Below are 72089 nucleotides of genomic sequence, written 5' to 3' on the forward strand. Positions count from 1 at the left end.
ACATAGAATATAACTTTTAATTACTTATAAGACTCGGTTTAGTGGTCCCGAAACCACTTTCCGACTAGGGTCAAATTAGGGATGTCACAACTCTCCCCACTTACGAAATTTTCGTCCCCGAAAATCTTACTGGTAAATAGGTTTGGGTATCGCTCTTTCATAGAGTCCTCAAGTTCCCAAGTGGCTTCTTCAATTCGTGTTTATGCCACAACACCTTCACTAATGGGATTTTCTTATTGCGCAACTCTTTTACTTCACGCATCGAATGCGAACGGTTCCTCTTCATAGCTCAAATTAGGTGAATCTCAATCTCGAGGCGGAGCGATTACGTGCGATGGATCAGACCTATATCGTCGAAGCATCGAGACATGGAAAACGTTGTGGATCCTTTCAAGCTCAGGGGGTAAAATTAATCGGTACGCTACTGGTCCAACTCGTTCGGATACTTCATACGGACCGATGAACCTCGGACTCAATTTTCCCTTACGGCCAAATCTAAGCACCTTCTTCCAAGGTGAAACTTTGAGAAAGACCTTGTCTCCAACCTGATATTCAATATCTTTTCTTTTCAAATCCGCATACGACTTTTGGCGATCCGAAGCAGCTTTCAAACTTTCACGAATTACTCGAACTCTTTGCTCGGCATCCTTAACCAAATCAACCCCGAAGAATTTACCTTCACTAAGTTCAGTCCAGAATAATGGGGTACGGCATTTACGACCGTATAAAGCCTCGTAAGGCGCCATCTTAATACTTGATTGAAAGCTATTGTTGTAAGCGAATTCAATCAAAGGCAGATACCGTTCCCATGAACCACTAAACTCAAGGATACAACATCTCAACATATCCTCGAGTATTTGAATTATCCGTTCGGATTGACCATCGGTTTGGGGGTGAAAGGCGGTGCTGAAATGCAACTTGGTACCCAAAGCTTCTTGCAACTTCTTCCAAAATCGCGAGGTAAATCTCGGATCTCTATCCGACACGATGGAAATAGGCACCCCGTGTAATCTCACAATCTGAGAAACGTACAATTCGGCTAGTTTGTCCATTGAAAAATCCGTACGTACGGGGATAAAGTGAGCCGACTTAGTCAGTCTATCGACAACGACCCAAATCGCATCCTTCTTACTCACTGACAATGGCAGTCCGGATACAAAGTCCATTGTGACTCGATCCCATTTCCACTCGGGTATCGCGATCGGCTGAAGTAATCCTGAAGGCACTTGATGTTCCGCTTTCACTTGTTGACATATTAAACATCTCGAAACAAAATCAGAGATGTCTCGTTTCATACCATGCCACCAAAACCGACGTTTCAAATCGTTGTACATCTTCGTACTCCCCGGGTGGATTGCCATTCGGCTACAATGGGCTTCGTTCAAAATTATTGGAATAAGTTCCGAATTCTTTGGAACACACAGATGACTTCTGAACCTCAAACAATCGTCATCATCGATTTGAAATTCCGAGTCCTTGTTCGGAACACACTCATCCCGTTTTGCAACCAACTCATCGTCGACTTTCTGAGCTTCACGAATTTGACGTATCAATAATGGTTTGGCTTTCAATTCAGCTACTAACACATTGTCGGGTAGGATAGACAAGTGTACATTCATCGCTTCATAAAGCAAATAGTGATTTCGACTTAAGGCATCCGCAACCACATTAGCCCTTCCGGGTGATAATCAATGACGAGCTCATAATCTTTTAACAACTCGAGCCATCGCCTTTGTCGCAGATTTAAGTCTCTTTGGGTCATCAAATATTTGAGACTTTTGTGATCCGAATACACATGGCACTTCTCACCAAATAAGTAATGTCGCCATATCTTTAAGGCGAATACGATGGCGACCAATTCGAGATCATGGGTCGGATAATTTTTCTCATGTGGCTTTAATTGCCTCGACGCATAGGCCACAACTTCGCCCTTCTTGCATCAATCGCAACCCAACCCAAGTAGGGATGCGTCACTATAAATGACAAACTCTTTGCCCGATTCGGGTTGCACTAGAATTGGGGCTTCATCAAATAAGCTTTCAGTTGATCGAAACTTTTTCGACATTTCTCCGTCCATTCGAACTTAACATCCTTTTGGAGTAGCCGTCATTGGCATGGCTATCGTCGAGAAACCTTTTACAAATCGTCGGTAATAACAAGCAAGCCCCAAAAAGCTCTAACTTCGTATGAGTCCTTGGTGGTTTCCAATCGACTATGGCGAAATTTTGTTGGGTCCACCGACACCGTCACGGACACCACGTGCCCCAAAAAGCTAACCTCTTTCAACCAAAATTCACATTTCTTGAACTTTGCGTATAATCGCTTATCTCGTAAGATTTGCAACACTAGCCTCGGTGTTCAGCATGTTCGGTTTCATCTCTCGAATAGACCAAAATGTCATCGATAAATACAACTACGAACCGATCCAAGTATGGCTGAAAATTCTATTCATTAAATCCATAAACACCGTGAGGGAATTAGTGAGCCCAAACGGCATCACCAAGAATTCGTAGTGACCGTACCTCGTTCTAAAAGCGGTTTTGGTATGTCCGATTCTCGGACCCTCAACCGATAGTACCCGACCTCAAATCTATCTTTGAAAACACCGAGGCTCCTTTAATTGATCAAACAAATCGTCAATTCGTGGCAATGGATATTTATTCTTTATCGTCACTTTATTGAGTTGACGATAGTCGATGCACAACCTCATGGTTCCGTCCTTCTTCTTCACAAACAATACAAAAGCGCCCCATGGAGAAAAAACTTCGGTCGGCGAAACCTCTATCCGTCAATTCTTGCAATTGAACCTTCAATTCCTTTAATTCCGTTAATGCCATACGACACGGGGCTATTGAAATCGGCGTAGTACCGGTACAACCGATGCGAATTCCACTTCTCGAACCGGTGGCAATCCGGTAACTCCTCGGAAAAACATCGAATACTCACAAACCACTGGTACCGATTCGAGTTTCCTTTCCGTCTCTTTACCTCCAAACACATACATAAGGTATGTTTCACACCCTTTTCACATATCTCCGGCGGTCATAGAAGATATTATATCGGCACTCCTTTTAAATCGATGAGACTCGACTCGGACTACCTCATTATTTGCACTCCTCAAAACAATGGCTTTCCTTTGCGGTCCACCTTTGCATCATGTCTGATCACCAATCCATACCAAGAATAACATCGAATTCATCAAATGGTAGAAGCATCGGATCGGTAGGAAAAGCAGATTCTCGAATTATTAGGGGCATCTCTTGCACACTTTATCAACGAGATACGTATTGACCCAAAGGGTTTGACACTCGAATTACGAACTCGATGAGACTCAACGGTAGAGTCTTCTTGGATGCTAAAGTTTCACATACATATGAATGAGTAGAGCGGGGTCAATCAATGCAATCACACTAGTATCAAAGAGAGTAAAAGTACCGGTGATAACGTCGGGGAGGATGCCTCCTCTCGTGCTTGCGGATGGCATATGCTCTAGCAGGAGCTCGGGTCTCGGATCGAACAGCCGTATCGGTGGCTCCCTCGATTACCACCCCTACCTCCTGAAACCCTCGGGGTCTACCTCTATTGTCGCCCCATTAGATCTCGCACCTTGCATCTTATTCTTCTCATCTAGCTCCGTGCAATCCCTAATGAAGTGGTCCTTGAACCACATCCATAAGAGCAGGTTAACAGACTTACCCCAACATTCACCTAGGTGTCGTCTTCCACATTGGGGACATTCGGGTCTCTCTTGACGATTATTGCCCACACTAGCTATCGATGTAGCTCGGAGTCCGTCAATGGTCGGGCTCTAATGGAAATTCCCATGATCGCCTCGACTTACTAGTGTCCTCCACGAACCTCTTTACATCGAGAACGGAGCTTTACTCGTTGATCTTTTACGGTAATCTCTTGCTCCAAGTTCAGCCTTCTTCTTTTCCTTCCCAAGTTCTTCCGCCTTGCGAGCTCGTTCGACTAGTATCACGAACTCCTTTATCTCCAAAATTCCCACTAGTAACTTTAACTCCTCATTCAACCCTTCTTCAAATCTTTTGCACATAGCAACCTCATCAGCCACACACTCCGAGCATACCGACTAAGTCTTACGAACTCATGTTCAGTATTCGAGATCTGATCATACGGCCTTGCTTGAGTTCCGGGAACTCCTTACGCTTCGATCGATGAACCGTTGACTAATATATTTCTTCGAAATTCGTTTGAAAGAAATCCCAAGTAACTTGTTCCTTTGGGACTATGGAAATCAAGGTCCTCCACCAATAGTAGGTGAGTCTACTTAACAAAGATATAGCACACTTAAGACATTCATCGGGTGTCTTGACAGTTCATCAAACACTCTAATGGTGTTATCAAGCGAACTTCGGCCCTTTCGGCATAAATCGGTAACTATGGCCTTAAACTCCTCCCCACGCTTCCTAATCAAGTCCACGGTGGTTTACTCATCCTCACAGGATCGATGGCGATGGCATCACGGGCTCTTGGGGTGGATTATTTAAATTCGGGAATGGTTGGACACTCGGATTGGTTCGGGCATATTCGCGACCCACTCATTCATCATGGTGAAGAAGGCTTGTTTCGCCCTTCATTTTGATTATTCGCAGATGACTGAGGCTCAACAGGCGGTGTCCCTTGTGCAGGAGCAGCCGCTGCACTTTCAACGTCATCCGCCAAGGGTCTCTCTATCCCGGGTTCCATCGCTAATCAAAACAAAAATTTCAACCGTCGAAGTCATCACATTATTAAGCACTAACAATTTGGCATGTATAGCTAGACTCACACGCTCTATGGTAGTCCTAGAACCGACTAAACCATAGCTCTGATACCAATAAAATTGTAACACCCCAAACCCGAGACCATCGCCGTGTCGGACACGAGGGTTAACGAGACAAATCCTCTTAAAGTACCGACCAATTTGGCATTTCTGGACAGGCTGGAAAACTGCATCACCGTCGCCTTAAAAATCATATCTCGAGTTTCAAAACTCGGAAACTGGTTTCGTAAATTTTCCCTGAATTTAGACTCATATACCCATCCATGGATTTATTTTTAGAATTTTTGGTTGGGCCAATTGGTACAGTTTATTAGTTAAAGTCACCCATGTTACAGGGATCGACTGCTCTGACCTTCGTGCGTTACAACTTCAATATCTCTCTGTACAGGGCTTTAATACTGGTGCCGTTTGTTTCTAATGAAACTAGACTCAAAATGGAATCTGTAAATATAAGGTATGACTCCTAATTCTTTCTGGATAATTTATGGTAAATTTTCAAAGTCGCGACAGGGGACCCAGAAACCGTTCTGGCCCTATCTCACGAGAACTTTAATATTTCTCAGTATACTGCTCATATGGTCGTTTCGTTTTGTCCATATAAAAATAGATTCATCAAGGTTCAGTTCCATAATTTACTCACTATTTAGTTCTAGTTCTACTATTTTTAGTGATTTTTCAATCTCATCCCACTGCTGCTATCCGCAACAGTTACTGCAGTAGACTATGCCAATTTCATGAAGTTTTCCTTGGCCTTAATCATCCATCATACATGACACAAATTATGGCCACCTTATCAAAATTTGAGTTTCTAAGACTCGTGGCTATAGGTTCTAGCATCCCACTCGACGACCACATAGGCCATTTTCACATGGCTTAAAGTTTACAACCCACAATTCGACAAAATATAATAGCCTATACATGCCAAATGTTCTTCAACAACAAAAACAATACCACAAGATTTCAGCCGGTGTGATGACTTCAACGACGGTTCCGAAAGCACGCAACAATACGAGTCCAAGAGACCTAAAATGGGTGACAAGAAAACACCGAGTGAGTTTACAACTCAGTAAGTCATAAGCATTCCACAACCATCCATTAACAAAATTATTACAACATGAAATAATGAACGAGGCTAAGTACTCCATCCATATCGAACTATATCATAGTTCCTTGGACCTTCGGTTCAATCTCATACCAAGTCATACATCCACATTTCATATTCTATACAATAAGATATTTGAGGCATTTTACACACCAACTCATTTTCACCACAATCATACAATTGCAATCATCACATAGATTTAAAGCTTACCAAGCTCAACCCGAGCATGAACATATTACCTAGTCGTCATGAGCTCAAGGTACTTACCCGATCCGCTGTCCATACTCAACTCGATGGAGACACACCCTCCATATAATTGTTCGATCGGAGATATTTATATATATATATAGAGTGCGCACACATAGTGCTTAATACTCGATTTCTCACACTTAGTGCCATGCGATTTAAGCCCGCACACATAGTGCCATACCCTTGAGCTCGCACACTTAGTGCCATATATTTCCAGCATGCACACTTAGTGCCATATATTTCCAGCACGCACACTTAGTGCCATATATTTCCAGCACGCACACTTAGTGCCATTCTCGTCACCGCATACACGTATTGCCCAAGACACTTAGTGCCGAAAGCAACCTTTCTACACATTTCACTATTTCTTTTACATTCAACAATTGTCATCACTCCATACACATACAATTTCATTTATATATATATAGCATCCCATTAAACACAATTGCATAGATTTTACAATCATTTAAGCAATATCAAACATATGTGTAATGACTTACCTTGTGTTAGGTAAAATAGTTCCAAGTCGGCTACTCGATGACCTTCGATTTCCCCTTGTTGGACGCCTCTCCTTTAAGATCTTGAGCTAAATCAAACAAATTTACTTCTCAATCAGACACAAACACACGGCAACCATATACATTTCAAAGGTCAATTTATTCGTATCATTTGTTCATATATTAGCTTTTAACGCATTTGGTCACTAGGCGACCATATTTAACTTTCAAGCATTCATTTCTAATTTTAGTTAAACAATGCCGAATGCCATTAGCTACTAACGACACACACACACATATAAGCACATTTAGCATTTGATACATTCGGCCTTAGCATAATTTCATTAAGAGTCCCCATTAGCCACTTCACTCATCAATTATCACAACTACTTAATAATTCATACTTATCATGCTAGCGAATATTTCTTATTCAAGTTCATCATCTTCATATTCGCACTAACATCACAATCTCATATCATAGCCGAGTGCTCCTCTTAAACTATTGTTCATCTAGATTCAGCATGAAACAACAATCATCACCCTTGTTAGTCACCCTAGCGAAACCTCACTTATTCAAAAACCAAGATTTCAACATGGGTTACCTAAAGAACTTGATAACTAGTTCAAATCTCATCCATCTAACTTACTAATCAAATGTGTACAACATTTCCACCATCTTCTTTAACATCTACCATGGCGAACGTTCATATCACCATAATTTTCAAAGATTTCGGCATGGTTAAATAAGGGCTTAGAATCTAGCTTAAAACCATGCTAAGATTTAAAGAGCTAACTTGAATTATTACCTTAATTTCCAGCTCAAAGTGGCTAAATTTCTTCCTCTTTTCCCTCTTCTACGACTAAGAAGAACCAAAGTATGAAGCCTTTTCCTTCTCCCTTTTTTTTTGGTCATGTATGAGAATGATGGACACATTTTTTTCTTTGTTTTCTTCCTTTAATTTTCATTAGTTTATTTCCCATGCTTCCTTTTTTTTTTTTATTCCTCCTTACATAATCCATTAACTAGACATGTTTGAAACATGTTTCCCCTTGCCCATAACTTGTCATGGCCGCCACTCTTCCCTTTTTTGGGCAAATTGACATGCAAAACCACTCTTTTGCATGCATGTACTATTAGACCATTGTAAGATTAGCCTATCACCTTTCAACAATGTTTCATACAAGTCCATTTTAAATAAATTCACATAGAAATGATCAAATTAATGCATGAAACTTCCACACATGCATTTACTAACATCATAAACATAGAATATAACTTTTAATTACTTATAAGACTCGGTTTAGTGGTCCCGAAACCACTTTCCGACTAGGGTCAAATTAGGGATGTCACAATGAGAATGTGTATTAATAAAGCGATTCATTTAGTTATGTAAATGTAATACTTTAGTCAAAGCTGATTTCATTACTTGAGACTTACTAAGCATTGAAATGCTTACCCGTTGCTTTGGCTCTCTTTTATAGATTTTGCTCGTTAGCTATCGGATTCGGGATCATCGAAGTCGAAGTCATCCACACTATCAAAGCCCCCATTTTGGTACAATTTTGGTTGAACTTTGAAATGGCATGTATAGGGCTACCCTTTTGTTGTAGGTCATGTACCTTTCGGTTTTGTGTATACTTGGATAGCCATGCGAAAATGGCTTATATACGTTTTTAGCATAGTACTATAATCGTTTGTATGTTGATCATTATGAGGTATGGAATAGTTTTGAAACGATTAGCCATTGGAATGGTTAATCATGATCACACTTTGTGCTATGTATGCAAAAAGGGCCAATTGAATCATGGAAATCATGAAATAGGTGAAGCCTACCTTAAAGGCAGATGCTGACAGCAGCAGTGATGTGGATGTGAAAAATCACTAAAAATAGTAGGAATGGTATTAAATAGTGGATAAATTATGCAAATGAACCTTGATGAATCTACTTTCATATGGAAGAAACGAAACGGTCATATGAGTTATATGTTAAGAGATATTAAAGTTCTCGTGAAACAGGGCCAGAACGGTTTCTGGATCCCCTGTTCCGACTTTGGAAATTCATTGTAAATTAACCAGAGATAATTAGGAGTCATTCCATATATTTATAGATTCCTCTCTGAGTCTAGTTTCTATAGAAACAAACGGCATCAGTATTAAATCCCTGTACAGGGAGATATCCAATTCGTAATGCGTAAAGGTCAGTGTAGTCGAACCCTGGATTAGGGGAGACTTTAACTAATAAACTGTACTAATTGGCCCGACCAAAAATTCTAGAAAAAAATATGTTGATGGACTTATGAGTCTAGTTTCAGGGAAAAATTACGAAACTGATTTTCGAGCTTTAAAACTCAAGATATGATTTTTAAGGCGACAGTGACACAGTAACTAGCTAGTCTGGAAAATTTTTTTTATGGACTGTGAAAACAATTAAGTTAAGTCTGTGTGCACCTTGTGTTCGATTCCGGTAACGGACTCGGGTACGGGGTGTTACAGCTACAATGGCATCTTTTTTCTCAATTTGCCTAGTCTCCCTTAACCTCTTGTTTCTCCTTTGCTTTATTCCATCTATTTGCTATGGAGCTACCTTTGATCCCTTCACTGAAAAAACAAAAATCACCTATCATGATGGCCCAATCCTCATTGGAACCGTAAATTTACACCTTATCTGGTATGGAAAGCCTAAAGAAATTCAAAGGGAAGTGATTATGGACTTCCTCAAAACATTGAACACAGAAGGCGATAAGAAAGTCCAACCTCACGTTTCGAGATGGTGGAATGTGGTTGAAAGCTATCAATTGGATATGAAAGGAAAACCAACTATAGGAGTTGAGAGCCCTAAAATTGAAGTGAAAGTGGCAAAAGAGGACACCATTGATTATGCATATGGGAAAGTCTTGACAACACAATATGATATTCCACGTCTTATTAAAGATGTCAATCATGGAGATCCGAACCTCGTCCCTCTCATCATAACTGCAAAAGATGTGAGTATGCATGGGCTTTGCGCTGGACAATGTGCTGACTACGGGATTTTTGGTAAGTTTTCACCTACTTTCTCTCTTTTTTTTTTTTTACTGATACATACGTACTAATTATAATCAAATTTGTAATGAAATTATAGAGAACAACAGGGGATTCATCGTGATTAGAGACCCTGAAATAGAATGCCCTGGAGCACGTGGATGGCCTTTCCACGAGGTTTATGCAGGGCCAAAGGGACCCGTCTTTAAACCACCAAATAAAAATATAGCAGCTGACGCAATGGTAGTTGCATTGGCAAGTGCATTAGTTAATACAATCACCAATCCCCAAAATACGGGCTTTTGATGGTGGAATCAAGTTTGAACCAATCGAATCTGCTACAGCTTGTAAAGGCATTTTCGGTCCCAGAGCCGCCCCTGGAAACCCTGGCAAGGTCTTTACTGATTGAAAAACTGGCGAGAATTTTAATGCTTATGGAAATAACGGGCGTAGGTTCTTGCTTCCGGCAATTTGAAACCCTACAACTTCTACCTGTTGGACTATCACTTCTTGCTATTTTTCTACTTGAAACATCTCTGACGTGTCTAAAAAAACTACATTTTCAAACTTATGCAAAATTTAACTTTTATAAAAGGAACCCCTATTTTTATATATAATATTATCCTCCAATAAAATTCATCACATTTGTAAAGATTTAGGTGTGATTTCATTCAAAGTCGTTTATTATACTTAGGGACATGCCCAACTCTTAAAATTAATGTGTAGCTCATCGATTCAATTTCACGATCTTTTAGCTTTAGAAAGTTAGGGGACTTCTGATAATTCAATTTTTTAAGAAAAAATTAATACAAAATATAGGATAAGTCATTTTGAAGAATGAAAAAATATTTTAAAATCATTTAGAAACATTTTGTGGGTGGTTAGAGGTGTCTAGACTCATTTTCAAATTTTAAATGGCTCAAAACTCTTAAGACAGTACAGCGACACAAGCCCAAGGCCTATGCATCGATACATAGAAACTATGGTCGAATACCTAGGCAAAAAAATGTATCTTTTTACCTACTGACATGCAATATACATATAACTTTATATAAGTTTCGAAACTTGGACCCCTGGAATAATAAATACACCTCAAATACACTTCTAAACATCATGAAATCATTCCCATTAGCTTTAAATTAAGGGTAAATTACACCAACAGTCACTCAACTTTGGGGTAGTTAACAAAACAGTCACTCAAGTTTCAATTTAGTCACTCAATTTTCAAAAAATAACAAAACAGCCACCACTAACCATTTTTCGTTACACCTGTAATGGAGCTATCATTTGTTGTTATTCACTTAACCTAAATGCCATTTTCCATCCCTCTTCCATCCCTCTCCCATCCCTCTCCCTCTCCCCCACCATCCATCCCCCTACCACAAACTCCTTTACTTTTTTGCAGATCTCCCCACCATTACCCTGTCCCTCTCTTCCCCTTATTCCTTCTTGACAATCATCCCAAAGGAAAATGACCCCAAGATGGCATCAAAAGTGTGGCCATAAAGACCGGACCTTTATGCCATATGCACCATGCTTGCACGCTGAATGTTTCCATATTTCCAAATAAAGCCTGAAATGAAATTGGTCTCAATTACAAAGCTTTTCTTTGCCAAAAAGACGAAGCTAACATGGGGAGTTGCAGTTTGCTTACTAAGTAGACCATAGAAATGAGCTCAATATAAAAACTCAACATCCAAGCATTTGGGTCTCTTTCAAAATCAAAGTAACCAATGTAGATTGAATAGACCCAAAGAGGAAATAGAAGGAAACCAATATTATCTCTGATGGATACCTTTTCAAAACTGCAACCTGTAAATTTAGTAGGGAAAGTATCAATTTGAAGTAGCCAAAGCATCGTGGATTATGAAATAGCATATTAAATTACCTGACTAACGATTTTTGCTAAAAGTGAAAAAGAGGCAGTAGCGATGAAGAGTCCACCTATGAGCCAATTGTTAGATGTTGCTAACATGGTAGAAAGGAGATGGTGTAAATGGAATTGAATTGGTGGAGAAAGTATTGGCATAGCAACAAAGATTAAAGACAATAAATTATGTCATATAGTAGAAAAAAAATGGAATAGCAGCAGAGATGAACCTGAAGATAATAGCAAGTAAGAAAGTGAAAGTTAGGATTAAGTTCACAAGAGCAGAAGCAAGGGTTGGATAGTTGTATCTTACACCAATGATTACATAGTTTTGCCTCAAAGTGATCTTGCAAAAAACCTAGTTTTATAACCCAATTTTTTTCACCAATAAAGGAATTATTGAACTCTGTTTAGATTTAATTACATACCTAGCAATGCTTAAGCAGAAAATTTTGCACAAAATAGATAAAGTAATTGGTGGTATAAAGAAGTCCTAAAACAAAAATAAATAGCATTAATTTCTCATCCATGGATTTAATTGATAGATAGATGAGAACCTTGTGAGGAAAAAACCTGCTTGAAGAAGAATGAGAGAAGCTAGAGCATTTGAGTAGATGACAAGGACAAAGTGACTGATTCCATTGGACATGGCAACTTTGTTGTAACAACCCGTTTTTAGTCCAATCAGAACAGTGGTTTTGGGACCACAAATTTGATGTTGAAAAATTATTTTAATATTAATTTCGGTATTTATAGCATGTTATTTGATATCTGTGAAAATTTCGTGAGTTAATTTTATCGATCGGTTGGTTAATTTGATAAAAATGACTAAATCGCGTAAAATACAAAAGTTGCATTCTACTTGTTAAAGGTATTTAATAGCTATGGTTTATTAAAGTGAAGGTCCTTATGTTGTAATTAGACCATTAATAGTATGAGTGGACATATATGGACATTTAATGGATGTTTTGAATGGATTTTCATTAAGGTTAAAATGGTAATTAGCATAATTATTATATGTTAAATAAAACAAAAGCCAAATTAGCCTTATATTCATCTTCCTAGCCAAAAATTAGGGCTTAGAAAGGCCATAAAAATTGCTTGAAGATTTGGCACAATTTTAGCTTGATTAAGGTACGATTTTAGCTCGATTTTTTTATGATTTCTATGTTTTTGTAATCGTTGCAGCTCAATCTAGATAGCCCGTACCTTTAATTTTAAAATTGTTAAAGATTTTGAGAGTTGTTATTATTGAATCTATGAGTTCTTTGATGTTTAATGTTCAAATATGAAGGCTTGATGATAGTTTTACATGTTTGGTTAAGTGATTTTTGATGAAAATGCTAAATAGGAATTAAATTGAGAAAAGTTTAAAGTTGGTGGTTAAAATGTGAAATAAATGAAGATTATGGGCTGCTAGGGGCACTATGGTAATTCAGCTAGCATAGTTTAGTCTTCAATTTCATTAATTTGTGATTTCGTAAAATAAGGACTAAATTGTAAAAAATGTGAAATTTGTGGGCCAAAAGTGTAAATGTGTTTTAAAGTGTATTTTGGACTAAATTGAATGATTGAATGATTGAATAATTTGATTTTGAATTAGATCAAGAAAAGCAGAATACGGACTTGGATCGGGGAAAAGATAAAGTTATCGACCAATCGACTCAATTCGTTGTTCAAGCATTCGAGGTAAGTTCATTTGTATTAAGCATTACAATAATTATGCTTTAGTTCTTTGATTTTGCATAAATTGTATATACGGGACTACAGATATGTTCGATGACAAATCAGTTATTTGTGGCACTTAGTGCGGATATGACATAGCTTCGGCTATATATGGCACTTGTGTGCGATTCGACAAAGCTTCGACTATTGATAAGTCGTAATTTATACATATTTTTATCCCATGCTTAGCACATTTTTGGATGAATTATCATTAGATTTGTGGAATTCGATGCTCCTAATCCCTTAATTTCATGTTTTATACTTAGATGAGCATAGGAGAGTAAAAAGAGCGAGAAACGGGCCAAAAATGGAGAAAATGGGTCAACGTGGGAAATCAACATGGCATGGACTTCCCCACACGGGTAGACCACACTCCCGTGTCTATTTAGCAGACTCTAACATGGCCTAAGCCACCCCACACTGGCGTGTCACACGGGCGTGTCCTGTCGAGCCCAAGTCTAATTCTATTCGGAAAAGGCCACTTTTGAGGGTTTGTGTGACAGCCCTAAATTGACCCTAGTCGGAAAGTGGTTTCGGGACCACTAAACCGAGTCATAAAAATAATTAACCATCATAATTGATGCTCATTATATGTACATATGCATGTGTGAAAATTTCATGTTTGAATTTTGAAAATTTTAAGTGAATTTTGCTAAATAGGACTTGTGTGAGAAAACTTAGAAATGTGATAGGCAAATGTTGAAGTGGCCTATTGATGCATACTAGGAAAGGTTGTCCTTGCATGTCAAATTTCCCAAATTATTCTATAGTGGCCGCCAAGATGGGTGTTGATGGGCAAAGGAAACATGTTTCTAACATGTTTGGTTAGTGAGGTATGTATGAAGCAATAAAATAAAAAGCTAGCATTAAAGAAAATGTTGACAAAAAAAAAGAAATAATGTGTGTGGATGCCCCATTGCCGTGACTAAGCAAAGAAAGAAAGAAAAAAGTTTTTGTTGCTCATCCTTGGGTGTCTTGGCGAATAGAAGAAGGAAATTGATAAAAGAAAGAAAGGAGAAATTTGGTTATGTTTTGTTCTTCTTGGCATGAACTAAAGGAAGAGAAAAAGGGGGAAGAAGCTAGGTATTCGGTCTTCTACTTGTTTGATTGAGGTAAGTTTTAAGTAAATTCTTTGAGATTTCATAAAAATTTAGTTGATGGATAGGTCTTTGATTGAGCCCATGTGTGAATTTAGATCCTTGTGGTGATTTGGCCATTCGGCTAAGGTCGGAAACTTAGAAGATGATTTCTATTCCTTGTGTTTTGTGAGTAGGGAGCTTAAATTGAAGTTGAATAAGGGGAATATGTGTATTGAGGATGTGACAGCCCAAAATTGACCCTAGTCGGGAGGTGGTTTCGGGACCACAAAACCGAGGCATAAAAATAATTTATAATTTATTTTGATGCCTATAATATGTGTTAATTCATGTGTGACATTTTGATGTTTCGATTTAGAGTTATAAATGTGAATTTCATTAGAAAGGACCTAGTAGTAAACTTTGAAAGTATGATGGGGAAAGGTGTGATGACTAGTTGAACATGCATGCAAAAATAAGGATTTGCATGTCAATTTCCCCCAACATGAAGTGGCCGGCCATGGCAAGAGTGGATGGGCAAAACATGTCATGAAACATGTTTTGTTGGTGCATTAGGGTGAAATAATAAAATAAAGAGCATGGGCAAAGAAAGAAAAAAATGGTCTCATCCATGCTTCCCCCGGCCGTGAGTTGAGAGAAAGGAAAAGAAAAAATTTGGTTCATCCATTCTCATTTTCTTTGGGCTGAAAATTCTAAGAAGGAAGGAAATTTTGCTCCATTTTTAGTTTAGAAGAGATCTAGAAGGAGATTTGGCTATACTTGCATCAAGATTAAGGTATGTTGAGGTTGTGTCATGAGATTCATGCTTGTTTTGGTTGCTAACTTGATGTGCATGTTAGCCATGGTTCAAATCCTTGCTATGCCATGAAAAATGGTATTTGGCCAAGGTTGATATTGTGTTAAAGCCATTGCATGCTAAATGTGAAGCTTGTTGATGATTCATGTAATGATGGATTGACTACTCTTGAAATTTCTTTTTAGTATTCTTGAGTAGGACATTGAATTCTTTGTTTAACCATGACCGAAGTTGAAAGAGTATGGTTGTGATGTATTCGACCATGGTGCATTCATGAGCATGATTTATGCTTGTTACTTGATTGGTAAAATTTGTGTTTGGATGGGTATGAACCCCTTGAGATTGACCTTGCACCTATATGTGTATACATGTTTGCACATGATGTATTGGCATGACATATATACTATTTCAAGGTATATATTTGCTTGTGATGATGTTTGGTTATGAAGTACATGAGAGATGTGTATTGAGCTACAATATGTAATCGTTAGTTAGTAAAATGCATGCTGTTTTGTGTGGTATTAAGTGCATAATTGGCCTCAACATGGACATGCATATTCGGCCACATGAGGGAAATTGGTGTGCATGCATTCAATTAGAGGCAAGCATATTGATGCCTATTCTTGGCTTAGAAAATTCGCTAAGAGGAATATTAACTAATGTGTTGAGTTAGATTAGTGATTTCGTACATATGCGACTTTGATGCCTAATGAGCATATATATTGGCTAGGTATCTTGAATTCCTCTTCGATGCTCAAATGATAAAACCAATTTATTTGTTAAATTAAGCTCAAGAGCAAAGGGAGCTAAATCCGATAAGGGAAGGAAAAAGTCGTCGAATAGCCGTCGAAATCGTTCGACCACGTCCGAGGTAAGTTTTGATATCGAAACTTAGATTTTGATTCGATTGAATGAAGTAATAAGCAATCGAAATTGTGCCTTTGTATGTGGCCATTGAGCCGAAATGATATTTTGCTAAGTGAATTGTGCATAAAAGTTGTGTTATGAAATTGAAACAAAGATGTGTATGAATGTTGAGTGATATCGGGCTAAGCCGAAGGCAATTGTGCGAGTTATGATATCTGGGCTAAGCCGAAGGCAATTAGGCGAGTTATGATATCCGGGCTAAGCCGAAGGCAATTGTGCAAATTGTGATATCCGGGTTAAGTCCCGAAGGCCTTTGTGCGGGTTACCATAACGGGCTATGTCCCAAAGGCGTTTGAGCAGTAGCTATATCCGGATAAACTCGAAGGTATGTGATTCGAGAACTTTGAACTTGCTAGAAAATTTTCAGTTAATGCACTTGTGAAATTCCCAACAACAAGGTATGTTTTGTGTGTGCTTCGCACACTATGAGTAAGTGCGTATGAATATTCGCTCTAATGATAAATGAGCTATCGGCATTAACTAGGCCGTTATTTGTGTATGAATATAAGAGTTGGGATTGTGAAGTAAGCATGTCTTTGAGAAATTGTGCATATGAATTATTGTTTAGCTACTTGAATGCTATGCTTTGGTTGTGTGTATATTATGGCTCAAACTTACTAAGCATAAATTGCTTACTCCGTTTCTTTGTTTCTCTGTTTATAGATTTTGCTCGTTAGCGATCAGATTCGGGATCATAGAAGTTGAAGTCAACCACACTATCAAAGCCCTTTTGGTACTCCTTTAGTTGAGTTTTGGTTATGGCATGTATAGGACCACCCTCGGTTGTTTTAAGTACTTTGTGATGTATATGTGTGCGGCCATGCGAAAATGGTTCGTAAAAGTGGAGTATGGAATTTGACCATATGTGGTTTGTAATTATATTTGGTTTCATGATGTGATTATGGTTTGGAATGAGAGTGTTGGTCACATGATCAGCCATTGGAATGGCTAAATATGATCATATGTGGACCTAAGTATGACTAGACTATAGTTGGTCCATGGGAACTACAATATAGGTAAAGCCTACCTTAAAAACAGAGGCTGCCAGCTGCAGTGACGTGGATGTGAAAAATCACCAAAATTTGTAGGAATGGTGTTAAATAGTGAATAAATTATGTGATCGAACCTTGACAAGTCTATTTTCATATGAAAGTAACGAAACGATCATATGAACAGTATACTGAGAGATATTAAAGTTCTCGTGAGACAAGGCCAGAACGGTTTCTGGGTCCCCTGTCGTGACTTTGAAAATTTACCATAAATTATCAAGAATGAATTAGAAGTCATGCCTTATATGTCCAGATTCCTTTTTCAGTCTAGTTTCATTAGAAATAAACGGCATCAGTATTGAAACCCTGTACAGAGAGATATTCAAGTTGTAACGCGCGAAGGTCAGTGTAGTCGACCCCTGTAACATGGGTGACTTTAACTAATAAACTGTACCAATTGGCCTGACCAAAAATTCTAGAAAAAAATCTGGGGATGGATATATGAGTCTAAATTCAGGGAAAATTTACGGAATCAGTTTCCGAGTTCTGTAACTCAAGATATGCTTTTTAAGGCAACAGTGACGCAGTTTTCCAGCTTGCCTGGGAATGTCAAGTTGGTCGGTGCTATAAGTGGTTTTGGCTTGTTAACCCCTCGTGTCCGACACCGGCAACGGTCTCGGGTTTGGGGTGTTACAGAGGATTTTGGTAATATGGAAATTCGGCTATGAGAGTGTGTATGTGGTCACTTGCCGAATGTGGGTGTTAAGGTTAGTAGGTTGGCCTAATTCTTGCATTAGAAACTCATGAACTTGATTTAAATACTTTAAATTTATGGTAGTTAAATGGAATAGAAAGGATCTATTCGGCCATAGTAGCTATTGAGGGTTTAAGTTTGTGATTCGTGTTAAATTTGATGATAGGAAGAAAAATTGACTTGTGTATGTGTAGTTGCCGAATGTGAATTTGGGTAACCTTTCTTGTAACATTGGCATTTTAAAAGTGGCTAATAGGGATTTTAATGAAAATTATGCCAAGGCGAATGTATCATGAAGTGAATAAAATGCTACATTGTGCTTATATGTATATTCGCCAAGGAAGCATGATATGAAGCTTGATAAGCTTGAAAGACGAATGACCGAATGAGCTATAGGTCATGTAGGGGTTAATTTTATGCATATGTGAGTGTGTGGCATTAGTAGTTAATGGTATTCGCATTATTTAACTAAGAATTGAAATGAATGCTTGAAAGTTAAATAGGTCACCCAAGTGACCGAATGTGTTAAAAGCAAAATATGGTTGCCGTATGTGTGTGTTTGATTGAGAAGTAAATTTGTTTGATTTAGCTCAAGAACTCAAAGGATCAAAGTTGGACAAGGGAAAGACAAAGTAATTGAATAGCCGTTGAAGACGTGCGACAACATCCGAGATAAGTCATTAAGCACATATTTGATATTGCTTAAATGATTGTAAAATTTATGCAATTGTGTTTAATGGGATGATATATATATATATATAAATGAAAATGTATGTGTATGGAATGATGACATTTGTTGAATGTAAAAGAAATAGTGAAATGTGTAGGAAGTTGCTTTCGGCACTAAGTGTGCGGGCAATACGAGTGTACGGTGACGAGATTGAAACTAAGTGTGCATGCTGGAAATATATGGCACTAAGTGTGCATGCTGGAAATATATGGCACTAAGTGTGCGAGCTCGAAGGGTATGGCACTATGTGTGCGGGCTTAAATCGCATGGCACTAAGTGTGCGAAATCGAGTATTAAGCACTGTGTGTGCGTACTCTATATATATATATATATATATATCTCCGATCGAACAATTATATGGAGGGTGTGTCTCCATCGAGTTGAGTATGGGCAGCGGATCGGGTAAGTACCTTGAGCTCATGACGAATAGGCAATATGTTCATGCTCGGGGTTGAGCTTGGTAAGCTTTAAATCTATCTGATGATTGAAATTGTATGGTTGTGGTGGAAATGAGTTAGTATGTGAAAATGCCTTAAATATCTTGTTGTGTGGAATATGAAATGTGGATGTATGACTTGGTATGAGATTGAACCGACAGGTCCGAGGAATTATGGTATAGTTTTGATATGGATGAGTGTACCTAGCCTCGTTTATTGTTTCATGTTGTGGCAACTTTATAAATGGATGGTTGTTGAATGCTTATGACTTACTGAGTTATAAACTCACTCGGTGTTTTCTTGTCACCCATTTTAGGTCTCTTGGACTCGTATTGTTTGCGTGCTCGGAACCGTCGTTGAAGTCATCACACCGGCTGGAAATCTTTTGGTATTGTCTTCGTAGTTGAACTAGGAGAACATTTGGCATGTATAGGCTATTTTGTTTTGTTGAATTGTGGGTTGTAAACTTTAAGCCATGTGAAAATGGCCTATGTGGTCGTTGAGTGGGATGCTAGAACCTATAGCCACGAGTCTTAGAAAACTTTAATTTTGATAAGGTGGCCATAATTTGTGTCATGTATAATGGATGATTAGTAAGGCCAAGGAAAGATTCATGAAATTGGCATAGTCTACTGCAGTAACTGTTGCGGACAGCAGCAGTGATATGAGATTGAAAAATCACTAAAAATAGTAGAAGTAGAATTAAATAGTGAATAAATTATGAAATTGAACCTTGATGAACCTATTTTCATATGGACAAAACGAAACGACCGTATGAGTAGTATACTGAGAGATATTAAAGTTCTCGTGAGACAGGGCCAGAACGGTTTCTGGATCCCCTGTCTCGACTTTGAAAATTTACCATAAATTATCCGGAAGGAATTAGAAGTCGTTCCTTATATGTGCAGATTCCCCTTTGAGTCTAGTTTCATTAGAAACAAACGGTATGAGCATTGAAGCTCTGTATGATAAGATATCCAGGTCGTAATGCGCGAAGGTCAGTGTAGTCAACCCCTGTAACATGGGCGACTTTAACTAATAAACTGTACCAATTGGCCCGACCAAAAATTTTAGAAATAAATCCATGGATAGATATATGAGTCTAAATTCAGGGAAAATTTACGGAATCAGTTTCCGAGTTTTGAAACTCGAGATATGATTTTTAAGGCGACAGTGACGCAGTTAGCTAGCCTGCCTGGAACAGCAATCAAATATTACAAAGAGAGTAATAAGGGAAGTAAGACCGGTAACACCACGTGGTCAAATCCGGTGACGGTCACGGGTTTGGGGTGTTACAGTTTGGAAGTATTCTAAAGCCTATATAAACACCCTAGAAGGGCACCTAGAAGACACACGAAGTAGGAGGCAAGGAATTACTCGAAGAAATCCGATTGATCCATCTCAGAAGCCAAATCCTCCTTCTAGACTGAAGATCTCCCTTCAATTTCCTTCAGGGGTTTTTGGATTTTCTTTATGTTTTGTTATCATTATTCTGCTGAGATATTTTCTTTTACACATATGAACTAAATCCCCTAAATACCTAAGGGGAGTGAAGCCTAAGATGGATCTTATTATTATTTTCTGAATTATATGATAAATACTTGATTTGTAGTCCCTATCTAAGAGTAGATCTAGCATAATTAAGCGGAATTGATTTCACCCCTAGAGATGGGGTGACATAAATTTGCCGGATTAGGGTCAAACCTAATAAGGGAATCCATAGATCGAGTTAATGCAACACTAGGGGTTTTAATTAGAAAGAGATTTCAATTAATCAACCTAGGGTTAGACGTTATTAGTCTCGAGAGAGATAATAATATAAATTAGGGATTTCTACGGATCAAGTCAAGTGAATAAATCGTCTAATTCAGAGTCAAATAACAAGTGAAGTCTAGGTGGATTTTCCCTTGGGTATTGTCCAAATCAATTAGTTTTCCAAAATTATTTCCCCAATTTACTTCATGTGCATTCTTAGTTTAGTTAATTAGTTTAGATAAAGCAAATCCCCTTATTTTTAGGCTAGATAATAAAAAAAAGGCTAACACTAGTAGTTGTAGTTCTTGTGGGTTCGACATTCCGGTCTTGCTATAAGCTATACTACTGTTCGATAGGTGCGCTTGCCTTTATCTTGATAATAGTTAGTTTTCAAGTACGATCAGTCATAAATACAAAAGTTATCACGCTTATCAAGTTTTTGGCGCCGTTGTCGGGGAACTAAGATATTAGGAACGCTTAATTTTTATTACTTTAGCCAATTATTTTTTGTAACAGTCCAATTTTGACCGTAATTGGAACGGTGGTTTCGGGACCACGAATCCAAGTCAGAATAATATTTAAATATTATTTTATATGGTTAAAATGTGTGCAGTTGATTTTGTGAAAGTTTCGTTTAAAAATTTTAGTGTTTGGAGGTCGATTTATTTAAAAAGGGTTTAATATCGTAAAATGGAAAATTTAAGGGTTAATGTATAAGGGCCAAATTATTATTGTTTTTATATTATGGAATATTAAGGTTGCAATTTGGCCACAAATAGGAATTAGTGGCCGGCCAACATGCATGAATTTATAACTTGAATTGTTTATTATATTTTATGGCATTATGGTATATTTTAATACATGTTAATATATTATATTTGATAAAAAGATGAAAGTGTTCATCTTTCTTATTATTTTCTGTCGAAACTAAGAGAAAAGAAAGTTTAAGCTTTGGTATTTTCGGTCCTTGCAAATTCAATTAGGTAAGTGATTTGAGTTCTGTTTTTATTAATTTTTACGTTTTTGAGATCGTTGCTATGAAGACTATAAAGCCACGCTCGAAATTTTGAAATTGATTATGTATTCGTGAAGTGTCATTGTTGATAGTTTGATGGAATTTATGTTCGATGTTAGAAAATAAAATAAACGTGTTAGATTAACATTTTTGGCATTGGAATTTTTTGTAATTTTGAGCATTTAGGGTTAAATTGCAAAAATAGTAAATTGAAGGACTAGATTGTGAAATTAGTGAAATGGGAGGACTTATATAAGCCTAGTGAACATTTGGACCTAGCATTGTATATGCAAATTTTTCATATTTTGCATTTTGTGAAAATTGGATTAAATTGTAAAAGTGTATAATGTTAGGGGCAAATTGGTAAATTGCTCAATTATGTGTATTTGGACTTAAATGAATGAAATTCTATTTGAATGAGCTTAATTTGAAACTTTTTAGATCAAGAACCAAAAAGATCGGACGTGGATCGGGGAAAATAAAAAATCGTTGAGTAGTCGAATTCAACTGTCCATCGATATCCTAGGTAAGTTATTAAGCAATTTTTTGTTTTGTTATTGATAAAATTTAAATCAATTTAAGTAGATGAGCCAAATTGAATTACATGAAAGATTGATGTTGCCGAATTCAAAGGGAATTGATGAATTTAAATTGATGTGTATTGAGTAAAGGAATTTAGGCACTAAGTGTGCGAGTATAAACGATTACCGGTGTGAATCTTGCACTAAGTGTGCGAATGTGGTTATTGAGCACTAAGTGTGCAAACTCTATATATATTTTTGAGTAAACATTAGCACTAGGTGTGCGATTAATTGATTTGATCGGGAATGGTTGAATGAATTAAAGCTTTAAACTTATTGATGTACAACTATGATGTATAGCTCAAGTTTGTGCAGGTGAGTATCGATTCTACGTGATGGATATTATAAATTGAAAGTATGTATAATGATAGATTGGTTTTAATGGCTTTGTGCTCGAATATATTAATGTTATATGATGATGGGATATTAAATGCATTCGGTTTTGTGTTTTTAGAGTAATGTAGTATATTGTGGTTGAGTAGATGTATATTGGACTTAGTAAAAATTGAGTATATGTTTAATAAACTGCCTTGAATTTGGTAAGATATTGATTAAATGATCTAGTAGCATGATTTAGGTAGATGATACTAGACTATTAGATTGAATTTGGAGTTTTTGATGCTTATAACTTACTAAGCTATGGTGGCTTACTTTGGATGTGTTTTTCTTGTCTCTATTTTATAGATTTTGGAGATCGTTACGTGCTCAGGGATCGTTAGTAAAGTCATCCACACTATTTTCAATATTTTGGTATTTTTAAAAGTTGGTTTGGTACTTATGGCATGTATAAGCTAATTTTAAAAGTTGGTTTGGTACTTATGGCATGTATATGCTAATAACTCTTTTGGAGATGTTTAAATTTCATATATGTATAATGGTTAAGTCATGCGAAAATGAGTTAATTTAGATGTTAAAGTTTGGTTATGCTTGGTTGTGGTTTGAGTTTACCTTTATGTGTGATACTTAAACTATGAGTATGTGACATCCCTAAAGTGACCCTAGTCGGAAAGCGGTTTCGGGACCGCTAAACCGAGTCACTAAATCATTTGAGTATTATAGTTACTGTCTAAATATGTGAAAATGCATGTGTGAATTTTTAATTTTTTGATTTAGTTAATTTGAATGTGAATTGAAAGAAAAAGGGCTCATGTGAAAGGATTCAATTATATGTGGCTAATTTTAAGAGGTTAATAAAGGAATGAAGTAAAATAAATGAAGTTGCATGTCAAATAATCCATTTGACAAGGATAGTGGCCGGCCATGACAAAATTATGGGCAAGGAAACATGTTTCCAACATGTTATGTTAGTGGGGTATGTAGGAAACAATAGAATAAAAACTAGCATTAAAGAAATGAACAAAAAAAATGAGCATGGATGCCCCCATTGTGCCGTAGCTAGAGAGAAAGAAGAAGAAAAAGGTTTTGTTCACCCTTTTACCTTGCCATTGCCGTGAGTGAGGGAGAGAAAGGAAGGAATTCTCATCTTTCTTCTTCTTCATTGCGAAATTGAGAAAGGAAAGATTTAAAAAGAAACCAAGGCATTCGGCCATAGCTATTTCAATGGAAAGGTATGCATTGTGATTTTCGTTTACTAATTGATATTGAGATTAAGTTGATAAGTGTATAGTCTAGCTAACCCATAACAAAACTCATGGATTCATGGTGGGAGACAAGAATGGTAGTTGCCGTATGTATGGGCATATATGCACTTTGGAAAGGAGATTTTGGTGTCATTTGAGTTCCCTTTATGAATGTATGTGCATGAGTATTCGGTCATGTTATTGTTTCATGTTGAAAATGTTTAATGCTTAAGGTGTTGTATAATTTTACTTGTGAATGAACTTGAGAACATCTAAATTATTAGTTGGAGGTGCGAATGTGGTCTTGGATGAATCTTAAAGAACAAAGAAATTTTGGGTGACTAGAGGTCAAGGACATTCGGCCAAAGGCTTGTGTGCTAGCAAAGTCGGCCTAGATGTGGTAAATGTTAAGTGTTAAATGCAATGGGAATGCTAGATTAATGTTGCACATTCAGCTATAGTTAGGCATGTTGATGATCTCATTTAGACAATTAGACATAAAAGGGTGGTAATGAGGTTGAAAATTTGTTGAATGGCTGGTTGGGAAATGAATGAAACATTCGGCCATATGGGGTATAAATGGGCATAGGTGTTAAATACCTTGTATTGGAAATTTGGATGAATAAGTAGCAATAAATTAAGATGAGATTGAGTAAATTTTCAGCTTAGTTGTGTTAAGTATTCGGCAATAATCATAATGATGTATATGAATGCCGTATGTTTGTGTTTGATGGAGAGGTAAATTGTTTGATTTAGCTCAAGAGCAAAGGGGAACTAAATCGGACAAAGGAAAGGAGAATGCAAACGAGTAGCCGATTTGGAACCGTTCTACCCAAAACTAGGTAAGTCATTAAGCATATATTTGGTGTTGATGTAAATGACCATATTATATACATAATTGTGTTTAAATGAGTTGATGTGTAAATGAAAATGTATGTGTATGGAATGATGCCATTGTTGAATGTATAAAGGCAGCAACATGCATAAGGTATTGGTCTCGGCACTAAGTGTGCGGGTATAAATGGACACGGTGACAAGATTGGCACTAAGTGTGCGGGTTTAAAAATTGTACAGCACTAAGTGTGCGAACTGAAAATATATAGCACTAAGTGTGCGAGCTGAAAACATATAGCACTAAGTGTGCGAGCTGAAAATATATAGCACTAAGTGTGCGAGCTGAAAATTATATAGCACTAAGTGTGCGAGCTGAAAATATATAGCACTAAGTGTGCGGATTCACTATATGCTCTTGCGTTACAATTGGCACTGAGTGTGTGACATTATCGAGTTAATCCCGGACAGCGGATCGGGTAAGTACCTTGAGCTCATGGCGAATAGGCACTATGGTCATGCTCGGGGTTGAGCTTGGTAAGCTTTAAATCTATGTGATCATTACAATTGTATGATTGTGGTGAAAATGAGTTGGTGTATAAAAATGACTCAAATATCTTATTGAATAGAATATGAAATGTGAATGTATGACTTGGTACGAGATTGAACCGAAAAGTCTAAGAAACTATGGTATAGTTCGATATGGATGGAACAATTAGCCTTGTTTCATTGTTTCACTTTGTGATGAATTTAGCTAATGGATAATTGTAAAGTGCTTATGACTTACTGAGTTATAAACTCACTCGGTGTTTTCTTGTCACCCATTTTAGGTCTCGTGGACTCGTCTCTTTTGTGTGCTCGGAACCGTCAACGAAGTCATCACACCGGCGAGCAATTTTTGGTATTGTCTTCTTAGTCGATAGGAGAAAATTGGCATTTATAGGCTATTATGTTTTGTTGAATTGTGGGTTGTAAACTTTAAGCCATGTGAAAATGGCCTATGTGGTCGTCGAGTGGGATGCTAGAACCTATAGCCACGAGTCTTAGGAACTTTAATTTTGATAAGGTGGCCATAAATTGTGTCATGTATGATGGATAATTAGTAAGGCCAAGGAAAGATTCATGAAATTGGCATAGTCTACTGCAGTAACTGTTGCGGACAGCAGCAGTGAGATGAGATTGAAAAATCACTAAAAATAGTAGAAGTAGAATTAAATAGTGAATAAATTATGAAATTGAACCTTGATGAATCCATTTGTATATGGACGAAACGAAACGACCATATGAGCAGTATACTGAGAGATATTAGAGTTCTCGTGAGACAGGGCCAGAACGGTTTCTGGGTCCCCTGTCTCGAATTTGAAAATTTACCATAAATTATCAAGAAGAAATTAGAAGTCGTGCCTTATATGTGCAGATTCCCCTTTGAGTCTAGTTTCATTAGAAACAAACGGCATGAGCATTGAAGCTCTGTACGAGAAGATATTCAGGTCGTAATGCGCAAAGGTCAGTGTAGTCGACCCCTGTAACATGGGCGACTTTAACTAATAAACTGTACCAATTGGCCCGACCAAAAATTCTAGAAATAAATCCATGGATATACATATGAGTCTAAATTCAGGGAAAATTTACGGAATCAGTTTCCGAGTTTTGAAACTCAAGATATGATTTTTTTAAGGCGACCATGACGCAGTTAGCTAGCCTGCCTGGAACAGCAATCAATATTACAAAGAGAGAAATAAGGGAAGTGAGCCCGGTAACACCACGTGTTCAAATCCGATGACGATCTCGGGTTTGGGGTGTTACAGAGTATTTAAATATAGTAATGATCAGTATGGGTTGTAGTATTAGTTTGGTAAAAATTTGAATATGATGGAATAATGAGCATTAATCGAGTTTAATTATTATATGCTATTGTGGTGTCAGTTTAATCATGATATGTATATGTTGTGATAAGTGAGTTGTTTTATATGTTCTTGGTTGATGATCGAAAATTTATACTTATAATTTGATCAATTATGGATTGGATATTGATATTAGGTGGTAATAGCAAATGTAAGTATGTTTTAAGCTTATTAATTGGTATTTATATTAGGTTTATTATATATATATGATTTTGGTATGTACATTGAGCATATATTGTTTTAGATAGACGTTCAAAATGGTTGAAATGGACATGGTCATTTTGCTTAAACATTGTTGAGAAATGATGCACATTTGGTCTTGTTATAATGTTACTTCATGCGCATAATTTTTGTTAAGTATATATATACCTTATTTTGTTGAGTAAATATCAAACATTGGTGGTATTTGGTTTAATCTATTAATTATTGTTAAATGATTTCGTAGAATGGTCAATTGACTTTGTAAGTAAGTATAAGCAAATACTGTTGTGATCGTTAGGTAATACCTCATAACCCCTCCGGCGACGGAATTGGGTTAGGGGGTGTTACATTTTTATTGCAATTTAAATTTATTTTTGCTTATTATTAATTTTTTCTTTTATTTGCTTCTGGCAGGTTTTTATAGTTTATGACTAGAAGAAACCCGTCAGGACCTCTACTTTTTTGATAGTGAGATCGAAACCATAGCTCGTAGAAATCGAATAGAAATAAGGTGAAGCCTATGACAGCCTTAAAATGACCCTAGTCGGAATGTGGTTTCGGGACCACAAAATCGAGGCATAAAAATGATTTCATATTTATTTTATTGCCTATAATATGTGTTAACTCATGTGTGATATTTTTGATGTTTTGATTTAGAGTTATAAATGTGAATTTAACTAGAAAGGATCTAGTAGAAAACTTTGAAATTATGATGGGGAAATGTGCGATGACTAGTTGATCATGCATGCAAAAATGAGGGGTTTGCATGTCAATTTCCCCTTTTATTTGCTAATGGCCGGCCATGACAAAGAATTATGGGCAAAACATGTCAAAAAAAAAACATGTTGGGTGAATGCTTGATGTTAGAAATAATAAAATAAAGAGCATGGGCAAAGAAAGAAAAAAAAATGGTCTCATCCATGCCCCCCCCTTTGCCGTGAATGAGAGAAAGAAAACAAAGAAGAAAAAAAAATGTGTGTGTTCATCTTTTGGCCGAAAATTGAAGGAAAAAGGGAAGAAGGGAGTGAAGCATTCGGCTACCCTAGGTCACTATTAAGGTAAGTTTGATGTTGTGCCATGAGATTCTTGCATGTGTTAGTTGTTAGCTTGAGCTCTACCTAGCCCATGGTCTAAACCTTGCTATGTGATGGAGATGACATTCGGCCATGGATGTATCATTCTTGCTTGGTGTTGATGTTGTGTTGATGAGATATTAAGTGATTTTTGTAAACCATGTTGAAATTTGATTTGTGGGGTGAGTATGGTTTTCGGCTATAAAAGATTAATAAGGGTGATGGTTGTGTTTTATGCTAAACTTAGATAAATAATGGTAGTTGCTTACATCTTGATATCTATGAGTTCCTTTCTTGGTTCTACCATAGACCCACGAAGTATATTTTTATTTGGTGTTGTTGGAGATTATGATAGAAGCTAATGAGTGAGAGTTTGATAGATACTATGAGGTTAAACTTCATGAGATTGTAAGCTTGTAATTTGGATGATGAAATTCATGCTTTGTGAAGGTAAATGGTGAGGAAGGAGCATTCGGCCATGGTAGTAAGATGAAATGCAAAATGTTAGTATTTGATTACTAGTGTATAAATGCGTATTAGCCGAGTCTTGAATTTGAAAGCAAACGAGATATAATCAATACAAGTAACCATACTTGTAGGAAGTATTGAGCATAATTGGCCTCAACATGTACATGCATACTCGGCCACATGAGAAGATTAGTGTTGCATGCTTTCGGTTAGAGGCAAGCATAATGATGCCTTTATCTTGGTTAGGACAATCGGCTAAAAGGGATGTGGGTTAATATATTGAGTTGATGCATGATTTCACATGTATGTGACTTTAATGTCTAATGTATAAATATGGCCTAAGTGCCTTGTACTCCTCTTTTCGATGCTCAAATGATTAAGTCAATTTGTTTGTTTAATTAAGCTCAAGAGCAAAGGGGATCTAAATCCGATAAAGGGAAGGAAAAAGTGGTCGAATAGCCATCGAAATCGTTCGACAACATCCGAGGTAAGTTCTCGAGTAATGGAACTTAGATTATGATTTGATTAGATCATGCTCTTTGTGTGTGGCTATTGAGCCAAAATTGCAAATATGATAAGTGACTTGTGTTTGAATTTTGCTAATGAAAATGAAATACGAATGTGTCATGATTTATTGATAATTGTGCTTGGCTATTTGAATGATGTCCGGGCTAAGTCCCGAAGGCTTTGTGCTAAGTGACTATATCCGGACTAAGATCCGAAGGCGTTCGTGCGAGTTAATAAATCGGGCCAAGCCGAAGGCATTTGTGCGAGTTACTAAACCGGGTTAAGTCCGAAGGCATTCGATGCGAGTTACTATAACCGGGCTTTGTCCGAAGGCATTTGAGTGAGTCGTTATATCGGTTAAATTCGAAGGTGCGTGATTCGAGAACGAGCGATCTTGCTGTAAAAATTTGAGTTAATACGCTTGAAAAATTCCAGCAATGAGGTATGTCCGTATGTGCTTGAAATTAGTTGATTCCTTGAATGATATTCGCTCAGTCGAGTAATGAGCTTCCGGTATTTGGCTAAGATGATCCCTTATGTATGAATATAGGGGTTGGAATGTGAAATAAGTATGATATTGAGAATTTGTGCATATGAAATTATCCGTTAGCTATATGAATGCTATGCTTTTGTTGTACTGGAATCCCTTGCTCAAACTTACTAAGCATAAATTGCTTACTCCGTTTCTCTGTTTCTCTATTTATAGATTTTGGCTCGTTAGATATCGGATTTGGGATCATCGAAGTCGAAGTCATCCACACTATCAAAGCCCTTTTGGTATTCTTTTAGTTGAACTCTAGATATGGCATGTATAGGACTACCCTTTGCTGTTTTTCAAGTACGTTTTGTGATGTATGTGTGTACGTACAGCCATGCGAAAATGGCTCGTAAAAGTGGAGTATGACATTAGACCATTTGTGTTTATGTATATATGTATGGTTTCATGATGTGACTATGGACTGGAATGGAAGCATTGGGCAAATGATCAGCCATTGGAATGGCTAAATATGAGTATATGTGGACCTATGTATGACAAAACTCTAGTTGGTCCATAGAAACCACGAAATAGGTAAAGTTTACCTTGAAAGCAGATCTTGACAAAGAAGAAGTGGTGTGGATTTGAAAAATCACTAAAATTTGTAGGAATGGAATTAAATTGAGTAAATTATGTAAATTAACCAATCTACTTTCATATGGAAGAAACGAAAGCGGTCATATGAGTTATATGTTAAGAGATATTAAAGTTCTCGTGAAACAGGGCGAAAGCATTTTCGGATCCCTGTTCGACTTTGAAAATTCATTGTAAATTAACCATAGATAATTAGGAGTCATTCCATATATGTATAGATTCCTCTTTGAGTTTAGTTTCTATAGAAACAAACGGCATCGATATTGAATCACATGCAGGGAGATATCCAAGTCGTAATGTGCGAAGGTCGGTGTAGTCGATCCTATAAAAGGGAGACTTTAACTAATAAACTGTACCAATTGGCCCGACCAAAATTCTAGAAAAATATGTAGATGGACATATGAGTCTAATTTCAGGGAAAATTACTAAACTGATTTTCGAGCTTTGAAACTCAAGATATGATTTTTAAGGCGACGGTGATGCATAACAAACTTTGTCCGGAAAATTTTAAATGGATGTGAAATGATTAAGTTAAGTCTGTGTGCACCTTGTGTTCGACTCCGGTAACGGACTCGGGTACGGGGTGTTACAAAGCCTACGATACATAGAGGAAGGGTAAGAGGACGATAGTCAAACTACAACCGAAGGGATGGCTGAAAATGAGAATAATCAGCTACCTCTTGTGGTTGTCGCAGATCCAATAAATCAAAATCCTACTCCTCCTACTATGTATGATTATGCTGAACCTAGTTTAAATGGAGCTGAATCTAGTATAGTTAGAGCTGCTATTGCTGCAAATAATTTTGAACTGAGACCTAACATGATTCAAATGATACAACATTTTGTTTAGTTTGATGGTTTGCAGGACGAGGATCCAAACACTCATTTGGAAAATTTTCTGGAATTCTGCGACACCTTTAAGATCAATGGCATTTCTGACGATGCCATTCGCCTTCGGTTATTTCCCTTTTCGTTGAGGAATAAGGCTAAATAGTGGTTGAACTCATTACCACGAGGGTCAATGACTACTTGGGCACAAATGACTGAAAAATTTTACTTAAATATTTTTCCTCGACTAAAACGGCTAAATTGAGGAATGATATCTCTTCTTTTGTATAGATGGATCTAGAAACTCTTTATAATGCATGGGAGAGATATAATGACCTATTGAGAAGGTGCCTTCACCATGGGTTACCTTTATGGTTACAGGTTCAGAATTTTTACAACGGTGTGAACCTCTCAACAAGGCAACTTATCGGCACAGCCCCCGGTGGAACTTTGAACAATAAGACACCTGAAGAGGCTTATGAATTTATAGAAGAGATGTCACTGAATAATTATCAGTGGCAAGTCATGAGAACAAAGCCGACAAAAGCAGTCGACATTTTCAACCTCGATGTGGTTACTATGCTGTCTAACTAGGTAGAACTTTTAAATAAAAAGATTGATGGTTTGTATGGTTCTTCTTAGGTACATCCAGTGATGAGGTGCGATTCAAATGGAGGAGGAGTACACACAGAATATCAATCCTTCAACCTTAGAACCGAGGAGGAACAAGTTCAATATATGGGTAACAATAATTCTAGACCTCAAAATAACCTATACAGTAACACTCATAATGCAGGTTGGAGGAACCATCCCAACTTCTCGTGGGGTGGCCAAGGAAATCAAAGGCCACAACATTCCTCAGGTTTTCAACAACCACCTTAGCAGCGGGAAAAGAAGTGGAACCTTGAGGAGATGCTAACAAAATTCATCTCAGTGTCAGAAACTCATTTTCAGAATACCGAAACCGCACTTAAGAATCAACAAGTTCGATCCAAGGGCTCGAAACTCAAATAGGCCAGCTTGCTAAATTGATTTTTGAATGACCACAAGGCACCTTGCCGAGTAACACTGAATCTAACCCAAGGGAACAGCTTAATGCAATTACCGTTCGAAATAAAGAAGGGTTAGTTGAACCTAAACTAGAACCGAGGAAAGGAATTGTGGTAAGTAAAGGTAAAGATGAGGTGGACCACAGTGAGTGAAAATCGGTAAGTAAAGAGTACAAACCTCGTGTGCCATACCCTAGAGCAACAAGGAAAGACCATACGCACGAACAATTTGGTCAATTCCTTAAATTATTAAATAAATTACATATTAACTTACCATTTATTGAAGCTCTTTTGCAGATGCCAAAAGCAGTTAAATTTTTAAAGGAGCTTTTAGCAAATAAAAGGAAGTTGGTTGAGGCGTCGCATGTGGAGTTAAATGCAGTTTACTTAGCCATTCTACAGAGTAAGCTGCCCAACAAATTGAATGATCCAGGGAGTTTTACGATTCCTTGTTTAATTGGTAGCTTAGATGTTATTAATGCATTGGTTGATTTAGGGGTAAGCATTAATGTTCTGCCTTATAAAATGTTTAAACAGCTAGGTCTTGGGATACCCAAACAAACTAGGATGAGCATTCAATTGGCTGATAAAACCATTAGATTTCCTAGGGGTATCATTGAAGATGTTCTTGTTAAAATCGATAAATTTACATACCCAGTAGACTTTGTTGTTCTAGATATGGAAGAGGATAGTAACATACCTTTGAATTTAGGACGACCCTTTTTAGCAACTGTTAGAACTATTATTGATGTTGGTACAAGTCAACTCACACTTAGTGTGGGTGATGAAACAATCACTCTTCAAGCTCGTAATTCAAGTAACACATCGAATATTGAAGGTGGTTGTATAAGTCATGCTACTAATACTGATCATGTGGTGCAACCTTTTTTCCAGGAAACACGTTCGAAGAGCATACATGAGCCATGTTCAAGTAACAATAAAGGGCCCATCTATGAAGAGCAAAGGCTACAGATCGAGGAATTAGATGAATGGCGGATACAGGTGAAGGAAAAATAAAAAATACACGATACACCAAATTAGCGCCATGATGAACCTAAGGTTAAGACGAATCAATTTAAGATAGGGGACGAGGTAATATTGGATGAAGCAGACCTTCGAGTTGAAGCACATAAGGCTAATTCAAATGAAGTAACACCTTTTACGGTATTGAATATTTTTCCGTACGGTACAGTCGAGGTAACTCATTCCAAATTTGAAACTTTTAAGGTAAATAGTACTCGAGTCAAACCTTATTTTGATAAAATTAATAGTAGAGGTGAGGAGTTTCAACTCCTCAATCCACCGTAATCACACGAAATTGAGGTAAGTCAAGCTTAGACTATAAATAAGCGCTTCTCGGGAGGCAACCCAAGCACTAACGGTGTTGATTTCTTTAAATTTTAGTTTTTAAAATCTAAATCATTAACTGAGTCCTTGAACACAGGTTTTCCAAATACACACGGCCAGGCCTACGGGCGTGCCTTAGGCCGTGCTCATACCATAGGCGACGACACGGCCATGCCATACGGCCGTGTGAAAATAGAGAAAATTTTTTCCCAAAACACGTGATTCGATACGTTGCCATGGCCTTGTGACATGGCCGTGGGTAATCCTGCCAAATCAACATGGGTGTGCAACAAGCCCGTAGTTATAAGCCATGGCAGAAACTGAGAAATTAACACGGGCTTGCGACATGCCCGTGCCCACCTCCCATGGTCGAAACTGTCAAGATAACACGGGCGTCTATATATATACACGGATGTGGGAGAAGCGAACGAAGCAGGACACGGCTGTGTGCACCAACACGCCCAAAGAACATGGGTGAGGACCGAATTCCAAACGCGCCCAAATTTGAAAAACACAAAACACACGGGTGTGCCCCATGGTCGTGTGCCCCAATTTCTATATAAACCCCCACTATTCATCATCCCCTTCCCCAATACCCTAACCTTAGCCGCTGATTTCACCACCGCCGTCGCCATCTAAGCCCCGACCATCACCCCAAAATCAACCCTTTCTTCTCCATTTTCTTCCATACGCATCAAAAGCTTCTATCTTATCCTCCCTTCCCTATATATTCCTTTTTTCTTCCCACTTTCTCCACTCATCCCACGCCACACTGCCGCACCAACACCACCCTCGCAGTCATCCGCCGCACACCGACGTCTCACCTCTCCTTCGTCAAGCACCACCATCGTTTATTATTTGTTTGTTTCCCTTTAACCCCATTACTTTTCTTTCTTTTACTTCTTTTATGGATTTCTTGACTTATAATTGTTTTCACTGTTAATAATTTGCATGCTTATTAACCCTTATTAATAATTTGCATGTTTATTAACCCTTATCTATGTTTAGTGATAGCCAATTTTACTAATGATAAAAATTTATTTAGTCTTTGTATTTTCATTGATCTTTACTCTTGCTTGATTTGCCTACATGATTATGATTATTAATAGTATTATCCACTATCACTTGATTGGTCTTTTCGCATTCGCTTGGATTAACCTTAGCACTATTTAGCCGCTAATTCATATGCAATATCACCATGTTTTGTTTTTAGCATTCTTAAATTGGTGTCCATATTATCTTACGAGCAAGTCATTATTTCTGGATTACTCAAATTTTGCTTGGAGATCTGGGAATTATTGATTACTTAATCTTTTACTCGCAGGCACACCATGACAAACACTCATGGGAAAAAGACTCTCGTCCCCGCCTCGAAGAAGTGCAAAGGCGCAGCATCCTCCTCGGGTCCTACTAACGAGATAGGCACCCATTCCTCCAATTTCCACCAGGACCCCAAAAGGAACTATTCTAGATACTACAAGCCTGATCCCTAGGTGTGGGCCATTGCATTGATTGGACCACCCTAGAGTAGATCCAACTCACTGACTCAATTTGGGCTCTCCTGACTACTGACCCATGCGGGCTCTTCTCCGAAACCATCGAGCCAACATATCTCGAGCTCACATTAGAACTCTGTTCGACCTTCTACCTTCAAGCTATTATGACAGAGTTCGATGATCTCGAAATGGTCCAGTTTCATCTCAGTAGTTTAGTTCTGTAGTTGAGCGTGCTTGAGTTCGGTGTCGCATTAGGACTATATACGGAGGAGTTCATAGACGACGAAGACTTTGACAGTCTCCATCGCCACATCCACTATTCTCCTTCAAATTGCTGGATGGCCCTAGTCCCTGCTTCAGTAACTTATGACCCTAGCTGCTCCAAGGCATCGATCCTTGCCCCATCACCGAGATACTTACATGCCATCCAAGCCCACACCCTAACAGGACGGCAAGAGAGTACCACTGTCGTCAACACTAACGACGCCTATTTTTTATGGAGCATGGCGCATGGGCACGTATTCGACCTTGCTTATTTCATTGCCCTCGCCATTCACCATCAGGCAGAGTGGCATAGGAAGGGAGTCATTTCCATTGGCCCTTATATGACTCACCTGGTGTGGTACTTCAGTCTCTTCAACATGGGGCGCAATCATCCTCCCTCACCCTTATAGGTCAGATGTCCCCACAGGGCATCTCGAGTATGCTCCATATGAGGATGATCGAGTGACGACGTGGATTTGATCCTCCTCAGTACCGCCTTGTCCAGTCAGCCGAGCAGGAAAACCCAGAGGACATTACTGATGATGTCCCTCCACCTCACAAGGATCAACCATCTCAGTGGCCACCTATTCATCATCCAGTTCATGCGGCTGCTTCACTCTCTAACATCTCTGAGCGTCTCACTCGATTCGAGCAGCAATGTTTTCAGCGCTTCGATCACATTGATGCAGCCTTACATCAGATTTGTCAGCATATTCACATCTCATCGCCACCCCCACCTTGCGAACCATCTAGCGATGAGGATTTTTGAAGACTTTTATTTATTATTTATTGTTTTTATTTTTACTTTTATATTTATTTATCTTTTAAATTACTTTTCATTTTATTTCTCTTTAATACTATTTTTATTTCATCTTTAGGATATACAATTTATATTATGTAATTTATGTTTTCAGCCATTCTTTACGAGTAATCATGCTACTTTATATTTCCTAAAGAGTTAATGATTCTATTGCAATTATGAAGAGCTCCAAAGCTCACTATTACTTAGGAATTTACAACTCCACTGCAAAAGGTCCTCCAAGATTGCCATGCCCTGCTCGACCACGACCATAGCTACCACCAGTTATAATATTCTTTTGGCGCAGGACTTGTGGACTAACAACCTCTACCACCACTGGAGTATTCTCCTCCAATCTCACCCTTGTCTTAATCAATTACTTTCCATCACCCCAATTCAAGGATTTCATTTAACATTCCGGAAGTTTCACTTATCTCCCTATCTTATGATCTTATATCTATATTTTTCAGAAAATCTATTTTTGTACATTGAGGACAATGTACATCTTAAGTGTGGGGGTTATTTATATCATTATCTAAAAAATCCCTGAAGTTTGTCTTATTCTCACGTGACTCACTCATATCACTATTAGAATAAATTTTGATTAATTTATGATTTTTATTGATATGTACTGAATTAAAACATAGGCATTTATGCTTTGATTGTTCAAACTTTAAAAATTAGAGAATCAAGCATTATAAGTTGATTTTTGAGAATTAAAACCTTTTTTAGGTTATTTCCCCAAGTTTAGGTATTATCTTGAAGTTGAAATTCACAGGATTAACATCAAAAAGCCATAATTTTTGTGAGATCTTGAGCCTTTAGAGCATATATTATTTCTTTCATGCTTACTTTTATTGTTGCTATGAGTGCGTTAGTATTCATTCATTATTCTAGAAGTTGCTTCGATTATGCATGTCAAGACCACACCATTGATTTGATATGTCGAGATGATAAAGGCACTTAGGTTTAACCCACTCACTCCATAAAAGTCTACCTTCATTATTAACTCTTAGTGAAACCCCTTGAGTTTAACAAGCCATTCATTGTGTTACCCTCAATATTAACCCATTGCACATTATTGTTGAAATCCCCTCAATTAATTTGATCCCTATTTTTGTCGAGATTTGATTTGAATAAATTGCTTAGCTATGTTTTATTTTATGTTACTTGATTTGTTCTTAAAAAAAAACACGAACAAAGTTACTGCAATTGAGATTTGTTGTCTAGCATATTACGAAATTATGTAATGCTTGGTTTAAAATGATGTTAACCATGAAGAAAAGCTCAATTCTAGGATCATCTAATTAGGAATGTAATTTGTCAGCTTTAGTATTTTTCTAGTTAGGTAAATTTTCAATTCAATCTCGATTCTAACCTTCTCTTTCAGCTTGTGACCACACCCCCTAACCAAAGCCACATTACAACCCTCTAAAGACCTTTTAATTAATGCATCATCTCAATATATAGTGGTGGAGATTTGATTTTCACGCAAGCCTATGGTAATAACTTTTCATATTGATTGATGAGTGCTAAATTTGTTGTCCTTAAACACCTTGAGTGATTTGAGTGAATCTTTAGTGAGGATGTTGAATTTTGTGATAGTTTGAATCAAATGTGTTTACTAAGATGAAGGGAAACACCTACGTTTTAGTGATAAAATGCTCAACTTGGAATGTTTGAAACTTTGATGTTCTTCTAGTTGAATTATCAATGCATGATTACTTATGGATTATTTTGAGATATTATTGATAGGAATTATAAGTTGAGAAAAATGAATTCCTAATTGTGAATTGAGGATTTTGCTTGAGGACAAGCAAACTTAAGTGTGGGGGTATTTGATAAGTCGTAATTTATACATATTTTTATCCTATGCTTAGCACATTTTTGGATGAATTATCATTAGATTTGTGGAATTCGATGCTCCTAATCCCTTAATTTCATTTTTTATACTTAGGTGAGCATAGGAGAGTAAAAAGAGCGAGAAACCGACCAATAATGGAGAAAATGGGTCAACGTGGGAAATCAACATGGCTTGGACTTCCCCACACGAGTAGACCATACGTCCATGTTTATTTATCAGACTCTAACACGGCTAAGCCACCCCACACGGGCATGTCCTGTCGAGCTCAAGTCTAGTTCTATTCAGAAAAGGCCACTTTTGAGGGTTTGGAAGCATTCTAAAGCTTATATAAACACCCTAGAAAGGCACGTAGAAGACACACGGAGTAGGAGGCAAGGAATTACTCAAAGAAAGCCGATTGATCCATCTCAGAAGCCAGATTCTCCTTCAAGACTGAAGATCTCCCTTCAATTTCCTTCACGGGTTTTTGGGTTTTCTTTATGTTTTGTTATCATTATTCTTCTGAGATGTTTTCTTTTACACATATGAACTAAATCCCCTAAATACCTAAGGGGAGTGAAACCTAAAATGGATCTTGTTATTATTTTCTGAATTATATGATAAATACTTGATTTGTTCTTAATTATGTGTTATTAATTCTTGCTTTAATATTCCAGAATATTGTTTCAAGTATTGATGTGCTTATTCAGAGGAGCAAAAGTCCCTGTCTAAGAGTAGATCTAGCACAATTAAGTGGAGTTGATTGCACCCCTAGACATAGGGCGACATAAATCTGCCGGATTAGGGTCAAACCTAATAAGTGAATCCGTAGATCGAGTTAATGCAACACTAGGGGTTTTAATTAGAAAGAGATTTCAATTAATCAACCTAGGGTTAGACGTTTTTAGTCTCAAGAGAGATAATAATATAAATTAGGTATTTCTACAAATCAAGTCAAGTGAATAAATCGTCTAATTCAGAGTCAAATAAGAAGTGAAGTCTAAGTGGATTCTCCCTTGGGTATTGTCCAAATCAGTCAGTTTTCCCAAAAGTATTTCCCCAATTTACTTCCTGTACATTCTTAGTTTAGTTAATTAGTTTAGATAAAGAAAATCCCCTTATTTTTAGGCTAGATAATAAAAAGAAGGTTAATACTAGTACTTTTAGTTCTTGTGGGTTCGACATTCCGGTCTTGCTATAAGCTATACTACTGTTCAATAGGTGCGCTTGCCTTTATCGTGATAATAGTTAGTTTTCAAGTACGATCAATCATAAATATAAAGCTTATCATGCTCATCATCTATATATGGCACTTAGTGTGCGATTTGAGATAGCTTCAGCTATGTATGGCCCCTAGTGTGTGAAATATCGAGTATGCCACTTACTGTGCGAGACATTGAGTATTCAACAATATTCCGTGTATGTATGAACTTGTTATGAATTTGTAATCGAAAAAGTTACAAAGTTTGTATATAAGCTTATGAATAAGCAGTTGAAAGGTTTGTTAGAAATCATAATGTACATGGTAATATGTTTAGATTGATGAATGTTGTATTTGTAATTAGTTAAGTTTGTATTATACGAGCTTACTAAGCTATGAAGCTTACTTTTTGTTATTTTTCTATGTTTTATAGTGAATAAAGGCTAGCTCAATCCGAGAGTTGTCGGGAACATCATTACACTATCAAACATCTAAGTTGTTACTTTTGGATTATACATTTTTGAAATATGGCATGTATAAGCTAGATGTGGTATTTTGGTCGTGATTATAGCCATGAGATTTGGCTTGTAAATTGTATATGTTTTGGTTTGTATATATAGCCATGAGTGATGGCTTATTTTGGTATGTTTGGTATGAATGTGCCTATGGTTTTATAGTTGCTCAAATGGTTAATAGAATTGTGGAGTATAAAATGCTTGAGAAATGCCTTGATGAGGTATGGTTTTTGATGTTGTGTGGTTATTTGTAAGGAAGTTATATTAGTGTGAATTATGGTAAATGGACTATATAGATTGATATTGTTTTGGCATGTATTTGGCTAAGTAAATGGTAGTGATTTGAGATTTGGAATAGATGAAATTATATTGGCATGAATTGTGCATATGGTTAATGATTTTGGCTACCTAATTGTATGATGGAATGGTACCATTTTGGTTGTTTAGGTGAGCATGAATAAGGGTGGCAAATTGGCCTTCCAAATGGCCTATATTTTTCCACATGGGAAGAGACACAGGCATGTGCCTCATCCATGTGTGACACACGGTCATGTTACATGGCCGTGTGTCTCCTGGTGAATGAAATTGAATTGAAGTCAGTATGCTCCACACGGCCTCACACACGGGCGTGTGACTGGCTGTGTGGTACAAGTCAGTATACTCCCTAATTGGCACACGGTCTAGCACAGGAGCGTGTGTGGCCACTTTGAGGGGCACCCGGGCTAGACACACGGGTTGGCCGTGTGACCCAAGTCAGTATGTATGCCTTATTTCCACACGACCTAAGACATGGACATGTCTAGAGCCGTGTGAGGCACACAACCTATTCACACGGGCATGTGACCTATGTATGTTTGAAATTTTTCTAAGCTTCCAAAATTTTTGTATGTTATCAGTTTAGTCCCGAACCATTTCTAAAGCATGTTTAAGGCCTCATAGGCCCTTATAAGGGACAATGTGATTATGTTGAATGATTTATGAGAATGAATTATTTATGTTTGATAAATGTATGCTATATGTTATGAATTAGGCAGTAATACCTCATAACCCTACTCTGGCGACGGATACAGGTTAGGGGTGTTACATTTACAAAGGGTGAGAGAAATGATGGTGAAGAAGGAATAGAGAGAAGAGAGGGAGAAGGCAATGGTGGGGAGGTCTACAAAAAAGTAAAGATGCTTGTGATAGGGAAAGGGATGGTAGGGAATAGGGAGAGGGATCGAAGAGGGATGGAAAGTGGTATTTCTTTTAAGTGAATAACAGAAAAGGATAGCTCCGTTATAGACGTAATGAAAAATGGTTAGTGGTGACAATTTTGTTATTTTTTGAAATTTGAATAACTGAATTGCCTGGGTGATTGTTTTGCTAACTACCCTAAAGTTGGGTGACTGTTGGTGTAATTTACCCTTAAATTTATTTATACCATCATCAAGACTCCTTATACGTATTTTATGGCCCTATGAATCATATTCAATCATCTAATGCGTTAAAATTTTAAATCCAGTACTCCGAAGCTTATAGACATTGTAACAGCTCAATTTAGGGCCTAGTCAGAATAGTAGTCTCGAGACCATAAATTCGATTCAGGAAAACTATTTATTATTATTTTGATGTATTATCATGTTTTTAAGAGAACGTAGAAAATTTGGTGAGTCAATTTTAGCGTTTGGAAGCCTAATTGAGAAAAAGGACTAAATCCCATAAAGTGCAAAAGTACTAAATTGATAGCTAAAGGTGTCAAATAGCTAGAGAATAAAAATTTGGGGTCTTTAATGGGAAATTAAACCCTTTCTTAGGAGCTTCGCCGGCCATAGGGAACAAATTGGTCAAAAAGTCAAGGTTTAGGTGGTTTGGTGACTTAATTGAATAAATAAAAGAAATATTATATCATCCTACTTCCCCATTTCTTATCCACCAATCTTTCAGCCATTTTTGGGGGTTTTGAGCTTAATAAATTTCAGCAACTTATTACTCTTGCAAGTAAGTGTTTTACATTCTTTTTCTTAATGATTTTTACATTTTTGGACCCCTTGAAGCATGAGCTTTCAAATGAGGGGACTATCTTGCATAATGGTTGAGAGTGTAGGGTTTTTCCATGAAATAATATGTGTATTTTTCTAAAATTTCATGGAAGAAAATGAGTCTTGAGTGTCTTATAAATAACTTTTGTGAAAGGTGTTAGCATGAAAACACCTAAAAGGACCATTTTGTACAAGTTTCAAAATAGTTGATAAATGTGTGAAATAGTGGGAATTTGGAGTTGCTATAAGAGTAAAGGAGGTTCGGATAGGCTTAAGATATGAAGAAATTTGATAAAAATTGATTTTCGAGCCTAAGGGTAAAATGGTCATTTTGTCAAGGTCTAGAGGCAAAATGGTCATTTTACCAAATAAGTGAATTTTTGATTGCCTAATTTTATTTAGTGATTAAATCAGTGTATTTTGCTATTATAGATAAAGAAATACTGAATCCAAACCTAGACCGAGGGAAAGCCAAGCAAATCGACTAAATCGACTAGTCGTCACATTTTGTAATCCAAGGTAAGTTGTACGTAAATAATACAACTACATTGTTAATTATATGTATTTGAATTATTATAGCATAAATTGCTTGATTGTGAAATTGAGAATGTATAATGATAAATGAGATAGTAGAATTTCCGTTGGAACCTTAGGAAGCAAATCGGATATTCATGCCATGACATTTGGGTCATTCGTGTGTGAGCTATTGTAAGACATGTCTGGGACATGCATCAACCACATTATGAGAGCCAGTGTAAGACTATGTCTAGCACATGGCATCAGCATTGAGACAAGGGCTAGTGTAAGAGATGTCTGGAACATGCATCGGCCACGAGACGTAAGCCAGTGTAAGACATGTCTGGGACATGCATCGACTACGAGAGAATCGTCAGTGTAAGACCATGTCTGGGACATGGCATCGACTTGAGATATGAGCCAGTGTAAGACCGTGTCTAGGACATGGCATCTGCACCTTACTCTATGCTTGAGGGTTATGTCATATCTGGTAGTAATTCGAAAGGTTCAACGGTGAAAGTTATGTTCTTAAGCTAATGAGGGAAGTATAATCGTGTTCTGAGTGGTACAGGTACCTAATTGGTACGTATGAGATATGAGCTCAATATATAATTTGTGACTTGTATGGGTGGTAATGAGTAAGTTATGCGTATGCCTACCTTGGTGTTATGAGTATGTTGATTATTGATAGATTGTTGTTGTATACTTACTTATATGCAACTTACTAAGCTTTAAGCTTACTCCCTCTCCTTTCTGTTTCATATAGTGCTGCCTAGTTAGCTCAAGGATCAAAGAAAGTCAGAGATATCAATCACACTATCAATCTAAGCATTCGGTATAGTTTGATTTATATTTTTGAATATGGCATGTATAGAGGATTAGACTTGTGTTCTGTGTGTTTGTAATTTGGCCACATGTGTTGGCTTGGGATAAATTCCTCATTTTGTATTAAGCCTTGAGTGATGGCTAATATTCATTTTGGTATATGCAAATTGTGTTATGTTCATGTATGAGTAGAATGCACAAATGAAATGTTGTCTATTCAGCTGATTTTATTGCATGAAACAGCCTTGTACTAGTTTTGGTTGCTTTTGTGTAAGTAAGGGTAGCAAAGAGGCTTGGTAAATAGCCTGATTTTGTCCACACAGGTAGACACACGGGCGTGTGTCTAGGCCATGTGTGACATACGACCAACCCCATAGGTATGTGGTCTGGCCACGTGTCCCCTGCACATAAAAATTTTAAGTCAGTATGCATGATAATAAACACAAGGGCAGAGACATGGCCATGTGTCTCAGTCGTGTAAAAGGCACGACCTAGCACATGGGCATGTGCCTTGGCCATGTGACCTTTTGGGGTTGCTGACGTTAGAAACACAGTGTCCATGTTTTTGTACATGGGCTAAGACACAGGCGTGTTATAATCGTGTAAAGGACACGGGCCAGGCACACGAGCGTGTGCCAGGCTGTGTGAAAAACCCTGTAGGTGTGCATTTAAAATAAATTCCACACGAGTGGAGGACACGAGCGTATCCCTATATTGCTTAGATAGTGTAAGCCACACAGGCCATCAACACAACCATGTTGAATTGGCCACACGGGCTTGTGCCCTTTTCACACAGGCGTGTGCCCCTATGTCAAGTGACATTTTTCTATAGTTGGCAAAAGTACCCGAGTTGGTTTCAAGTGATTTACGATGTGTGTTTTGGGCCTCGAATGCCCATATTAAGGATATGTTGATATGTTTGAGAAAGTTTTAAATTTATCCAAGTCATGGAGACTCGAAAATGGTTGTAAGCACGAGTTTAAGTGAAGTATTGCCTCGTATTCCGTCACGGTGTAGGATACGGGTATGGGGTGTTATAGACATTGAATAAAAATTTAAAGTTACAAATTTAGTATAGGATAAAATGTCAAACTATTTACTTAAATGACACCAGATGTACAAACGTTTGGATTGGAAATACTGTATCACTAATATAATTAATTAAGCAACAATATCCTGAAGTATATGTGTCAAATTATAATATAACAAAGTGTTACAATGAAATACTTAGAGAAGTATTTTGAGGATCGTACCCAAAAGAGGTTGAATTAAATTAAAATTCATTTTCCACACAATAGGGCTAAACCATAAAAAGTTAAAACTATAGTACGAAAAAATCCAAATTAAAATGAAGTAATTGAAATAACATAAATTGAACAAAATTGAAGAAAGCAAATTAACAATTAAAAATAATCCAATTAAACAGGAAAAAGATTAACTCAAGTCAGTGTTCCTAATTAACGTCAGAAATCAGGTTTTATCCAATTAGCTATTGATTAACAAATTATTACCTTTCAGCCTCTAACAAATTAACTAATCGACCAATACTCACTTATCTTTCAACCTCACTTTCTTAACCGGGATAAACTATGATTTAATTGGTAAACTTATCTTTCGATCTCATATATCCTAGATTACGTCCTAGTGTTGTCAATCCTAGAGTTTAATCACACATAATTTAAACCAACTAACTCGGAAACAAATCTTAATTCTTCCGTTAATTATTCCCACATTTGATTGTTAATCTCTTTAAGGAAATTAACCACTCATGGATATAGATGTAATTTTCGCAATTTTCATATTCAACATGCAAAGAAAATAATTAAATAGAAAAAGGGAATAAGAAAATTATTTCATTTCGATATCGGTTTAGGTGCGAAAGTCAAAATTCCTTTGACAATTCCAAAGACAATCTCGATTGTAGTTGAAAACCTAAAAGAAATTAATATAAACTACTTAAATAAAAGCTTGGATCTAAATCAAGTCCAAGTTAAACAAAGGAAAATTTTTGTTTTGTAACATAAAAAGGACTAAACAGAAGTAAAACTAAAACTAAAATAAATCCTAAAACTAATATAAACAACTCACTCGGCGAAGCCTCCTAAATTGAGGCTAAACACTCATGCCTTAACTAGGTTAATTGACAGCCTAAAAATTGATTAATATGTATGGTGCAGATGAAACCACCCTTGGCTTAAAGTTCCAGTTCATCACTCTGATGTCGCAACACCATAGGACTGTTGTTGTGACACTGCCTTTCGATGGTGACTTATTTGGCTTTGAGATTCGGTGTTGCGACACCACATGTCGATGTCACAACGCTACCGTCGTCCTTTGTGTTCTCAGCCCGAAAGAAGTGACTTGCGTACTAGATTGACTTTCTAGTTCAACTTTAGGCCCATATTGTCCCATTAGGTCATCACATGGCTAAAAATTGCGTAAAAACACTTATTTTTATAAAATTAAACATAAACTAATAAAGTGAGAAATGTAATAAAATCATATAAAAGTACAAGAAAACAAACTCGTTAAGTCTCGAAAATACTCTAATTTGCCACAACGAATTGTGGCAAATCAAACTCTCCCACACTTAACTCATTGCTTGTCCTCAAGCAACAAAATCAACACAAAAAGACGAAAATAAAACAACGAAATGGTGCTTGATCATGCTTAATACATGAGATTGATTTGGAACATTGTCAACAACACAATGTGACTAAACACATAATTCTAGCATGATACATAATTGACTTCTAATTTTCAATATTAAACATGCGAGCTCAGTAGGTTACAAAGTAAACAAATTCTAAAATGTTAAAAATATTATTGGATCTAAACAAGTACACAAGTATACATTTATGTTCGAAGAATACAAGTGGTTAGAAATGTCAATCTTCAGTTTAATTTTCATCCATGAGTCATATCACTTAGGTCACATTGGACTTTTTGGCTTGTAATGTTTTGTGGCTTATATTGGTTTAGATTTGAAATATAGACTCCACAAAATGGGTTAAGTACGAAAATATTTTGGCACATTATATTGACCCCAATTATATCCCTTAGCTCACCACCTTATATCCACTTCTCTCACCTTCCTTTTTTCTCCATTTCCTAAGGGTACAATGTAGTATTAATGAGTACAATCATCTTAGAATCTTTTGTGCATAAATCAGTATTTCTTTCTTCTTTTTCTAATTTTGACCTTTCTTTTTCTTCCCTTTTACTCAATTTGCTTTTGTTCATTCAAGACTTTATTGCTTCAGTTTTAGCCTTCACAAAACTTTTTTACACTTGATATTTTTATTTTTCATTAAAGTATAACTTTGCAAGAATTTTATACTAACTATACTTAATTGTTCCTTAGTTTTCACTCTCAATTGTTTTTTTTTTTGAAACATCCTTTAAGTATCTACCTAACCTTTAATATTAATGGCCTGATGTCTAAGTTCGTACTAGAACGAAAAAGAAAAAAAATCAAGAGATTATATATTAGGCTCATGGTTTTATTCGAGATTTATCAAGAAAATGGAATTAGGCTCAAAATAAGGTACTAAGGAATTTATACATAGGGTCGGCATTTTTGTTCTAGTGGTTACCAAATAATGCTTTAGGCCATTCCTAAGTGTTACAATTCATGGATTCAATTAATTAAATTTTAAAATTCTAACAACCTATAATTCAAACAAACATATATGTTTGTTATGTACTTATTTTTCATTTGGTATACTTAACACACTTTCACCTATTTATAGTGTGGCAAAGTGAACTAATTAATTTATCATTAAACAACCTAAATTTACAGTTTATATACAAAATCTTATTTACATGCTCCTATCCAATCAGTTGTATTTCTACAAGCTTGAGCACAAAAAACACATAAAAATTAAAATTAACTACTAAAACAACTAAACATAAGCAACAAAAATTTTAAAAAATTTAAAAATTTTAATAAAAATTGAAATATTCTATGTTATCCCCCCCACACTTTATTTGACACATTGTCCCCAATGTGCACCCAAAAGATAAGAGAATAGGCTACCCAATTTAAGCGTTGAATTGCATCGAGAGTAGTTGAGTGGTCCCCGTTATGTTGGTTTAGCTCCATATTGTAGTGCCGCCTTAGTTGGAGGTTCCTACATAGATTTAACACACCGTTTTTTAAATTTATAACTAATCAAAACAAATAAAAAATATAATCATCCAAATTAAAAAATATATAGTCCCAAAATTAAATTAAAGTTCAAATTTAAATAAGAATCAGATGCCAGGCAATTCTCCGTAACGACTAGAGCTCTCCCACAACCTGTAGCTATCTTAATGGCCCTCTTACCCATAGATTGGGTCGGGCTGCTTTGGCTTGTGTTGTGAAATTTGACCATTCCCACTGTGGGTTATTCCATTAGGAACGCATCATTGAGGTTCTAGTCATGGGTTGACTTTTTCTTTTCTTCCTCTCATTCCTCGGGATCCTTATTTTCTTCCTTCTCCTCCCCTTCCTCATACTTAGCTTGCCTGTAGAATTGCATGGGTGGATATTTTTTTGATAGTGGAGTGGGCAGTTGCATTCCGTGCCTCCATGTGTAACTGATGCCCACCAGGAATATCTCTTGCATCCACGTAATCACCTACTTCATATCGGGCAACTCGCTAAACCCTTAGCTTGGCTGGCTTTTCTCTTTCTTTTTATGCTTCAGAGATTGCGGGACATCAATTTTGTGCTTCTGACATTGGCTGCACTTGATTATTTGTTTTCATTGAAGCTTAATGTATTGGGTGTAGATCGCATTGTTGATGAGGCTCTTCATTGGCTTTACAAATTACTCCGTTGTGGACATGAGAACCTTTACCTTCTTTGACAATTTTGTCACAAAGAGGGGGAATATATCTCGACCTTCTTGCCACTAATGCAAGTGAGCATTGACTAGTAAATCCATTTGCCCATAGAAACTTGTTGACCCTGAAAAATAGAGTAAAGCAACATAACTCAAAAAGCATTGACATTACAAACATTAAAGGCCAGTGATATTCGAGTACAAATAAACTGCATCCACATTTTTACATCTAAAAACATGACTACTTGATGAAATAATAAAGGGATTTTTGTGCTTAATTTGTGTTTCCAAACGCCTCTCCCTTCGGTAAGGTATTTGATAATTCCATCCATGTCGATTTATTGAAAATAATAAACATCCATGTAATAAAGAGCGTCTAAGACAAAGAATGGGACATTATAAAACTTAAAATTTATCAGGGAGAAAAAGGACCTATATTCCTTGAATCGTTACATGTGTTTGCTTGACACTAAATAATTTATTGTTTTACCATTCTTTTAATGATGCATCAAAATTTTAAACTACCGCATCGATTGCCCGTTGTTTTGAGCTCAAGCAAAAATCAGTCAATTGATTAAAACAAACCAATCCCAAATATCATCACATAAATCAAATGATGGGTCGAGCCCCTGTTCTTTAAAAACTTTCTTACTGTTTATCAATCCAGCTAAATGGCACCCCTTTACGCAACAACCTAGTTAGGGTGCAGCAATCAACGAAAACCCTTCCAGAAAACGTCTATAATACCCTGCCAAACCCAGAATACTTCGAATCTCAGCTACTGACTTAGGCTTCTTCCAGTCCAAAACAACTTTAATTTTTTGAGGATCAACCCTAATCCCCTTAGCAGATACCACATGACCTAGAAATATCACCTCTCGTAACCAAAATTCGCATTTACTAAACTTGGCGTACAATTGCTTCTCTCTCAAAATCTGTAGAACCACTCAGAGATGTTCATCATGCTCAACCTCAGTCTTCGAATACACTAGAATATCATCAATAAACACTACTACAAACTGGTCCAGATAGGGTTGGAACACACGATTCATCAAATCCATAAAAGCCGCTCGTACATTCGTTAGTCCAAACAGCATCACTAAAAACTCGTAATGACCATAATGAGTCCTAAATGTTGTCTTATACACATCAATCTATTTGGATTTCAGTTAATGGTACCCAGATCGAAGATCTATCTTAGATAAAACCGTAGCTCTGCGGAACTGATCGAACAGATCGTCAATCCTCGATAGAGGTACTTATTCTTAACAGTCAATTTATTTAGTTTTCGATAATTGATGCACATACGCGTGGATCCATCCTTCTGTTCCACAAACAAGACCGGTGCCCCCCACGGAGACATATTAGGATGGGTAAACCCTCAATCTAATAACTTTTGAATCTGAGCTTTGAGTTCTACAAGCTCCTTCGGTGCCATTCTATAAGGGGTGATGGACACCGAAGCTGTACCAGGTAGGAGCTCAATCCCAAACTCAACTTTACGGTTTGGAGGTAATCTAGGTAGTTCATTAGGAAAGACATCCAAAAAATCTTTGACTGTTCTGATATCTTTAATAGAAGAACCCTCGGTCTCTGAAACACTAATGTAGGCTAGATACGCCTCACAACCCTTACAAACTAATTTCTCAGCCCTTAGTGCAGAAATTACATTACTCAAGAAATTCCGTCGTTCCCCAATTATCACTACCTCTTCATCCTCCTCAGTTCTCAGTACTACCTGTTTAGTGGCACAGTCCAAGCTCACTCGGTGTGTAACTAACCAATCCATGTCCAGTATCAAATCAAATTCCCTAAAAGGGAGTTCCATTAGATCAGCCAAAAAGATAACCCCTTGTACTTCCAAAGGGACGTCTCTAAATAATTTATTAATCCTGGCAGACTACCTCAATGGACTCAATACTGTAATTCCACTCGAAGCACTCTCAACCAGAATCCCCAAGTTCTCAGTAACAGTGCAGGAAACATAGGATTGGGTAGATCCTACATCTATTAATGCAGTATAAGGTAAATTATGAATAAAGAAAGTACCCGTGATAACATCTAGGGCGTCTCCGTCCTCTCGGCGACGTACAGCATAAACCAGTGTCGGCTGCCTCTGTAACACCCCAAACCCGGCCCGGACGTTATGGCCGAATCTGGCGTGTCACATTGAAATGTTTTAGCGAAAACCTTGTTTTCATTGAAAATCCTTCTTAAAAAGAGAAACCTTAATTAACTTATAAAAAATCTTTTTCAATCGCGAAAGCTTGTTTAAAACATATGATTTATGAAAGCCTGACATTTTAAAATTTAGTTACGAAAACGTAGAAAAACAATCTATGATTTAGGAAACCCATGTTCACCTTCTCATAATTACAACGCATAAAGATAACAATCCAAATAATAATAAAAGGGAAGACCTTATTACATTCCAATCTGAAATTACCTAATAAGCTAGAAACTATATTCTTTCTTTAAAAAAAAAAAGTCCAAGTCGTCTAGCTAGCTGGCCAGCTCTGAGTCCCTCCGAACATCGAACCTTCTACTAAGCATCACCTGAGAAAAAATAAAAGAGGGGTGAGTTTACAAAAACTCAGTGTGTACAATCCTCGACGAGTAATAAGCATTCATCAATCACCAATAAAATCATACATGCAATGTAATGCAGTGCAACCCACCCCAATAATCTAACTGTTACACATCAAATCCATCCCTCGATACACATCATGTGGGGATATAAATATCGACCCACCCATCCAATACACATCAATGGTAGCCCGGTCGTGGTACTACCTTCATTGCAGCAAGCTGCTAATCAAATAATGGCTTAATAGCCATATGTTGATCTACGGTCGTCAAGCAACCATGCGATCCTCATATACTTCCCCCGTTCCATAATTCCTAACCCTTATGTAACCTAAACAGAATATCATATGAATGCAGCAGAGATATATGTAACATTCGTAAATCTTACCTTCAACACATAGGGGTATTTTAGTCATTTCCACCATTGGGGGCATTTCGGTAATTTCTCTTGTTATGAGTTTGTTGCTTACCGTGGCCCGTTAACAAGTCCCCGTTGGCTAAAGTAAATAGATAGTATGCACCAGGTAGGATTCCAGAGAAGAGGAGGTGAGTCATTAAGACCGCTTAAGTACCAAGGTCTCCCTAGATCCAATCCTAGACATGCATATACCCATTGCCATACCTTAACTTTATGACTCATCCACGGTCGCAATTAATTAATTATTTAAGTTTTATGTCAATTAAACAGTTTTCAGGTACTAGGCCCAAAACTCCTTACAGAGCCCAAACAAGTCTACATACATGCATATGGCCCACTAGGCCTAAATCTCATTCATATGGCCCATTAGGCCCAAATCACATTCGTATGGCCCATTAGGCCAAATCACATTCATATGGCCCATTAGACCTAAATCACATTCACATACATGCTTTCATATAATTTCCATCACTTAACATCAAGTTGCCAATATTATGAGCCCAACAGCCCAACAGCCCATCAGGCCCACTTAGCCCATCTTGGCCCGGTTGGCAAAAACACGGCCCAAGTTCATGGAATCACCCATGGGCCCTCAGATAACCTATCGGTTTCCCCCTTACGAGTGTTCGTGCACTCCCAAGACTACCGTAGCCAAACTTTCAACTTTTTGGCATTTCAGAGTTTGTCGGTCTACTCTGTGTGTGCAGTGTATGTACACACCTAGTAATAAAGCATGCTACGATCCCCCTTATCGCAAACCTGCAATCAATATCACTCAATGGTTACTCACATATACTTATTGAATACTTTACCAAAAGCCGAAGTCTCACCTTAACCTTACCTGAATCGCCAAGTCTTAATGGCTTTTCCTTGATCACTAATCACGAGTGCTACCCAGATCTGGATTAACCTTTATCGTTAAAAACATATTAAGTGACTTGTATCCATCATATGTCACCTTTTACTACTAATCCTAATTGGCCACCCTTTACCGAAGTGAAGAACACTTACCAATATCTCACACCTAAGGAGCAAATTGGCATGGATTCAGAAAACTGGGATTCGATACTAATCCTACCAAAATCAATTAGAAGAAGTGAGGGACAGAGAGATCTATACTAGCAAAACTGATTGAGAGACCAAAACACTTACACTAGAATTGACCGAGTGGAAAGGGTAGTGGCGGCACAGAGGATATTCGGCTCTTGAAACTTGTATGGTGAAAAAGATTATTTGGCACAAAGAAAAGTAGAAATCGTTTAAAAATAGAGGTGAATCAAAAAGAAAACTTTGAATAGGGAAGAATGGAAAATCGACACAAAGAAAAGAAGGAAGAACAAGGGATTTTCGGCTTTTAGATATTTAGAGAAAAAAGGTGCTTTCTGGCAACAAGGTGAGCGAGAATTTGGCAAAAGCCTGGCAACCTCACATTCGGCATCTATATATAGCCTCTAGCTGAATTTCCTATCCCCTAATCCCCAATTCGCCTTATCTCCTAAATTTTCTCCCTGATAACCCCTTAATCCCCTCTTCAAATTTCTCCTATTATCACTCCTTACAGAGTTCACACTCAACGCCACCACTGTCCATCCCTTAAGCAAAAATAAATCTTTCCCTTGAGCAAGGAGGGATTCGAACCCCTTACCTCCTTGCCTTGCATGTGACGCCACTTGCCACTCCACCACAAGGCTTTCTTGTGTCCAATTCTTCCTTCATTTATTTAAAATCCAACCTACTTGCCAACATGGTTTTTTTAATAATTAAACCATAATTTCCTTCACCCCTAAGTTTGAACTCAAACCTTATCCAAGACCTACTATCACATAATTTACACTTGACTAGGAATGCTAAGTACAATTTTTTTATCAAAATCGAAAAAAAAAGAAAGTTCAGGATTTCAGGATTTTTGGGGCGTTACAGCCTCACCTCAGTATGAGCAGCACCTCTACCTGGTGCACTCTGACCATGACCCATACCATTTCCTCCTCTGGCCTGACCCCGGCCTTTTGGTGGCTACTGAACACCCTGCTGTACATTACCCATACCCATAGCTTACATCTGCTCGGGCCTCCGTGGACAATCTTTGACGTGGTGCTCTAATGATCCGCATCTCAAGCATGCACCCTTCTTTTTCCAATATTCTCCCTAGTGGCGTTTCCCACAATCAGCACAAAACTGCGGTCTAGTAGTGACAGCAGCAGGGGCCCTAACTCTGATTGGCCCGTTAGCTCTTGGCTTTTTTTAAACCTCTGAAGAGAATTTGAGGGCTTAGTATCCCTCTTACCTATGCCTCTCTCTATGTTCTAGCGCTCAACGCACGTCACATCCTTAGTGATTTTTTCCTTGTCCACCAGTGCTGTAAAATCCCACTCCCTCTGAAGAGCTATCAAAACCCTTAGACCATCTCTGAGGCCATCCTCAAATCAGACGCACCGCTCGTATTCTGTTACCACCATTCTACGTGCATAGTGGCTCAGTCATAAAAATTTAGCCCCATATTCAACCATTAACCTGTCTCCCTGAGTTAAATTCAGGAATTCCATCCTACGGGCATCCACATAGCTGGCACCCACATACTTAGCCTGGAAAGTTGTCTTGAAGAAATCCCAGGTTAATTGATCAGCTTGAGTGCCCTTTTTGACGGTAAGCCACCACTAGTAAGCCTCGTTTCTCATAGAGATATTGCACCTTTTAGCTTCTGATCAGGGTTGCAGTCAAGGTCTTCCTTAATCCTTTCTGTGGCTTCCAACCAATATTCAACCACACTAGGGGCCACTCCTGCAATACGTCTGAATATCTCAGCCTCATTAGACCTGAGTCATTTTGTAACTGACGCACAGGCCACAATACCAGTACTAGGCCCAGTGACCCTTTCTAGAATCCTCAAGATTGCTTGGGACAGTGCGTCGTCCCCAGCCAATCGATTTTGAGACCCTGTCTCAGTCATACGTTAATCTGGTGCCTTTCTATCTTTTTCATTAGGCTGGTATCCTGAAGACGAAGACCCAGCCCGAGCACCTCCACAGCCTCTACCACGAGTACCTCTAGTGCTCATTATCCAATCATGCTTTTATCTGTATTAACAGTTTTATGCTAGTCAGTTTATTATTCCAATGTTTATTACCGATATTTTATGAACAATATTATCTCAGAGTTTGTTTTTGCAGTTCCCAGTCTTGCTATGGTTTGAAGTTTACTCTAACTAGAGAGTTTCAGTACAGTTTTACTACCTGAAGTAGTGTCAGTAATAACATTTCAATATAATCATTTCTCTATAAACAATTAGAAGACTTACAAGATCAGCGTGAAGACTCAGTGTACCACTCCTGTAATAAAACATTTCCAAATTATTTCCATCACTTTAAACCATTAGAAAACAATTTTGTTAATATTTCCACGTTTTGGAAAAGCTCAAATCCACAGTCCAGTTTTACAACCTGGTTCTGATACCACCAAATGTCACACCCCAAACCCGGTCTAGACGTTATGGCCGAATCTGTGATGTCACATTGGAGTGTTGTTCAAAACATAATTTCTAAAATAATCCGAACTCATAAAACTTCTTTGGGTTCTTACAAAAATTTTAGGATGATTTTTTGACTGTGAAAACTCAAGTTGTTTTAGAAAAATATTGATCATATTAGATTATTATTAATTTAAAACAGTGTTTGTCACGGAAACTCTCAACATGTGTTGTGTAAACGTGGCGTTTTTAGACAAACATTTGTTTATAGTTTTTTTAAAACCCAAGTCCTACTACTAACAGATAAAAATCAAGTAAATAAATTCCCAAATTAAAACAAACTTAGAGAGGCCTTATTACATAATGAAAACCCAAAATAAACTCTTAATTAATAATGAAAAAGAAACTAAGTCTAGTGGCCACCACTGAGTCCTCCGTCGCATCGATACGTCTAAGCCTGGGGATTACCTGCACAGTTAGAAGATGGGTGAGTTTACGAAAACTCAGTTTGTGAAATCCCACAAAAGCATACAGTCAGAGTAAACACTATTTGGACCTAAGCCCTTTCAGTATCAATTAAGCCTTAGCCTATTTCAGTAACCATAGCGGTCTGGGCCTGAGCCCATTTCAGTAACAGTAACAGTCTGGGCCTAAGCCAGTTAACATATCAGTACAAGATACAAACAAGAGTCCTACCCCATCCATCCTCTACACACCATCTCTGTACCAACCCTACACACCTTGTCCGGATAAAATCGACCCACCAACCCTACACACCAAGTAGTACCGGTAACGACACCAAAACAGTATTTGCAGTAGAGCTACCAGTAATAGGCTTATAGCCTTTCAGTAGACTTTCTCCAAAATCATATGTCCCACCCCATGCAATGCAACATAATATAAATATATATACAGTAAGAATGGCATGCTCAAATAGTCACACATCACATAGGGGTATATTAGTCATTTTACCTATTAGGGGTATAACGTTCATTTCATCAATGTGGTGTGTAAGTGTACTTATCGACCCAACAGTAGGTCCACAATCATTTTGGGCGACCCGTGCGACCTTAACAATCAAACAATGAAAATGGCCTAAGGCCCAAAACCCGGCCCATGTGGCCTGTAAAGCCAAAAATGACCTTGGTTGTGTGAACTACACAGCTTGGCCCAACAATCTCCACATGTCTGTGTGGTTTACTCGTGTGGAGCCCATAAGCGAGCCATTTCGGCCCAATGTGGCCCAATGTGACCCAAGCCTACGAAATCGCTCGTGGTGGTCTCTACGATCCTATGCATGCGCTTATGTGTTTAGATGACGACATGAGCGAACGCACGCTCATGCAGCATCAATGGTAACGATTTTTGGCTTTTGCTGATTTACAAGTGAAGCAGCATGATTACACACACCTGTTATGATGTCGTAGCTAAACTACGCCCCCAATCAAAGCACCTATGAACAACCACAGCCCCATCATCAGTCAATATTCATGGTTAATTAAAAATAACAGTATTGAAAATACTTTAACCAAACGTCGCTAGTTACCAATCAAACAATCGTAGCCTCCCTCTTGTTCCAAAACCATGTATACTCTCCAATGCTTTAACCTTCACAAGAAATACTTAACCAATTCATAAGAATCTACAATCTAACATAAAAACATCTTGAACTTAAACACTTACCAATAAAAGGAATTATCACTTGTAGGGGAAAAGCAATCGGCCTCACACTTTGTTATGAACTTGAGCCCCTAACACCATTCGCACAGAAAGAAGTGTTTGATGAATAATTCCCTATGGTAGAAAAGAGAGAAAAACCATCGTTCAACCCAGGAGATACCAAAGACAAACCTTTGAGAAGAAAACCAAATGAGATTCGGTGTAACATCTTGATTTTCGGGTTTTTTTGTGATTCGCGAGATTTTGGTAAATTTTTAAAATTTGGTATATGGTTGTGAAATTCATAATTGGACTGTGTAAATGGGCTTATGGAAGGCCCATGTGATGGCCAAAACCCAGTAGAATTTTTGAATTTTGGACTTAAGATGTTAGAGGCTTCGGATAGTTGGTCTTATTAAAAATTCTGGGTAAAATGTATCACAAGAGAGCCTTTGGTAAAGTGGCTAAGTGACACCACTAAGGAGCTAAAAAGGTGGCGTGTAAGTGGTAGGAGGAAAGCACAGGTTCGATTTCTGTGATGGCAAGTGTGATGTTAATTTTATGCTTTGAGCATGCAGGAGTTGTAGTCGAATGGAACTCGTGGGAGAGAGTTTGAATCAGTCAAACGCATGGATTAAGGAGGGATAAGGGGAGAGATTTTAGGGATTTGAGAGGAGATAGAGTTAGCGAGAATAGAGGGATTAGAGAGGATTTGGCAAAGGGTATTAGGTAAGTATTTTCGGCATTAGGGACTTAGGTTGTGCCGTTTTCTTCTTTAGGATTAGTCTTTTCTTTTTCTTTCTTCTTCTCTAGCCGAATCTACCACCCTTACATCCAGCATCCCTTCCTTTTCTTTTCTCCAAAACCAGCCCACTACTCCCTTCCATTCACCTACTACTTCTTTCCTTACCTCCACATCTGTCGAAAAGCCGCAAAAGCCGAACCTGTGAAGCTTGGTGGTGCCAATTCTTTATTGACCAGCAACGTTCTTTTTCCCTTCACGTTTTGGTGGCCAATCCCTTTATCTTCTGAGTTTTAAACGGTTCAAGGAGGGATACTGTGGTAAGTATTCGTACTCTAAACCGATTCAGTAGTAACTGTTGATAAAATCCGAAACCCCTATAGTTTAGGGAGGTGGCCAATTAGAGATATAAGCCTTATTAGGCTTTTGCTTTTGACTTTTTATTGTTTGTATAGTGGAGTAGATACGTTGGAGGAGAAGCAAGGTGTGGGGTGTCGATTTGGATAGGCTTGGATCATATCGTTAGACCTTGTGAAGGTAAGTGAACTATGGCCATTAGGGGTCTTTGGCCGAATGTGGTAAGGTAGATTTTGGGTTTGATAAGTATGATTTGTACACTAAAAATGGAGGTGTATAATTGTAGGTTGCCGTGGGAGATCTCGTTAAGGAATATCGCAAATCAGGTGTGTAACGAACCCTCTTTCGTAGCTTAAATCGATATATGCCGAAAAGCTGAAATGTCGAAATTTTGGTATTTCGAGGACTTGTGAGCACGCGAACCCTCATAAGTTAGTTAGTTTTGCTAAGTTCGATGATCGGGATCGTTGGAATAGGTAAGGGTACGACTTTGTGCACGATGGTAACTTGGGCCTCGAAGGGCTGAAATCGGGCCCAATGGGCTTCTGCGCCCATTCGGGTAAATTTGGTAGAAAATGAAATCCTATAAAATTGTACGTTAAGACTGTTAATACCATTGTGGAATATAGGCTAAATGGGCCTAGGTGACTAAATCGAAATTCGTAGGGCCCATTAGGGGTTTGGGCCCAAGAGCCCAAATTTGATAAAGTGTGTTAAAATCATTGTTTAAACACTTGGAGTGATTGGTAATGGTTAATGAACAAGGAAACCCTGATATTTTGGTAAAATTACGAAATTACCCTTATAATATGGAAAATGACTGTTTTGCCCCTAGGTAATGATGACCATTATACCCATAGGATTTAATTATGAGTTTGATGCATGAGACTTTGATATACATGATTGGACATGATATGCGCATGATATGTATGATATGCACATGGTGTATTCATTTATGCATGGGTTGGGTTTTATATGGATGGAGGAAGTGCAAAAGGGCTTTTTGCCCTAGTTTACAAAAAGGGCTTTGCCCCAGTTTATCAAAAAGGGCTTTGCCCCAGTTATTAAAAGAGGCTAGGCCTCGGTTATATGATAAAGACTATCTTTGCCGATGGAATGTTTGGTTGGGTGGATTGATTATTCCCCACATGGAGAGCTTGGTTTGTACGGGTGGAGAGTAGCGGTTGGTGGGTTGAGTAGTCTCTCCAAATGGGCTTCCATACATCCATTAATAATGCACGTGGTATTGATTTGGGCCTATGGGCCATACCATTTCTGATAAAGGCTTGACCCGATGATATGTTAATGAAAAGGCTTGACCCGATGACATGAATAATGCAAAGGCTTTGGCCCAGTATATGTTGAGATTGAAGTTGGGCTTAGGCCCAGAGTGATATTGTTTTGGGTTACGAAGGGGCTTGTTGCACACTGAGTTTCCAAACTCACCCTTTCCTAACCATGCAGTGAGCCTTGATTTGGGGACTTGAGTCGGATGGGATTGAGTGGCCACAGTGATCGCTTTTGGGCTTGAAATAAGTGGTGGTTTTCTTTAGTTTATCTTATTTACTACTTATTTTTGGGTTGTAATAAGGCCATTTTAACTTTGTTTTCTTCTCTTTTCTGGGATTATTTTATTTTTAATAACTTTAAACTGGTTGATAATAATTCAAACGGGCTAGACTTAGGGCACATTTTCAAAACGATATTTGTTTTCAAAATAACACAACGTTACGATTATTCGATTTATCAAAGATATCCACTTAAAGAAATTTCAACTCGTTATAACCAAGTGTGGTAATTGTTGTGGGCATGTCTAGGATTGGATCCAACCGAAGAGCTTGGTACTTAAGCAGCCTTCTTGGCTCACCTCCTCTGTTATGGATACCTACCTAGTGCCCAGCTTCCATTCAATTTGTTAACTTAAGAAAAGTCAGTTTTTAAAACACTAAAATGAGACATAGATTTTTAACTTTAATGTGGCACGTCGGATTCGGCCATAACATCTGGGCCGGGTTTGGGGTGTTATATTTAGTGGTATCAGAGCCCGGTTGCAACAACTCAGCTGTGGGTTTTTAAATGGGTCTGAAATCAAGAACTTCAAACAAAAGTATCTTTTTTTCAAATTTTAAAGAAATTCTAGTTTCTGTAACTAAATACATGGTTTGTGGTTTGAAATGGTTTGGAGAAAGAAGTGGCACACTAAATCCTCGGCACCAAGTCTGTAAGTATACTCTCTTTTTACGTTATGTGATATTGATATGATGCTGAGACCCTACTATGATACTTTAGATAGGGTAGAGCTGTAAAGCGGTAGGAATGAGACTGTAGCTAGGCTACGATGTTGCGAAAACAATCCTTGAACTGCTATATTTCCATAAGACATCTCGTAATAAACAATTGAGCATTAAACTAATGTCATAAAATTCGTAATCAGATAATTCGAGATGAGTACAAGAGGAACTCGTGGACGAGGCCGCGGACGTGGCCGTGGAAGTGTGCAGGCTGAATCTTTATCCTCAGTGCATAGGCCAGCTGATGAGGCATTCGTGCCACAGGAAACTGAGACTGGGTCATATGATCGGGCTGCGGGGGATGATGCTTTGTCCCAAGCAATGTTAAGGGTTTTAGAAAGAGTTGCTGGAGCTAGCACTGGGACAGTAAATAGGGGATCCATCTCGGAGCAACTTCAGGCTAATGGAGCAGAATTTTTTAGAGGCGTATTTGGAGTAGCCCCAAATGTGGCTGAATATTGGCTGGTAGCAACAAAGCGGATTATAGATGATTTAGATTACTTTGTGGAGCAAAAGCTGAAGAGGGCTATGTCGTTGCTACGAGACGAGGCATATCGATGGTGGATCACCGTAAGGGAGAGCACCCCGATTGAGCGAGTAACACAGGGAGCTGTTCAAGGCGCCTTTAAGGGAGGTATGTTGGAGCTAGTTATATGGATGCCGTCGAAGGAATTTTTGAATCGACTCGGGTAATAAGGTGTCATGAGTATGAGGCGAAATTCTTGAGGTTGAGTCGATCATGTGAGATAGTTCTTGTTGAATATGAGCACTGATGTTCGATTTGAGGATGGTCTCCGCAATGATCTTAGGATCTTGATAGCTCCATAGAGGGCGTGATTTATTGCATTGGTTGAAAAGGCTAAGATAGCCGAGAAGTAAAGAGGCGAGCAGCGAGAAAGTAAGAAGGATCAACCCGAGTTAGGAGGATTACGGACCCCCAGGTGCTACAAATAGGAATGTTAAAAGAGCTAGAATGGAGGAACTGGTTCAAGCAGTTCCAGTTAATACCTTTAGACCACAGGCTTGCAGGGACTGTGGCAGGGTGCATATGGGGGAGTGCTGGAAACGAACTAGAGCATGTTTTCGATGTGGGTCAAAGGAGCATAAGTTTAGAGAATGTACTTGGAAAGTAGCTCAGGATCTAGCTGCGGAGCAAAGGGATGTCCAACCACAGCGAGGAGGACCACCACCACAGAGAGGTCGTGGGCAAAGTAGGGGTGACAATGGTAATAGACGAGGCGTGGGGCACCCAGCGAAGTCTTGGACATCTTGAAGCTCGACGGTAGGCATTGGTATATCTTTGCGGCATCGTGAGGAGGGTGACGCTCCTGATGTTATAACTGGTACATTCTTCATTCATAGCATGCCTTACACTGCTTTGATTGATGTGGGTTCCACTCACTCATATGTTGCTTGTGATGTAACTGGGGCATTGGGTGTGCTTCCTGAGGAGACTGTGAATGGGGTATCGCTGATAAGCCATTTAGGACACTCAGTTTAGGTAGATAAACTTTTTAGGGCGGTGCCTTTACAGATACAAGATAAGATTTTTGAAGGAGATTTGATGGAGCTGCCATTTGGGGATTTTGATCTTATCTTGGGAATGGACTGGTTAACTAAGCATAGGGCGATGTTGGATTGTGCTGCTAAGAGAATGGTACTAAGAACGGCCAAGGATGAGGAGATAATGGTCATAGGGGAGCAAAGGAACTATTTGTCCAATATTGTCTCGGATTTAAGGGTTGAGAAGTTGATTCAAAAAGGTTGTGAGGCATTCTTGGCCTTCGTAAGTGAAGCTAAACCTGAGGGGATAACTGTGGAATCGGTTAGGACCATTAAATAATTTCAAGATGTATTTCCGGAGGAACTTCCTAGAATACCTCCAAATAGAGAAGTCGAGTTCAGAATCGACTTATTACCTGGAACAGCTCCAGTGTCCATTGCGCCTTATAGGATGGCACCAAAGGAGTTGGTAGAATTGAAAGCTTAGATTCGAGAAGCTGTTGGATAGAGGTTTATAAGACCAAGTGTTTCCCGTGGAAGCTACTGCGGTGTTGTTAAGTAAAGAAGAAAGATGGGAGTATGCGGATGTGCATTGACTATCAGCAGTTGAACAAACTGATGATCAAGAACAGGTATCCTCTGCCAAGAATCGACGATCTGTTCGACCAACTAAGAGGAGCCTCGATATTTTCTAAGATTGACCTTTGGTTAGGATATCATCAGTTGAGAGTCAAAGAAGTGGATATTCATAAGACGGCATTTAGGACTCAGTATGGTCATTATGAGTTTCTGGTTATGCCTTTTGGTTTGACTAATGCACCGGCAGCATTCATGGATTTAATGAATCAGGTGTTTCAGCCATACTTGGATCGGTTCGTAGTCGTTTTCATCGTTGATATCTTGGTGTACTTGGAAACGGAAGAGAGGCGTGATGAACATCTTCGTATTGTGCTGCAAGTGCTAAGAGAAAAGTAACTTTACGCAAAGTTTAGTAAGTGTGAGTTTTGGCTGAAGGAAGTAACTTTCTTGGGGCATGTTGTGTCTGCTGAGGGGATCAAGGTGGACCCTCGAAAGATTGAGGCAATTCTGGAAAGGAAGCCACCGAGGTCGGTAACAGAAATTCGAAGTTTTCTGGGGTTGTTAGGTTATTATCAAAGATTCGTGGAAGGTTTTTTTGTGTTGGCAACACCGTTAACGAAACTTATAAGGAAAGGGAGCACCTTTTGTTTGGACAAATAAGCGCAAGAGGCTTTTGAGAAGTGAAAAGGTTTTGGTGAGGCACAGTCTTGATTCACCGAGTCGGCAAAGATTTCATTTGTGTCTGCGATCGTCACACGTAGGTTTGGGCTACGTGTTGATGCAAGAGGGTAAAGTGGTCGCTTATGCTTCACGACAGCTTAAGCCTCATGAGGTAAACTATCCCACTCATGACTTGGAGTTGGCAGCGGTGATTTTTTACGCTTAAAATATGGAGGCACTACTTGTATGGGGAGAGATGCATTATTTATATGGATCATAAGAGTCTGAGGTACTTGCTGACTCAAAAGGAACTGAATCTTAGACGGTGAAGGTGGATAGAGTTGTTAAAGGACTATGACTGTTCGATTGAGTACCATCCAGGCAAGGTAAATGTTGTGGCTGATACGTTAAGTCGAAGAACTGTGGAGGAATTGAAGGAAATGTTTGCTTGTTTAAGTTTGTATGACGATGGAAGCTTATTAGCAGAGTTACAAGTGAGATCGACTTGGGTGGAGCAGATTAAGAAGCAGCAGTTAGAGGATGAGTCATTGGTTTCTTGGTTTCAGCAAGTCAAGAAGGGAGAGAATCAAGATTTTGGGTTAAATAATGATGGGGTTCTTTGCTTTCGAGGAAGAATTTGTGTGCCGAAGGACCCTGATTTAAGGTTGATGATTTTAAGGGAGGCACATAGTGGACCATGTGCTATGCATCCAGGAGGGAGTAAGTTGTATCGAGACTTGCGAGAGCTATATTGGTGGCCTGGGCATAAGCAAGAAGTGACTGAATTTGGGGGGAAATGTTTGACGTGTCAACAAGTAAAGGCTGAGCATCAACTGCCTTCAAGATTGTTACAGCCAGTGAAGATACCACTTTGGAAGTGGGAAAGGGTAACTATGGATTTTGTAAGTGGGTTGCCGTTTACGCCTTCCAAGAAGGATTCAGTTTGGGTAATTGTGGATAGGCTCACAAAATCTACCCATTTCATACCTGTCCGAACCGATTACTCACTTCAGAAGCTGGCCAAGTTGTATGTGGCAGAGATAGTGCGGTTGCATGGGGTGCCAGTATCGATAATTTCTGACCGAGACCCAAGGTTTACATCTCAATTTTGGCAGAAGTTGCATGAGGCGTTGGGAACGTGATTGGATTTCAGTACGACTTTTCACCCTCAGTCAGATGGGTAGTCAGAGAGGGTCATTCAGATTCTAGAAGACATGTTGAGAGGTTGTGTTATTGAATTTAGGGGTAGTTGGGAGGATTACTTTCCATTGGCGGAGTTCGCGTATAACAACAGTTACCAAGCAAGTATTCAGATGGCCCCTTGTGAGGCACTGTATGGGTGAAGGTGTCATTCGCCTACTTGTTGGGCAGAGTTGGGGGAAAGGCAAGCACATGGGCCAGAGTTGATAACGGATACTGAAGACAAGGTGAAGGTGATCAGGAATTGGTTAAAGGAGGCAGCGGATCGACAAAAGTCGTATGCCGATCTGAAGCGTATGGATATTGAATATGCGGTTGGGGACATGGTCTTTTTGAAAGTTTCGCCTTGGAAGAAGATATTGAGATTTGGTAAGAAGGGCAAGTTGAGTCCACGATTCATTGGGCCTTATCGAATTATTAAACGGATAGGGCCAGTGGCTTATCAGCTAGAGTTACCTCCAGAGCTGGATCGTATTCACGATGTTTTTCATGTGTCCATGCTAAGGCGATATCATTCTAAACCAACTCATATCGTGCCAGTTGCAGAAATCGAAGTACAGTCAGATTTGACCTTCGAAAAAGAACCTGTGCCGATACCTAATCATGATGTCAAGGTGCTGAGAAGGAAGTCAGTCCCATTAGTGAAGGTACTTTGGAGAAACCATGGTAAAGAAGAAGCTACTTGGGAGACAGAGAACGCGATGCGTCAGAAGTACCCTCAATTGTTTGGATCAGGTAAAATTTTGAGGCCGAAATTTCTTTAAGAAGGGTAGAGTTGTAACATCCTGATTTTTAGGTTTTTTCGTGATTCGCGAGATTTTGGTAAATTTTTAAAAGTTGGTATATGGTTGTGAAATTCATAATTGGAGTGTGTAAATGGGCTTATGAAAGGCCTATGTGATAGCCAAAACCCGGTAGAATTTTTGAATTTTGGACTGAAGAAGTTAGGGGATTTGGATAGGTGGTCTTATTAAAAATTGTGGGTAAAATGTATCCCAAGAGAGCCTTTGGTAAAGTGGCTAAGTGACGCCACTAAGGAGCTAAAAAGGTGGCGTGTAAGTGGTAGGAGGAAAGCCTGGGTTCTATTCCCTGTGATGGCAAGTGTGATGTTAATTTTTATGCTTTGAGCATGCAAGAGTTGTAGCCGAATGGAACTCTATGGGAGGGAGTTTGAATCATTCAAACACATGGATAAGGAGGGATAAGGGGAGAGATTTTATGGATTTGAGAGGGAGATAGAGTTAGTCAAATAGAGGGGATTAGAGAGGGGATTTCGGCAAAGGGGTATTAGGTAAGTATTTTCGGCATTAGGGACTTAGGTTGTGTCGTTTTCTTCTTTAGGATTAGTCTTTTCTTTTTCTTTCTTCTTCTCTAGCCGAATCTACCACCCTTACATCTAGCATTCCTTCCTTTTCTTTTCTCCAAAACCAGCCCACTACTCCCTTCCGTTCACCTACTACTTCTTTCCTTACCTCCACATCTACTAAAAACCCGCAAAAAGCCGAACCTATGAAGCTTGGTGGTGTCAATTCTTTATTGACTAGCAACTTTCTTTTTTCCTTCCTGTTTTGGTGGCCAATCCCTTTATCTTCTAAGTTTTAAATGGTTCAAGGAGGGAGACTGTGGTAAGTATTCGTACTCTAAACCGATCAGTAGTAACTGTTGACAAAAGCTGAAACCCCTATAGTTTAGGGAGGTGGCCGATTAGAGATATAAGCCTTATTGGGCTTTTTCTTTTGACTTTTTATGGTTTGTATAGTGGAGTAGATACGTTGGAGGAGCAGCAAGGAGTGGGGTGTCGATTTAGATAGGCTTGGATCATATTGTTAGACCTTGTGAAGGTAAGTGAACTATGGCCATTAGGGGTCTTTGGCCGAATGTGGTAAGGTAGATTTTGGGTTTGATAAGTATGATTTGTACACTAAAAATGAAGGTGTATAATTGTAGGTTGCTGTGGAAGATCTCGTCAAGGAATATCGCAAATCAGGTGCGTAACGAACCGTCTTTCTAGCTTAAATCGATATATGCCAAAAAGCCGAAATGCCGAAATTCTAGTATTTCGAGGACTCGTGAGAACGCGAACCCTCAAAGGTTAGTTAGTTTCGCTAAGTTTGATGATCGGGATCGTTGGAACAGGTAAGGGCGTGATTTTGTGCACGATGGTAAGTTGGGCCTCGAGGGGCTAAAATCGGGCCCAATGGGCTTTCGGGCCCATTCGGGTAAATTTGGTAGAAAATGGGCTGAAATCACTGTAAAATTGCACGTTAAGACTATTAATACCGTTGTGGAATATAGGCTAAATGGGCCTAGGTGACTAAATCGACATTCCTAGGGCCCACTAGGTGTTTGGGCCCAAAACCCAAAATTTGATAAAGTGCGTTAAAATCATTGTTTAAACACTTGGAGTGATTGGTAATAGTTAATGAACATGGAAACCCTATATTTTGGTAAAATTATGAAATTACCCTTATAATATGGAAAGTGATTGTTTTCCCCTAGGTAAAGATGGCCATTATACCCTTAAGGTTTAATTATGAGTTTGATGCATGAGACTTTGATATACATGATTGGACAAGATATGCGCATGATATTTATGATACGCACATGCTGTATTCATTTATGCATGGGTTGGGTTTTATATGGATGGAGGAAGTGCAAAAGGGCTTTTACCCCAGTTTACCGAAAAGGGCTTTGCCCCAGTTTATCAAAAAGGGCTTTGCCCGATTATTAAAGAGGCTAGGCCTCGGTTATATGATAAAGCATGACTATCTTGCCGATGGAGAGTTTGGTTGGGTGGGTTGAGTTATTCCCACAGGAGAGCTTGGTTGGTGCGGTGGAGAGTAGCGGTTGGTGGGTTGAGTAGTCTCCCAAATGGGCTTGCATACATCCATTAATAATGCATGTGGTATTGATTTGGGCCTATGGGCCATACCGTTTCTGATAAAGGCTTGACCCGATGATATGATAATGAAAAGGCTTGACCCGATGACATGAATAATGCAAAGGCTTCAGCCCAGTATATGTTGAGATTGAAGTTGGGCTTAGGCCCAGCGGGCTGATATTGTTTTGGGCTCTAGAAGGGGGTTGTTGCACACTGAGTTTCCAAACTCACCCCCTTCCTAACCTTGCAAGTGAGCCTTGATTTGGGGACTTGGAGTCGGAGGGGATTCAGAGTGGCCACGGTGATCGCTTTTGGGTTTTGAAATAAGTGACTAGTTTTCTTTAGTTTATCTTATTTACTACTTATTTTTGGGTTGTAATAAGGCCATTTTAACTTTGTTTTCTTCTCTTTTCTGGGATTATTTTATTTTTAATAACTTTAAACTAGTTGATAATAATTCAAATGGGCTAGACTTAGGGCGCGTTTTCAAAGCGATACTTGTTTTCAAAATAACACAACGTTACGATTATTCGATTTATGAAAGATATCCACTCAAAGAAATTTCAACTCGTTATAACCAAGTGTGGCAATGGTTGTGGGCATGTCTAGGATTGGATCAATCGAAGAGCTTGGTACTTAGCGACCTTCATGGCTCACCTCCTCATTATGGATACCTACACGGTGCCCGACTTCCATTCACTTTGTTAACTTAACAAAAGTCGGTTTTTAAAACACTAAAACGAGACATGGATTTTTAACTTTAATGTGGCACGTCGGATTCGGCCATAACGTCTGGGCCTAGTTTGGGGTATTACATTCGGCTAGGGGGAAACAAACAGTAGAACACTTACCAAGAAAATCAAAGGGATTTTGGTAGCACTTCAGCTAGAATCAGCCAAAGAAAAGAAAATAAGAGAAGAAAGGAAAAATAATTAGGCCTTGACAATTTCGGCTACATTGTCAGAAAGCATTCGGTTTGGAGAAAAGAGGAGAAGGAGAGAAATAACCTATTCGGCACAAGTAAAGTACAACCCTTCAAAAGACCCGAATGGTCAAGCAATATTCAGCTACTACACAACCAACACTCAGAAAAAAAAAAGAAACGAAGACAACGAAGAGCCAAAACTGAAATACAATTTGACACTAAAGGTAAAAGATCCTATGACCAAATTGGTACCAAGGAGTTCCCACATTCGGCACACTACACACACACACCTCAACTTCTCTTAATTTTTTCCCAAAATCTGTCCACAATTCCCTCACCTGATCACTTTTCTATCCACATCCCCATTTTCCTCCTCAAATCACTCCCCCATTATCTCATCAACTAACAAGTTCAAGCTCTACTCAACCAAGTAGAGTTTTGGTCAAACATAACCTCCTCCCATGGCTATTAGTAAAAATAATCTCCATATGCACAAGCAGGGATTCAAACCTTAGACCCCCTTGTACACTCCACACGCCACTTACAACTCAACTAGTAGACTTTTTATGTCATGCCTTATTCACATTAATTTAATAGTCTACTCGCTGGAGACAAGGTTTTAATCAAGAAGAAGCAAAATTTCTGCTCGAACCAAGGCTTGAACCCATGACTTCCTAGACCCTCCCAAAACACTAAACCATTAAGGCAGACATATATCCACATCACAAACACACAAAATAATTTAACAGGGGCTTTCAGGATTTGAGGCGTTACAATACTACTAATGATAAAGTGATGACAGGAGAACATCAAAGCTACTCAATTAAGTTGGGTATAGTGTCAAGTTTTAAAATTAGTCTTGATATGATTTTAGAGTCGATATGAGTTATGATTGATTTTTGTGGACTTACATTGAAAAGGTGGAAGAAATACTTGACTTAATAGTTTGTACCAGGTGAGAAATTTCGAGGACGAAAATTTCATAAGGGGGAAGAGTTGTAACAACCCATTTTTCAGTGGTGTCGAAAACAATGGTTTCGAGGCCACCAAATTCGACAAGTTTGTAAATATTATAATTAATATTTACGAGTTAATTGTGATTTTAAAAAGGTTTTTGATATTTTGATATTTGTTTTATAAGTGATTTATTAAGTTCAAGTGGTATGACCCTAAGGTCAAGTGGTTTTAGAAATTGAGGTATGAGGACCTCATTTTTTATAAACTGAGTCGTAAATATTTTTATAAATATTTACGGAGTGCAATTAAAGTGTTATTAGAGTTTTGTTGGAAAATTTTATCGTTTCTATAGTTAATTAAGCAAAAAGGACTAAATCGCGTAAAGTGCAAAAGTTGTGTTCTATAAGCTAAAGATATTAAATAGGTATAGAAATTTAAAGTGAAAGTTCTTATATGGTAAATCGACCATTAATGTGTTAATGGATGATAGTGGTTTGGCAATGTTGTCATTTTTAAATATAATAAATGTTAATAAAGTAAATTAGGAAATTAAATGATAAAAAAATGCATTAAACATATCATCTTTTACATTTTTTTGTTTTTGCCAAATTTGAAAGTGGAAAATTCCATGGAAGATGAGCAAGGTGCAGCAATGGTTTTATTTATGTATGGTAAGCCATTTTCACCTGTTTCTTTAAATTTTTATGTTTTTGAGATCGTTGCAACTAGGTCCAGCTAGCCCGTACCTTCGATTTTGAAACAGTTAAAGATTTTGAATGTTTCCATTGATGAATCTTGTGATTTTTTATGTTAGATGATGAATTTGGAATGTTGATTTATATTTAAAAGTATTTTATTAAGTGATTTTGATGAATTTTTTTATTAGGGACTAATTTGTTAAATTAATAAAAGTACTACAATTTAATGTTAAATTGTTGCTTAAATGGGCTGTTTTGGATACCATGAACTTTCAGCTAAACTCAATTTGGGGTAAAAATGGTTATAATTTGCTTGTTTTAGGCTCAAGGACTAAATTGAATAAAAGTAAAACTTTAGGGGCAATTTTTGTAAAAATGTAAAAATGCCCAAATTGTATGAAATCAATTATTTTATTGTCTACATTAATATATTGAATGAAATTATTAATTTAGATCAAGATCGAGTGGAAAATTGAGGAAAATGAAAAATTACAAAAATGCCCTTAAACTTTGGTATTTCTGTAATTTAGCCAGGTAAGTTCGTATGAACTATACTATGCATATTTTTGATTAAATTGAATGTTATTATGTGAAATTTTATTGAAAATGAATCGATATATAAATACATGTTATTATACAATTTGGCTTATAATGAAACGAGGGGAATTCAACAACACACGACGACTATCAAGTCCTGTTTGAACCTTAGGAATATTTAGAATACAAATGACATGTCATTAGGGGTTACCATGTTTTGGGTGTTGGTCCCATATGTTCTACCTGTGGTTGAGTTTTTCGGCATGTGTTACAGTTACTCGTCAGCTTGTGTGAGCAGCACTGTGTATTTACGTCTTGACCATCAGCTTGATTGAGTAGACCCAGTGATAGCTCGAGAGTGAGCATCTATATGAGATATGAGATAGATATGATTTCGACCGTGTGTTGGCATATAGTGTACGAGACTCTCGCGTATCCGATATTATTCTAAGTGGTTCAATGGGAAATGTGCTGTTACAAGACGATATGAGTTCGATACGAACTAATACAAGTATATACATGAAATACATGGAAATGATGGTACATGATATATTGATATATTGAAATTGATGATATATGTATATTATGAAAAGGTAAGATAATGATATGTATCAAGACATATATATATATGAATATCCTTGATATGTTGATACATGGTAATTATGTAAGTTGGACGAGTAATTAACTCAAGTGTGACATGTTGAGAAAATAAGGATATCAATGTTGAATTTATATGAAACATGTTCAAGTACGCTAACATGTGTTACTGTTTGATGCTTAGGCAAGATCCAAGCTATTTGTTGAATGGTATTATGTTTACTTATAAGTCGTATTGAAATGGTAAGTGCTCAAATGAAAATATGCTTGTACTCATGAAAAAGTGGTAAGGTTTAAATTATACAAATTCTTACAAAATGGTTTATCATGTAATTAGTTCTAAAATATCTATGTTTAAATGTACTAGCTTGTGACTATGGTTGATAATATGCTTGTGTCTTGTGTATTATGCGTATGAAATGAGGGATGGAAAAGAGAATGATGAGTTAAATTGATGATATTATTTAAGCTAAAAAAAGTAAATGTAATGGAAACTAATGACATGAAAATGAAAGGAAGAAAATTGAAAGAGATTTAAAGTTTTTATAAAATCCTATGTTGTTAGGGATGAAGGTATAAGTGATGTTGTGGAATTATTCAATTTTTGAGTTGTTGAATTTGGTTTCATGAGTCATGCGGTATTGGCATTTGATTATTCTTGATATATATAAATTTCATATATGAAATATATAGATATGATTAAAGTTTATACGAGCTTACTAAGTATTCATTGCTTACGTAGTTATTTTTCTTTACTTACAGACTATTGGAAGCTCTATCAGGTTGTAAGCTCATTGGAGATTTATCAAACTATTCGGCGATTATATCGGTAGATTCTGATATCTTGGTTAGGGTTATAATTACATGTATAGGTATTTTGTGTAATGTTAGCATATATGTTTTAGTTGTGGAAATGACCATTTGGTTAGTTTGCCTTTTAGTCTTATATTGGTAAAATGATATATATATTATAAGGTGTATAAAAGTAGCCTTGTAATGGTTGATATATGACTTGTTATGGTAGAATGGTGGTAGACAGAAAAGTAGTCGATGCATATTAGATATTACATATAACTTGTTGTGAATTGGTGTTTTGCCATAGTAAGCATATTGTATTTGATTCTAATGATTATGGGGTTTAGTTGGCACCAAATGGTATGTTTTGTTAAGTGATTTACATGTTGTATAATGATACAAACTTAGTTAAAAGTTAATCTATTATTTTGGCCAAATTGAGTACATGGTTATACATGTTTTAATGTTGTCGTATGATGTGCCTTTGAGCATATTGGTTGGATGTTATTATATCATATGTATTTTGCTTGATTATGTATGATTTTGGTGCCTTTTGAGGGCTTATGTATATGTGCAAAAGGGATTATAGGTACATGCTGAAAAGGGTTAGAAAAGTGGCTTGTAAAATAGCCTATTTTCATCCACACGGATAGAGACACGAGCGTGTGTCTCAGCCTTGTGTCCCCTGTAGCTTTCAAAGGGTTGTAATTCAGGTTTTACACTAGTGTGTGAGGTTGTTTCGAAGGGTACATGGCCTGGCACACGGGCGTGTGGTTTAGTCGTGTGACCCGAGTCAGTGAGTTACACAGGCACAGAAGTAGGCTGGGACACGGCCGTGTGTCCCTATTTTGAATGCCTACACGCCTAAGACATGGACGTGTCTCTTGGCCGTACGAGTCAAAAAATTTATTTTATTATTATTTTAATATTTAGAGTATGATATTAGAGTTGTGTGAAAATTTCGTAAAGAAATTTTACTGTTTGAGTGGTTAATTAGGTAAAAAGGACTAAATCGCGTAAATGGTAAAAGTTTAGTTCTATAAGCTAAAAGTGTTTATTAACTATGGTTTTTAAAGTAGAAGTCCTCAAATGGTAATTAAACCATTTGAAGTGTGAATGGACATTTATGGGTATTATTTATGCATGTCTAATGGTTTTATTTTAAGGAAAAAATAGTAAGTTAATTATTAAAGATTAATTTAATGAAACCAAACATGCATATCATCAATTTTTTACTTCACTTTCACCGAAAATGAAAAGAGAAAGAAGCCATGGGTGTTGTTGAGGTTCGGCCAACATAATCTCATGCTTGTAAGTGCAATTTTGCTCGGTTTTTAATAATTTCTACGTTTTTGAGATCCTTGCTTCGTAATCTAGCTAGCCCGTATCTCCAATTTTTGAACTATTAAAGTATGTGAAGTTTACCATTATTGATTAAGTGTATATTTTGATAATTGATGATAGAAAATAAATCATTGTTGTTAGATATACAAGTTTTGTAAAGTGAATTTTGGTAAAAATGTCAATTTTGGACTAAGTTGTGAATTATTGAAATTTTGTAGTTAAAAGTATGATTATTTGGAAAATATGGGCAGCTAGTGGTATGGGTAAAATTCGGCTAGCATAGGCTTGTCCTTAATGGCATGAATTTGCAATTTTATGTGATAAGGACTAAAGTGC

At 37.8% G+C, this 72089-nt stretch overlaps 1 protein-coding gene and 1 non-coding gene across 2 annotated transcripts; one reads left to right on the top strand and one right to left on the bottom strand.

The window, feature by feature from the left end:
* Positions 1 to 9133: 9133 nt before the first annotated feature.
* LOC108465577 (protein EXORDIUM-like 4) lies at positions 9134 to 34742 on the top strand. The gene is made up of 4 exons (XM_017765933.1): positions 9134 to 9671; positions 9757 to 9899; positions 10001 to 10050; positions 34574 to 34742. Exons 1-4 carry the CDS (start codon positions 9134 to 9136, stop codon positions 34740 to 34742), a joined length of 900 nt encoding a protein of 299 aa, XP_017621422.1.
* Positions 31112 to 31218, bottom strand: LOC128286162 (small nucleolar RNA R71). The gene has a single exon (XR_008276707.1). It is a non-coding gene; the product is annotated as a small nucleolar RNA R71 (small nucleolar RNA).
* Positions 34743 to 72089: the final 37347 nt, after the last annotated feature.

Source organism: Gossypium arboreum, chromosome 12 (assembly GCF_025698485.1).
Source record: "Gossypium arboreum isolate Shixiya-1 chromosome 12, ASM2569848v2, whole genome shotgun sequence".
NCBI lineage: Eukaryota > Viridiplantae > Streptophyta > Magnoliopsida > Malvales > Malvaceae > Gossypium > Gossypium arboreum.

Bases quoted from the DNA above. Each gene is read 5' to 3' on its own strand.
- LOC108465577 (XM_017765933.1), top strand. From the start codon at position 9,134: ATGGCATCTTTTTTCTCAATTTGCCTAGTCTCCCTTAACCTCTTGTTT. The intron at 9,672-9,756 runs GTAAGTTTTCAC...ATGAAATTATAG, and splicing joins TGCTGACTACGGGATTTTTG to AGAACAACAGGGGATTCATC. The intron at 9,900-10,000 runs GTAGTTGCATTG...AATCTGCTACAG, and splicing joins ATATAGCAGCTGACGCAATG to CTTGTAAAGGCATTTTCGGT.